Here is a 68601-nt window from a genome sequence, read left to right as displayed (position 1 = left end):
TGTTATGTTAAAATACCAAAAAACCACCCCCAAAACCAGAAAACAAGTTTCAAAGCAACCAAATTGCTGAGTTGATGTAAAATATAAAACCACATCTGTCTCAGACACACCTTTGCTCCCACCTCGGCCCCCAGCAAAGAACACGGGCCCACGCCGGCAAGTCAGCCCCTCCACACCGTGGCCAGAACGGAAGCCTGAGAAGGGAAGCCGATCTGCAATGACTTCCTGCTTCAAGGCTCTGCAGCTGTCCTTGGACCCCAGGACCACAGCCTCCCAAAACACCGGCCCACCCCCCAGGCTCCCACCCCTCGCCCTGTGTTCCATCGCCCTCACCTGCCTCAGGTCCCAGGTGCCACATAGGTGAGTCCTGACTCCTGGGACGCCCTCCTCCCTCCCCCCACCCCCTGACCCCGGGTGCCTAGGTCATTCCTGCTCACCCTGCAGCCCCCAGCTTGGTCCTCTGTTCTTCTGTCATTTTGGCCTCCCACTAAGGGTGTCCACTGCTTAAGGTTTTCATAATACCCCACTGCTGCGCTTCAAAGGCTTCCTCTCTGTTTGAAATTCAGTATTTGCAGTTTGTTAGTTACTTATGTTAGTGTCTGTCCCCCCAGCCCTGAGTGTCATGAAAGCAGGGGGTCATCACTGCACCCAAACACCCCACCCAGGGTCTGCAGCAGAGCCAGGATGCAGTGAGTGCTGTGTGGATTAAACATTCAATTAAGTGCTTAGGCATCATATCTATTTTTATGTATAATTTTTTCCTTTTTTTTTTTTTTTGGTGAAGGGAGGAGGTAATTAGGTTTAATTATTTATTTTTGGAGGAGGTACTGGGGATTGAACCCAGGACCCTGTGCACGCTAGGCATGCACTCTACCACTTGAGCTATCTCCCCCGCCTCCACTCCTACCACCACATCTATTTTTAAACTTTTTATTTTGGAATTTTTAAGCACACACAAAGAAGAAAGGAGTATAATGAAACCCCAAGTAGCAGTCATCCAGGTTCAGAAACCATCAACGTGCTGCCGTTTATCTACACCCTCTTCTTCTTTCTCTTGTTCTGCTCACAAAAACCTCAGTACGTGCACCGACACACTTCCACACACAGAAATGCACGTGTAGGGGTGTCTGTGTATCCACTCAGAGGTCACGGGGGACCCGGAACACGTGGTGGGCCATGGTCACAGCGCACCGGAAGCCCCATGCAGGCCTAGTGGCTTCCCACACGCTCCAGGAGCCGCCTGGTCTCTCAGGTGGTAAAGTTATTTGGCGGGGACCCGCTGTCACACCCTTCCCGCCCCGAACAAACACAAAGACGCACAGCCCAGCGAGTCACCTACTTGGCTGAACTGTGCACCTGCTCACCCTCTGGGAAGCTTCCTTCGTGAGTATTTTTCTCCCCTGCGCAAAGTCAACGGAGGATGACGAAAACAGGAAAGCCCAATCAGGCGGAGACTGAGGAGCCAAGGCCACCTGATCGCCAGCAGGGCCCAAACTCAAGGCTTGGATCCCAGAGAAAACAAACGCTGCTGGGCATCCTGCGTACCCTCAGAAAGACAGAAGGGAGAGCAGATCACACTGGAGACAGGACCTGCTGGCCTTGCTGCTCATGCAGAGAGGGGACAAGTATCCCTTGTCCTCAGCAGTCAGAAATCATTTCACAGCTGTGAGCTCTGGCGGCTGCTGCTCTGGAGGGAGCTCGGGCTGGTGGTGTACGTCCTCGCCACTGACTTGGGCAAAAATCTCATGTTCCCAAGGTGCGCTGCCTGAAGGAAAAACAGGTGTAAGTAAAAAGACTTTTTAATAGCCAATATTTAAAAGCACGTGAAAGGGTTTTTAAAAGCCCAACAATAAATTCAGATATGTATTAGTGCCAATGCCTTATTAACCAGATCATACCCCTGCTTCCAACCGACCCTCTTGGCCGTATTCTTGGAGCGGGGACACTGCGGAGAAGCTGGAGCTGACGGGGTCTGTGCATCTTTGGCCCACATTAGACCAGCTCCCTCCTCCAAGTGGGGCCCAGACCCCTCCATTTCCCAGGTGTTGCATCTCTGCCTCTGTTCCCCCCAGGAGTCTTGTGGCCCCATGGCTGTGATAGGCACCTGGTGGGAGAGGTACCAGAAGGCGGGGAACCTCAGCCCTCCCGGATTAAGCCAGTGTCTGAGAATCTCAGCAGTCTTTGGGTCACTGTATCTCTTATTTCAGAAAAAAACAAAACCAAAACTGAATTTAGAAAAGTTATCCTCTCCACAGATGACAAATCACTCTTTAAAAGCGGCAAGTTTTCACTCCAGTACCATCTCCCCAACAGAGACCACCACCGCCATCCCGGGATGCCTCTTGGGTCCCTCGGCTTAGACACACCCAATGTGTGCGGCTAGTGCCCTCAACCTCCAGTAAATGTCCATTTCAGCAAAATTGAGAAAACCTGCCCCTGATTTAGCCTGAACAACAAGGGAAGAGAGCATCCAAAGACAGAGCTCAGTGGTGGGGCAGGCACTTAGCATGCACAAGGTCCTGGGTTCAATCCCTGGTATCTCCACTAACAAGAAAAAGAAAAGACAGGGTGTCAACTTTTAAGAGTTAGCGATTCTGCCTGTTGAGTTACTAAGGGGCCATGAGGCCAGGGGTCAAGAGCTCAGGTTCTGGGCCCAAGATCCTGAGTCAAAAGCTGGTTCTGCCTCACTGACCAAAGGACCTCAGATCAGTTACTCCACCTCACTCCAGCCTGTCAGTAAACACAGTGATGATGACCACACCCAGCTCACAAGGGTGCTGTGAAGACTGAGAAAACACATGTGAAGTCCCACGTTTATGAAGCACTCAATAAATATTAACAACTATTTTTATTAGCCTTTGATGATTTAAAATTTGGTTTAAAAATGTGAATCAAAACTTCACATTTATTTCTACATTAACTTAGGATAAATCATTATTGTTACTTCATTAAAAATGTTACTTTGTTATTTACATTGATCGTCCACAGCTCAGTCAGGAAGAGAAAAAGCTCTTCAAATAACTGTGTAGCCCCGACAAGGCCCTAATCTCATCCTGCCTTGATCTTCCTACTCTGAAACAGAACTAGAATTAGCCTACTCTGAAGAATGGTGATAATGGTGAAGTCCTGCCCCCTCTTCCTCGCCCAGCAAATACATGACCTACCGCGCTGAGAGAGGGCAGGTCCTGGTCAGAGTGCCACAGGCCCAGCGTCCTCCCAGTAGCCCCCTAGCATCTTGGATCTGTGCAGCTACACTCAGGCAGCTCCTCTACGCACAGAAACGGAGACACACAGGTGATCACCAGAAGTTCTGACACCACAGGAGAGCTTAGAGACTCAGTCCCAAACCTTTATTTGACACCTGGCCTTTCCATGGCCACTGGGACACATGCCAGCGCTCAGATCCCCTGCCAGACAGCACACTGTCACTGGGTGGCCTGGGTCTAGCCCTGCAACTGGAGGACTCTCACCCACTCAGTGCTCATCTGCCTCTATTCTGGGAGCTTAATGCGGATGATGGCCAACTGCACCTCTGCTTGGGTTCTCTATTTTTAGCTTAACCTGTATTTCCTGAGTATTTTACACTGCAGCATCCAGCCGTATCCTGGGTGCCTGGAAAACTGGAAAGTGCCCAGTCACTATTCGTTGAATGAATCACCCTCAACATGAGGCAGTGGGCACTTCCATTCCCATTTGCTTGTGAGGAGGCAAGCTGACTAAGGTTATGTGACCTGCCATTCTGCTTAGCTAGTAAACTGTCATTGGGTATCTCCACTGGGCTGTCCCCAGGGCCCCGTGCACCCTCCCCCATCCTCCACTTCCCACCACTGCCCCCACACCAGTTTCCTTCCTGCACTCCCCATGCCAGCCCTGCTCCCGCCACACCTGCCCAGGCTCACCAGCATTTCCTGTAAACTTCTCCCCTTTTACAACTGTTCTGCAAGATGCACCCAGCACAAGCTGTCTCAAGCCACATCCGAACAAGCCTTTGTCTTCCGCATAAGGCTCCCCACCCCCTGGAGAATGAAACTCAAGTTCTACCTCCCATTTCAGATGCCAGCAATTAGTCCTACCAGTGCATCTAGCCTTACACTTCCACATCTGCCTCTGGTGCTCAGAGCGCATCACAAATGGCCTGGCATTCCTGCTCATGAACCTCCTGTGCCTCAGGTGCCCACACTGCCTGGGGATTCTGGTTTCCCTGAAGCTCAGGCCTACCTCCTCCAGGAAGCCCTCCTTGTTCCCACTTGAGGCTCAGGTAGGAACACCTGTAACGCTCTACATCACATGGATAAAAATATAATCATCCCCTCTATTCAACTACAAACACCTTGAAGGCAGAGACTAGGTCTTTCGCATTCAATTGCTGAGTGCCTGGCACAAGGTCGGCACTTGGTAGACACTCAGATGTCTTAATGACTCAGGCCGCCTGGTCTTCCAGACCCAGGGGTCATCCTTGATTCAGCTGTGCTAGGGAGCCAGTGAAGCCTGTCAGTCACTATCTCCAAAATCTCTCTGAAATCCTGCTTCCATCTGCATCCCCACTGCACTCCCAGGCTCAGGCCCTCCTTACTCCCGGGACTATGAGATTAGCTTCCTTCCTCCAACATCCCCTTCGTACAATTACACTTCCTGTCTGTTTCCTGCCAGAGTTGCTCTCCTGAAGCACACATCTGACGTCAGCTCCTGGCCTAAAGACCCCTTGCAGCCTGCCCCGCCCGCAGAACCTTCCCTGGCCCTCCGCAGCCTCTCCCCATCTCTGGGTCCACCAACCTATAGCCTCCCACACGCCCAACACGGTCCGGTGGCCACGCCCAAAAGTCTGCAGGCACACCGGTGCCCTTGCAGGGCGCACTTCAGGCCCACTCCTTCAGGGCTCAGTTCGGAGGTTATCCCCCGGGCGGAACCTGCGCTGACTCCCCCTCCTCCACGTAGGACTCGGGCCTAGACCCCGCTCTGTGCTCTACTGCGCTTCCAACCCCACTCAGGGCAAAGTCCCCCAGGTTTCCTCCCATCAGTAACCTGCAGCGGGACCAACGGGGAGGAAGAGCTCAGGGTCCGTCGAAACCCCGCGCTGAGGGCGACGGAGGGCAGGCTGGGGTTTTGGCGGCGGTCCTGCGTGCCGTCCAGGTGCGACTCCCCCTCCGTAGGGCCGCGTGTTGGATTCGCAGCTCACCTGAGCCGCCCTCGTCGCCCGCGCGCATGCGCCGCCCCGGCCCGCCCGCGCAGACCCCGCCCCGGCACGCGCCCGGCCCGGCGGCGGTGGCGTCGACGCCGCTAAGGCGCGGTCCCTCAGCGCCAGCCTCGCGGGTCCAGGCCTCGCCGCCTGCCCCGCGGGGCGGCCCGGTGCTCCTGGCGGTGTGGACGTGTGGGCTGAGCGCGGCTGAGGAGGTTCTTTGCGGGCGCATCGTGAGGTGGGTACTGGGCTGTGAGAGCGGCGGGCGGCCGAGCGCGAGCGCTTCGGCGTCATTATCACCGGTTTTTATTGCGGCCGAGCGTGTCGCCGGGTGTTTAATGACCTTTTCCTGTTGCCCTGGGATTTACGAGGGGCAGGGAGGCGGGCGTCCTCACGGGAAGGGCCGGAGCGCGAGCGGCCGAGGGAGGCCGGGAGACGGCGGGGGTGGCGGGAGACCCTCGGGGAGCCGGAAGCCGACGAAGCCTCCAGAATCCCCGGACAGCGCGGGCGGCCGCGCGCCCGACAGAGCCAGAACTCCCCGGCCCCGAGGTGAGGCCGTGGGCGGGCAGCCCCCGCACCAGGGAGGCGTGCTGACGGCCGGTGGGGGTGGGGGACACGAAGGACGCGCCACCGTCCCCCGTCACGCACGTGCCCCCCGAGCCGTGTGCCTGGCCAGGGTTAGACGGGCTGGCGGCAGTGAGGGCACGGAGCGGCCCGAGTTGGTGCTCGAGTTGGTGCGCGCGTGGCTGGCCCCTGACCCCCTGTTGTCCCCGGTCACAGCGGGTCCGCTGCTGGGGGGCGTGGCCAGTGCACACCCCCAGTACTGCCCAGTGAAGTAGAAGAATTTTTCACTCGTGACAGGTGAGGAGACAGGGAGAGAGCTCTGCCGGGGAGTTTAAGCCTGGGGGGCAGGCACGTGCGTGAAATGTAAGCGGGATCATTGCAGTGAGGCGGCCGGTACACAAAGTTGCCCCAAACTGCAAGCAGGTAGGTAGGTGCCTGGCTGGTTGCTCCCACCGTGCTGTCTTGTTGATTGGAAAGCACTGTAACCTTCTCAGAACATCTGGTGTCTGGAACTTTCTGCATCCTAATCGTTAGTTTCTGCAAAACAAAGCACACTTTGGTTGAACCCCATCCTTTCCCTGCAGAGCTAACACTCTGTGCCTGTTCCACCTGTATTAGGTAGTTTTATCACCCTTTTTTGCATTCTTTGGGTTTAATTTCCCAAAGGCCATCTGTGGCAGGCAGAACTCTAAAGGTGGTTGTTAAAGATTCCCCTCCCCAGGTCATTCAATCAAATGCTGCTCTCGGCATGGCTGAGAAGACGTTTGCAGGTGGAATGAAGGTTATAACCATGTGATCTTAAATGAGAGAGCTCATCCTGGGTTACCTGGCTAGGCATAGTGGGATCATGTGTGTCCTTAGAAGCCCAGCAGAAGGTAGTTGTCAGAGACTTAATGGGTGGGAGGAAGCAGACAGGGTCAGAGAACCAAAATGTGAGAAGGACTTGGCCTGCTATTCCAGGCTTTGAAGGGACCACAGGTCAGGGAATGCAGGCAGCCTCTAGCAACCGAGAAGGACCTCTGGGTCGACAGCCAGGAAAGAAACTGGGATCCTCCTCCTGCCACCATGTTGGAACTGAATTTTGCTAACAACCTGAGTGAGTGTGGAAATGGATTTATCCCTAGGGCTTCTAGAAGAGAATGTGGCCCTGGCCACACCTTGATTTTGGCCCCATGAACCTGAAGCTGAGAACATGCTGTGCCTCTTGAGTGTCCACACTGTTCCCAGGTGTCTGGTGTCTTCATCTGGGCCTCCATTTATTATGAGGGGAAGGTTGTAGTTGGTCACACTGATGCAAGCACTTGGCACCACTGGTTTTATTTATTACTTTTCTATTAATTTCACTCATATCCCCTGCAGTTATAGTAAGAGTCTGTTTCATATACTGGAGGTTTGTGGGTACTCATTTTCATTCTTTTGTTCAGCAAACACTTACTAGGGTTACATGTCTGGCCCTTTGCTGTACCCTGAGGTTATAGAAATGAAGTCATGTTCTTGTGGACCAATTGAGGGGTAGAATAGTGTTTAAAAAAACAAAACTGAATAAATTTTTAAAATCTTTTTGGCTTTATTTAACATTTCATGAACTGGGCAGCATCTCATCTAGCAAACAGAAAGGAGCTCCAAAGAGCTGTGCAGAATGAAAGTTTTATAGGCAGAAGGAGGTAGGACAAGGAAGTTAATCTAGCAATGCGCTGATATTTTAGGCAAGGTCACCTTCCTTTAGGGGAGGGCAGGGGCTTATAGAGTGAATTACTTTGCTAGTGATAACCAGTTAATTCCATATGGACTGGTTTAAGATTCCATTTCTGACAGAGGTTGACACTGTAGTTAAGTCTGGGTTTGGTGATGTGGGACTTGGCACAAGTGACTCCATTTTGGGCCTGTTGTTTGTTTGTTTCTTTTCTTTTCTTTTTTTAAACAATAGCGACTGGCCAAGAACCCCAACTCTATCAACTACCTGATTAGATCCTGACTCTGCTGCTCCCTAGCTCTGTGACATATCACGGTACTCTCTCAACTGGGTGTGCTGATGGCTAAGCCCAAGGGTTAGATCTGTGATATTGTGGTTTATGATAAAGGATATGTATTTGATCTTCATCCCTATAACTGGCACAGAGCTTCTAAAACCCTTGGAATTTCCTAAGTGATGACAGCAGTAAATGTGTCTTTTGATGTTAATGAGGTCATTTTTGGAAAGCACCTAAGGATGGGGGCTAGTTGCCAGGGGAGCCAACCAGGAGTCCAGAGGGTTGGAACTTTCAGGCCACCCCTTCACCTCCAACCTCAGGGGAGGGGAGAGGGGCTGGAGGTTGAATAAGTCATCAGTGATGAATGATGTACTCTGTAACGAAGCCTCCATAAAAACCCCAAAAGACAGGGTTCAGAAAACTTCTGGGTTGGTGAACACTTGGAGATTTGAAGAGAGTGGTGCGCCTGGAGAGGGCATGGAAGCCTCACATCCCTTCCCCGCACCTTGCCCTAATCATCTCTCCTGTCTGGCTGTTTCTGATATATATCCTTTAATAATAAGCAGATAGTCTATTAAGCAAAATGTTTCTCTGAGTTCTGTGAGCTGCTCTAGCAAATTTTTTTTCAAGATTTTTATTAGTAAAGTAAAAAGGTAGTAAAAGATAGTACACTCCCGAGAATTGGGAGCAGGCCAATCCAAGAGAGGAAAAATGGCCTGCTCTAGCAAATTAATCAGACCCAAGGAAGGGGGTCGTGGGAACCTCTGATTTATAGCCAGTAGGTCAGAGGCACAGTTAACAGTCTGGACTTGAAATTGGCATCTGCACTGGAGCATTGTTATGGGACTGAGCCCTCAACCTTGGAATCTGAGGTTATCTCCAGGTAGATAGTGTCAGAACTGAGTTAAATTGTAGGACACCCACCTGATGTTGGAGAATTGCTTGATGCGGAGGAGGAATCCACACATCAGAACCGGGAGCAACATTGGAGAGTTGTACGTATACATGCATCACTCTGAACAGTGCCTGGCACACGGCGGGTGCCAAGTGAGTATACTTGCTGCTGCTGTTGTCATTACATCGTGGTCTAGTCAGCTCAGATGGACTTTGGCACTATGCTGATGATGCCTGGGACACACCTCTCAGCCATTTGACAGGTAAATAAAGAAGCTAAAGGTGAGAGATGCTGATCGACACCTGGCCAAGAATCACAGAAGAGCCAGAGCTGGTTCTCACCACTCCTGAAGCCAGGGGCGAGAGCAGAACTAATGTGTTTGCCTTGTGGACTGGGGCCTGGCAAGGACCTGGAGGTGGGATCATACCTGGTGTTGCATGTGGGGGTCCCTGGGCCTCCCAGAGCTCAATTCAGGAGGCCTGTAGAGCCAGAAGCAAGCTTGACCTGAGTGGTGGCCAGGTCGTGTCACTGCACCTTCTTGACTGTTAGAGGAAAGCAGGGATGCTCCCTGTCTTCCTACATCCAGAGTTTTCCAGCCAGCAGGCCTAGTTCATGTGTGGTTTCTTCTCAGAGGCCTCTGCTGCAGTGGCCCTTGCTGATTCCTCACAACACTGTGAGCAATGCCCAAACTCTAACTCCCCAGTAGGTTCCCAGCTCATCAGAGCTCAGCGTCACGATGGCTGGGGGTATCAGGGCTCTGGTCCCAACCTCATCCCATTGATCCCTCCCCCCCAATCCCTGTGCCGTGGAGAAGGGGAGCTTTGTTCACTTTTCTGTTGGAGGCACTTCCCATGCTGGCACAAGATGTTTGGGAAGGGAGAAACACCTCCGCTGTGGAAAGGACAGCAAGTCTCTGGCTTTGGACAGGCGGGCTTTGGATTAAGCAGTCTAGATAACCTTCACCCTGAAAACAGCTCTGCAGAGCAGGGGGGCCAGTGAGAGCCACAACCCTCTGCTGTCCAGGGACATGGATGTCATCACTCTTCCCTCTCCCAGAAGCACCATCTCCACTTGGCTCCCCAGCACATCCTGTCAGGCTGCTCCCTGCCCAGACCTCTGAAACAGTTGGCTGGTGAGTCCATGGTGTAAACTAAGCCAACTGACCACAGACAGCTTCCAAGCAAAGTTTGTTTTTATTTTATACTTGTGTTTTTAAGCCCCAAAGACTCCTGGTTCTGGGAGGGACTGAGTCACTATGTGACCTTGGGAAGGTCCCTTGCAGTCCAGTAAGTTCAGTAAAGTTGCAGGGTATGAGATCAATATATAAACTCAATTATACTAGTAATGAACAATTTGAAAATGAATTAAGAAAATTTCATTTATAATAGCATCAAAAAGAATAGAATACTTGGGAGTTAATTTAACCAAGGAAGTATGAGTCTTATATATGGAAAACTATAAAACGTTGAATGAAAATGTAAAGATCCTATGTTCACGGACTAGGAAACAATATCAAGATGGCCGTGCTCCCCAAATTGATCTTCAGGTTCAGTGCACTCCCTGTACAAATTCTAACTGCTTTTTAAAAGAAATGGACAGGCTGACTCTAAAATTCATATGGAATTGCAAGGGATACAGAAGAGCCAACACAATCATGAGCAAGAACAATGTTAGAAGGCTTACACATTTCAATTTCAAAACTTAATACAAAACTAGAGTAGTCGAGACTGTGTGGTGCTGGCATAAGGATAGACCTGTTGACCAATGGAATAGAATCGAAGGTCCAAAAATAAATCCATACGTTTATGGTCAATTGATTTTTGACAAGGCTGCCAAGATCATTCAATGGGGAAATAACAGTTTTTTTGAGCAAATGGTGCTGGGGCAACTGGGTGTCCACATACCAAAGAATGAGCTTGGTTCCCTACCCTTATACCATATATGAAAATTAACTCAAAATGAACTACTTTAATGTAAGAGCTAAAACTATACAAGTCTTAGAAGAAAAAGGTGAAAATCTGCATAACCTTAGATTAGGCAACAGTTCCTTAGAGATGACACCAAAAGCACAAGCAATCAAAGGCAAAATAAATTGGACTTCATCCAAATTAAACACTTTTGTGCATCAAAGGATGTTATCAATAAAGTGAAAAGACAACTCACAGAATGGGAGAAAATATTTGCAAATCATGTATCTGATAAGAGTCGAGTACCTAGAATATATAAAGAACTCTTACAACTCAGTAATAAAAATTGAAATAAAAATCAATTGAAAAATGGGCAAAGTATTTGAATAGATTTTTCTCCAAATATGCTCAGCATGATTAATCATTAGGTAAATGCAAATCAAATTCACAATGAGACTGCACAGCCACTAGGATGGATAGAATTAAACAACAAACAAACAACAATTGTTGGTGAGGATGTGGTAAAATTGAAACCTCATACATTGCTGGTGAGAATATAAAATGGTGCAGTTGCTGTGGAAAAGTTTAGCAGTTCCTCAGAAAGTTAAACATAGAATTACCAAATGACCCAGCAATTCCACATGTAGGTACTCAAGAGAAATAAAAACACATGTCCACTCAAAAACTTGTATACAGATGTTCATAGCAGCTTTATTCATAGTAACCAAAAAGTAGTAACAACCCAGATGTTCAGCACTTGATGAATGAAGCAAAATGTGGTCTATCCATGCATCGGAATACTGTTCAGTCATAAAAAGGAGTGAGGTACTGACACAGGCCACAAAAAGGATAAACCTAGAAAACGTTATGCTAAGTGGAAGATGCCAGGCATAAAAGGCCACACTTTGTATGACTCCACTGATGTGAAATGTCGAGAATAGGCAAATTCATAGAGATAGAAAATAGATTAGTGGTTGCCAGGGCTTTGCTTTTATTTCATGTTGTCAAGGTTTTTAATGTTTGCCTTTGTTCTCTCATTCGCTGTCTTCCGTCTGGGGTTTCCTGGTTGGCTATACAGTCCTCATGGTAATTACCATGGGCTTCAGTCCTGGGCACCCTGGCCTGCTGCTCCCAGGGGCCTGGGCCTGGAGGATGGTGTGTGGGATGTGGGGGTCCTGGCCAAGGCCAGGCTGCTCTGTAGGATGTGCTGAGGGGACTGGGCTCTACCCACATCATCCAAGCCTGAGCACTTCACTTTCTTTTAGCTATTCCTTAAAAAATGCTTTTTTTTTTTTTTAATTGTGAGAGAGATTACATACAGCTTCACAGATTATTGTATAACAAACATGCACGTAGTCACCCACAGGTGTCGCCTTGGAAGCTCCATATGTCCTTTCCGTGCACCTCTCTTCAGAGATAAAGGTTATCTACACCCTCATGGTGATCATTTCTTTGTTCTTTATAGTTTTACCAGCTGTGTATGCATTCCTAAACAATACGGTTTAATTTTGTTTGCTTTTAACCTGTACAGAAATGAACCTGGTTATCCATCTCTCTGTCACAAGCATCCCAAACTTCAGTGGCTTGAAACAAGGATCATTCTGTTCTTCTTTCTCAGGTGCTGGGTTGACCTGTCAGTGGGGTGGCTTCTGCTCAGGGTCTTGCATGCAGCCATGGCGCTGGGGCCCCTTATGAAGTCCCTCCCTCCATCTCTAGCAGTTGATGCCACCTGTTGGCTGCACACGTACCCTGTGCACGTGGACACTTGTTCCTCTAGATCATGGGATGATGCTTGTTCAACTTTTTGAGTTAATGGCCAACTATTTCCTGAAGTGGTTGTACCACCGAGAGCCCTCATTGGGTGCGTGAGAGGTCTGTTTCTTCGTCTCCACCCTGACACCCCAGAGGCACCAGGAGACCTTTCACTGACCTCGCTTGGATTCTGTCCTGGCAGGACCTGCCTTTCTTCCCCCTCAGCTGCGTGGAGGAGGGCTGGTGTTGGCAGAGGTGCTCTGCTTCCTCTTGCCCAGCCCACCACCATTGGCCGCAGGCCACCAGGGACATAGTGGCTCCCAGAGTGACAGCTAGAGTCTGCAGCCTCCTCCTCCGGCTGAGGCTCCTGTCTGCACTCAGGTTGGCATTTACCTCAGCCCTGGTTGGTCCCTCTGTCTCACCCCATCTTCTTCCTCTCTTCCACAAACTCTTCAAAGTCTCAAGATTCTCGGCCCACTGATGCTATTCTTTGTTATTTCCATGTTGTCATGTGTTTATTAGCTCTCAGCATCTTTACCGCTGTACACAATGGGACACTCTGTAGTGGGGTGGGGGACGGGGGTGAGCTCTGTCTGCTTGTCCTAGGGCCTGTGACTCACTTCTGCCTCACAGGCCCGGCTTGTGGGCCCTCAGAACCTGGCATGTGGCGAGGATGGTCCCTTCCCCTGGGGATAGGAGGCCCCTGTTATTCTGTTGAGCCTGTGGCTACCCAGCTGCAAGACCACACTTCACCCATCCCAGCATCCAGGTGTGACCACGTGCCTGTGTGGAATGGTGGCTCCTCTCACTTTTCAGCTCCATTCCCAGGAGCTCTCTTCCAGGCACCAGCCAGCCCGAGCCCAGCTGCACAGGCCCCTCTTTGTCCTGCTGTTTTCCCTGCATCCCCCACCCACTGCTGGTTCTTGTTACTGCCCTTGCCCAGGGTCTGTTCTTTCCCATAAAGCCTGATCACACCTTCGCCCTGGTGAGCTCCTGCTCATTCCTCTAAACCCATATAAGGATGTAAGGGGCAGCTCCTCTACACAGCCTCCAGCCTCCTGGGTAGGTGCCATGTCCTTCCACTTGGCCCTTCTGCTCTCCCATCCCTCAGTCTGTGGGGAATGAGGGCGGAAGGCACCATCTAAGGCAGCGTCCTGGGTGTTTTGGACATTTGTGGGACCAGCATTTGCTGCAGGGAGGCCCACTTGGGGCATCCCCAGTGCCTCCCTCTTCAGTGAAAGTGTGAAAAGAAGCAGGTATCTTCAGGGGGCAACCAGAGCAGATAAGGGGTGAGTCCACATACTCCAGACCCTGCCAGCCTCCTGAGAAGGATTGCGGTTGGGAGTACCTCCCCGTGTCCTTGGTGTGGTCAGCCTGGCCCTGGATGTCCAGCTCTGACTCACTGCTTGTTTGGGGCATTGCTGGCCTGGATGCCAACTCCTGTGGGCTTGATCAAGCCAGTGTGAGCTTGAGATAGGATCTGAGGACTGGCTCCTGGGAGCAGTGGGGATGCTGGCGTGTGTTCACAGCCGCTTCCTGCCCCTGGCTCTCCTCCTAGCAAGCTGGGTGTGGCCACTGCCGAGAATACCGGGAGGTGGGGGCATCGTCTTGGGTGGACCCTGCACACCAGTCCTGAGTGTACGAAACAGTCTCAGGGTATCAGTGACAATAGCATGGGAGCTGGTGGCAGGTGACAGGTGACAGGTTAAACATTCTCAGGTTTCAGTGTTGCGGGGAAGAGGGCAAAGCTATTAACTTTAGAAGTTATTACCTTTAGAAGGTGACCACTGAAATAGGCCCAGAAGGTATAATTTCCAAACAGGAAAAAAGGAAATGAGAAAAAGGCAAATTAAACCAAAAGAAGATGGAAAGGGGGAGGGAACAGGGGAGCTGGACACACCTGTTACAAAAAAATAACAAGTGCACCTGTAGTCACAAAAAATGTAAAGGTACCAAACATTCCAGATAACAAAAAAGATTGTCACATTGTATGAAAAATAATCCAGGTTTCTGAAATTATAAGAAACCCTCCTAAAATGTAAAGAAACATAACATTGAAGGTCAAGGGAGAAAAGACTCACCAAGGATGAACTTGTGGTCTGTGTCAACATTAGGTTAAATACAGTTTAAGGCAGCAGAGCCCAAAGGTGACTTGTGGGAAATACAAATACAAAACCAAGCTTCTGGTAATATTCACAAGAAAGAGGGGAGGCACAAATAAAACACTAGGGTAGAAAAGAAGATCTCACCACAGATGCCCCAACAAATGAGCAGAAATATAAGAGGCTGTTTATCAACCTTATGCCAACAAATTTGAAAACAGATTAAATGGATAATTTCTTGGGAAAACAGTTTTCCAGAATGAAATCCAAAAGAAATAACAAACCTGGATTATCCTACAATCAAAGAAATGTAATCAGTGATTCAAAATCTGCCTCTCCCCTCACAAAATTTTAAATAGCTTTGCAAGCAAATTCTATCTTTTGAGAAACAGATCTTTCCAATCTTGTACAAATTATTTCAGAGAATAGAAAAATAGGAAACTCTCACCTCATTTCTGTAAGGCTAGTATAAATTTGATATGTAAACTGAACAAGGGTAGGACAGGAATAAAATTACCGGTAAATCTCACTCACAAACACTGATGCAAACTGAATCCAATAATGTATCAAAAAGATAAATTCTCATGGCCAAGTTGGGTTTATACCCAAAATGTATGACTTGTGTAACATGATAAAATCACATAGTGTAAATTATTGTATTAATAGGATAAAAGAGCAAAAACACAGTAATACTTCAATAGATACAGGAAAAAACTATGATGAAATTAAATTTTCTTAGTTAAAAATAAAGAACAAAAATAGGAGTAGAAGCTAGTAGACTAAAGGACATCTACTAACATAGCAGACAGCATAAACGATGAAGTCATTCCCAGTGAGATCAGAAACTCTACGTGAAGCCCACGATAAAGGTCTCTATATGACATACTACTGGGTATCCTAATTAGAGCAATGAAACGAAAAAAGGAAATAAAACGCAGAGAATTTAGAAAGTAAAACACAAAACTCCTTATACATGGTATGATTATCTATGTGGAAAACCCAAAGGCATCTACAAATAAATTATTAGATCAGGTTGCTGGATTCAAAGGAAAATTCATTCGTACTTCTATACAATAGCAAAAATCAGTTAGAAAACTCAATTTTTAAAGGATTTAAAAATAGCAACAAAAATATAAAGAATCCAGGAATAAATCTAATAAAAGAATTGCAAACCCATAATATAGTAAAAATAGTGTCTGTGGCACTTCTTATTGGCCATTACTATCCTAAGCACTTTAATCCACGGGGAAGTATTTTCTCCCTGTGTGTAACTTGTCTTTTCATCCTTTAAAAAGTGTCTTTTATGAAGCAAAAGTTAATTTTGATGAAGTTAAATTGATCATTTTCTCCTTTTACGATCATGCTTTTGGTATCATGTCTATGTCCTGAAGATTTTCTCTCAAGTTATCATCTAAAAAGTTGTGTAGTTTTGTATTTTACATTTAAATTTAGGATTAATTTTGAGATTTTTTTTATGGTGAGATTTTGGTTGAGGTTTTCTTGTCATATTGATATCTAATTGCTCTAGTATATTTGTTGAAGAAAATTATCCTTCCTCCACTGAGTTGGCTTTTTTTTGTATGGTAAAATATGCATCCTATAAAATTTATACTTTTAACCATTTTTACAATTCATTGGCATTAAGTATATCACATTGTTATGCAACCATCACCACCATCCATCTTCAGAACATTTTCATCATCCCAAACTGAAACTTGGTACTCATTAAACAGTAACTCCCAGCCCCTCCTTCTCCAGCCCCTGGCAACCACTGTTCTACTTTCTGTCTCTATGAATTTGACTGCTCTGGAGACCTCATATTAGTGGAATCATACAATACTTGTGCTTTTGTATCAGGCTTATTTCACTTAACATTATTTCTTCAAGGTTGATACGTGTTGTAGCATATGTCAGAATTCTCTTCCTTTTTTGGGGGGATGGGGGGAGGTAATATTTTCAGAGGGAGATACTGGGGATTGAACCCAGGACCTCATGCCTGCTAAGCATGTGTTCTACCACTTGAACTACCCTCCCTGCTTCTTTCTTTTTAAGACAGAGTAATATTCCATTGTATGGACATACAACTTTGTTTATCCATCCATTCATCTGTTGGTGGACACTTGCATTGTTTCCATCTTTTGGCTGTTTTGAATAATGCTGGTATGAATATTGGTGTATAAATATCTGTTTGAGTCCCTGCTTTCAATTCTTTTGGTCATTGAATTGCTTTTGCATGCTTGTAAAAAATAAGTTGGCTGTACTTGTATGGGGCTATTTCTGGGTTCTCTATTTTTTTCCATTGGACAATGACTGTCTCCTAATAAGCAGTATATTAATATCTATATAATAGGTCTTGAAACCAGATAGAGTGATTTTTCGCACTTTATTCTTTTTTTTTCAGAGTTGTTCTAGCTATTCTAATTCCTTTCCTTCTCCATATATATTTTAGAATAATCTTACCTGCATCTGTAAGAAATCTTGCTGGGATTTTGAAGGGAAGTGCATTATTCACCTCTTTACGCCTTGACTCTTCCAATCCATGAACATGGAATGCCTCTCCATTTATTTAAATCTTCTTCAGTTCCTTTCATCAGTGTTTTATAGTTTTCAGCATGTAGTTCCTGTATATATTTTGTTAGATTTATATCTGAATATTTTGATTGATTGCTTTTTACATGTTAAATCAATTTTGCATTCCTAAAATAAATCCCATTTGGGCATGTGTTTTTTATAGGTGTTGCTGGATTTGGTTTGCTAATAATATCGTTGAGTATTTTTGCATTTCCATTCACAAGCATTATTGGTTGTAGTTTTCTTGCGAAGTCTTCATCTAACTTTGGATCAGGGCAGTTCTGGCCTGATGGAGTAAATTAGGAAGTGTGCCCCCCTCTTCTATTGTTTTGTAAGAGTTTGAGATTGATTGGTGTTAGTTTTTCTTTAAACATTTGGTAGGATTTACCAATAAAGCCATCTGGTCCTGAGCTTTTCTCTGTTTGAATTTTTTTAAATTATTGACATGAATCTCTTGTAGATCTATTCAGATTTCTTATTTCTTCTTAAGACAGGTTTGGTAGTTTTTGTTTCTAGGAATTTGTCCATTTCATCAGGGTCACCTGCTTTGCTGGCATACAGTTGTTCATAGTATTCCCTTAAAATCACTTTTATTATTAGTGAGATATCATTAGCAATATCTCTTCTTTCATTTCTCAATTAAGTAATGTGAGTCTTCTCCCTTTTTTAAAGGTCCGTTTAGCTAAAGGCATACTAATTTGTTGACCTTTCAAAGAAGCAACTTTTGCTTTCATTGATTTTTGAGGGTTTTTTTATTGCTCAGGATATGGTCTGTCTGGCATAGGTTCTCTGCACACATGAAAAAAATATGTATTCCACTGTTTTTAAGTAGTGTTATATAAATTTTGATTAAATCCTGTTGTTTAATGGTGTTCTTGAGTTCTGTCTTTTTGCTGATTTTTTTTTGTCTATTTGTTCTATCAGGTGTTGAAAGAAGAGTGTTGAAGCCTCAACTATAATTGTCAACTTGTCTATTTCGCCATTCAGTTTGATCAGATTTTGCTTCACATATTTTCCAGCTGTGTTGTTTGGTGTGCACACATTTAGGATTGCTATGCCTTCTTGGTGGATTGACCCTTTTATCATTATGTAATGTCTTTCTCCATCCCTGGTAATTTTCTTAATGAAGTTAGCTTTATCTAATATTAATATAGCCACTCTTACACTTATTTGGTTAATGTTTGCATAGTATATCTTCTATGTGTCTTCTTTCAACCTACACATGTAATTGTATTTGAAGTGAGTTTCTTTTAAATAGCATACATTTGAGTAATTTTTTGGTACACTCTACCAAACTTGTTTAACTGCTGTGTTTAGACCATTTACATTTAATATAATTATTGATATGGTTAGGATTAAAGTCTGCCACTTTATTTTCATTTTCTGTTTATTCTGTTTTTCTTTTTGTTTCTCCATTTACGTTTTCCTGCCTTCTTGTAGCTTACTTGAACATCTTTCAGAGTTCTATTTTGAATTGTCTGAAGTATTTCTGAGTGTGTCTTTTGTATATTTGTTAGTGGTTGCTCTTAGATTACATTTTATGCACTCATCAAAGTCTATGGATGTCAACACTTTACCAGTTGGAATGAAGTATATAAACCTTATCTCCCTTTATATCCCATTACCTTTCCCTGTTTATAATACAGTTACCTTTGATATTTCCCCTGCATACACTGAGGACCACTTCAGGCAGTGTAATCATTTTTGCTCCAACTTTCAAATATAATTTAGAAAACTCAAAAGGAGAAGGAAAGTCTGTTGTAGTTACCAATATTTTGCTTATAATATTCTTTCTTTCTTTTTGATGTTCAAATATTCCTCTTTTTATCATTCCCTTTCTGTTTAAAGAACATCCTTTAGCCACTCTTTTAGGTGCATCTGCTGATGACATTCTCTTAGTTTTCCTTCATCTGAGACTATATTTATCTCCCCTTTGTTCCTGAAGAATATATTTGCTAGGTACACAATTCTGGGTTGACATTTTTTTACCCTTCTAGTGCTTTAAAAATATGCCTTCTCTGGTCTCCATTGTTTCTGATGAGAAATCCTCTTTCATTTGATTTGTTTTCACCCATTGGTGAGATGTCCTTTTTTTCTGGCTCCTTTCAATACTTTTCTTTGTTTTTGGTTTTCAGAAGTTTAATTATAGTGTGTCTTGGTGTGGATTCCTTTGGATATATGCTGTTTGGGGTTCTGGCAACATCTTGAATAGGTTTTATTTTCCCCTAAATTTAGGAACTTTTCAGTTATTATTTCTTTAGCAAGTAATGTTTCTAACATGTAAAGTGAGAGCACACCAAGGCTTTATGTGGGTACATAGACGATTCACCAAAGAGAAAATAAAAATGAGCAGTATAAATTATAAAAAATTTAATCTTATTACTGTGCAAAGAAATGCAAATTAAAGTAAGGTGCCATTTTCTGCCCATTCAATTAGTAAACTTCAAAAGCTCCGTATACTTAGAGCTGATGACAGGCAGTGAAAACACACTCAGGTAAGGGGTCTAAGGGACACACCCTCCTGAGTGTGAGCTAGAAATGCTACTTGGAGGAATTTTTCCTGAGGAAATTGTCCAAAATCAAGGCTCATGAATAATGACATTCATAGCATTATTTATAATAGAAAAAATGATCATTTATAAAGCTGTGTCTTAAGGGATGGTTGCATGATTACCAGAATAATCATCACCATTAATGTTAATCCAGGGTCCACCTTAAGCCAGGTACTGTCTGCTCAGCTCCTTTGATGTTACGCCTCTCAGCATCCCCATTTTATAGAACCTTGAAACAGATCTCACTGGTCACAACCTGCTGCCCAGAGTGGTGGAGACGGAGGAGTCCATCCTGGCTCTGTCCCCACTCCCAAGGTAGTTAGAAACGATGACCATCACGAGGGCGTTTTTAACAGAGTAGGGATATGTTTACAGTATGCTGCTAATGAAAAAGGAGGATCCAGAATCACTGTACGATTTTAAGTGGAAAGAGTATAAAATTGTTGCAGAATGTAGCCTGCCGAGAAAGAAGGAATCTGAAGGGGCTGGGGGAGAAGGTGGACAGAGAGGCCTGATGGCAGTGCAGGCTTGAGGGGTGGAGGGCTGCCTCCCAGAGACCACACAGAGAACCCCATCCAGTGTGGTCTGTCTGCCAGAGCCCCCTGCCCACTGAGGAAGGTTAAGCAGTGGTGCCCTCCCATTCTGACCACAGCCCCAGAGCCCCCCAGTGACTCAGCACACAGGCTATCCTCTCAGGAGCAGCCCGTGGCCCCAAGCTCAGCCGCCTCCAACTGAAGTCAGAGGAGCTGTGAAGGTCAAGGGAGCCAGGGAGGCTGGCTAGGGAACCTGGAGGGCGCTCAGGAATGGCAGCAGAGGACCAGGGTTGGTGACTGTCTCTCTCCCAACCCTGCGGCCTCTACCATGGAGGGCTTCACATCTGTGGTGGGACAAAGGCAGGGAGAGCCCAGTTCCTTTGTCTGAACTGTGAATTCACAGCTGTTTGTCAAAGGGCACTCGGGTGTCGTAGGCATCCATACCCCTCCCACGCCAGCCGCCTCTGGTCCCAGGGCAGGGCTAGCAACACTGGATGAGCTGCCCCTGGAGCACAGGCTTGTGCTGAGAAAGGGTAGCAGGCAGTGCCCTGTGTTCAGAGGCTCCACAGACAGCTGCTGCCCTGGAGGAAAACATCCTCAACTATTTCAAAGCCGAAAGAAAAGGGATGTTCTCACTTCCCTTGAAATGAAATCCCTTAACTAGGAGCTTCCCAAACCCCAGCCCCCCGAAATCTGGAACCTAAATTTGGATTGTCCCTGGAAGGTCACCGGATCACCCTGGTGTGGGGTCAGCCGGCAGCTGCTCAAGATAAACTGATTTCTGCCGACTCAGGCCTTTCCCCACACAATGAGATCCTGCCGCACTTCCCCTGGGAAGCAGAACAATAGCGGCAGATGAGCAGGTGGCCTTGGCCTGCGAGCTGGCCCGAGAGCCCCTTGCTAGAAGTCAGGCATTCACACTGCACAGCCTGGACCCCTCTCTGACCTCGGCCTTTAGGCCTGGGCACCGCAGCCCTGCTGGCCTCCTTCTGCCCTTTCCCACCTCTGGGCCCTTGCTCAGGACTTCTTCCTGTGTTTAGGCTGAACTGTCACCTCCTCAGAGAGTCTTTGTCACTCAGCATCTCCCTGCTGTCTGCCGCATGGCCGTGGGCATACGTGAAACAGCCCTACCCAGTCCCTCGTTGAGGGCAGGCCCCTGGGTGCATGTTCTACTGTGGGACTGGCGGTGCAGCTGGCACACGTCACCTGGGCTGCTCCCAGGGTCAGTGCTTTGTCTATGGGCAGTGTGAGGCACACAGAGTTTCAGGCAGAGTGTGAACCAGGAGCCAGGCCTGCTGAGATGACCCTGCTACCATGAGAACAGTTCAGGTGGCTCAGAGTAGGGCCTAGACAGCCTGAGGCCACAGCAGCCATCCTGGGGAGATGGTAGGGTGGAGAGTGGTGGGGGACCCTGGGCAAGGTCCCTGGACTTAGGGCCACAGGAAAGTGGGATTGAAGGGTGGGGAAGGTGGTAGGGCTAGGCCCCCTGGAGTGGATGGGGGAGGGGACATCAAGGAGGGTCTGCAGCAAGAGGGTTGCTGCGAGTGAGGGGTGGCTGGGAGTAGGCAGTGGTACTCGGAGCCCCATCCTGTGCAAGGAGTGAGAGGTGGGGGTCAAGGAGGGGGCAAAACTGCTCCCCCCGAGTCACACAGGGCCCAGCAAACTTGCCTTGGATGTCCTCCCACCATGCTGGACGACAGGGTATTTTTGCAACCACCTGAGGAGGGAGAAAGAACCAGGCCCAGGAGGGACAGGTCTGTCAGAGCTCCCAGCCTATGGCCAGGCTTCTCTGTGGAGTTCCTATGAGCAGGCCAGCACCTTGGACGTGAGCAAGGAATGAGGGTCCTAGCGGCTCCACTCCAGGGCAGAGTACTGCTGGAGACAAAGGTCTGACAGGGAGTAGGGAAGGGGCTGCCAGAAAGGGGCTGGTGCCCCCACCTGAGCCTCGGTGGGGTCCAATGTCCATCCCCATGGGCCTTTTGTAAAATGGCTGGGCCATTGTGCAGAAGAATGCCCGGAAATCCCTTGCCTCCTGCCTCCAGCGAGGATGGGGGCTCTTCCTCCCAGTCAGGAAACTCCTTGTTGGCTTCCGGAGGGTGGCCTGGGGGCTGGGGTGCAGGATCGGCACTACCACTGGAGGGAGGGCAGAACACGGCCCATACGTGTCTCCTTGTGTCTCTTGTCGGAGGGCTGGCGGAGGTGGCTGAGCTTGGGGCCATGGGCTGCTCCTAGGAGGACAGCCTGTGTGCTGAGTCACTGGAGGCTCTAGGGACTTACTGATGCTGAGTCACTTGAGCTGAGCCTCAAAGGATAGGGGATGGGCAGCACTTCTGGAAGAGGAGCAGTCCCTGTGAAGGCTGTGAGGTCTAGGAAGCCTCGGCTGCAGGGGCAGAGTGGGGGGTCTCTGATGGCCAAGGAAAGGCCCCTCTGCCACCTTCTTCCTGTTGGATCCTCAGGCCCCAGGGCAGTGATAGTGCTGGGGAGGACCTTGGACAAAGCTGGAGCGTTGGGCCTGACCCGCACAGGCCTGCCTGGCCTCTTGGTAGGTGCGAGGGTCAGTGTCAGCAGTGGGAGGGCCACTGTGGTCAGGGTGCCGAGAAGGGGCCTGGGTTGGGCTTGGACTCCTGGGCGAGCTTCCTGGAGGAAAAAGGCGAGCTGTGTTTGGCCAACCCAAGAGAAGGGGCCGAGGGAACCCCCAACGCAGGCCTCCGTGCAGTGGCGATGGTGGGGGGCTCCCGCACACCGTGGTCAGGGAGGTGGGCCAAGGAAGAGAAGCTGGCCGGGAGGTAGGCACCAGCAGGCTCATTCGGAATGTGGCCAGGAAGTCGGTGCAGACCCAGGATCATGAAGCTTCTGAAATGGCGAGGCGGGCCCGCGCGCATTCGCCTGAGGTCAGTTCGGAACGCGCGCGGCCAGGACCAGGACAGCGGCTGGTGGGGTCCCCCGGGGCGGCTGCCTGGCGGGGAAGGTCCCCCCTCCCTCGCTACCTCAGGCAAAGTTTCCCGAACTCGGGCTGCCGGGGGCGCCTGCGATTGGCTGCGGGCCCATAGCCCGCGAGCGGATTGGCTGTTCGGGGCTCGGGGGCTGGGCCCGAGGGGTAGAGTCCGCCCCGAAGCATTGAAATGGGAAGCCCCCCGGAGGCTCCCGCAGACCCGAGGCTGCGCTGTGGTGCCGCGGGACCGGGACACGGAGGGAAGGGAGTGAGCCGTGCGCTCACGGAGGCCCCGGGCCGTCCGGCGCGCGTCTCATCGTCAGCCATGGGGTCGGCGGCGCTGGAGATTCTCGGCCTGGTGCTGTGCCTGGTGGGCTGGGTGGGCCTGATCCTGGCGTGCGGGCTGCCCATGTGGCAGGTGACCGCCTTCCTGGACCACAACATCGTGACGGCGCAGACCACCTGGAAGGGGCTGTGGATGTCGTGCGTGGTGCAGAGCACGGGGCACATGCAGTGCAAGGTGTACGACTCGGTGTTGGCGCTGAGCACGGAGGTGCAGGCGGCGCGGGCGCTCACCGTGGGCGCCGTGCTGCTGGCGCTCGTCGCGCTCTTCGTGACCCTGGCGGGCGCGCAGTGCACCACCTGCGTGACCCCCGGCCCGGCCAAGGCGCGCGTGGCCCTCACGGGTGGCGCACTCTACGCGTTCTGCGGGCTGCTGGCGCTCGTGCCGCTCTGCTGGTTCGCCAACATCGTGGTCCGCGAGTTCTACGACCCGACCGTGCCCATGTCGCAGAAGTACGAGTTGGGCGCCGCGCTGTACATCGGCTGGGCCGCCTCGGCGCTGCTCATGTGCGGCGGCGGCCTTGTGTGCTGTGGCGCCTGGGTCTGCGTTGGCCGGCCCGACTTTAGCTTCCCCGTCAAGTACTCCGCGTCGCGGCGGCCCACGACCAGCGGCGATTATGACAAGAAGAACTACGTCTGATGGAGCCGGGCATAGCAGGGCCGTGAGCCGGAGAATTGGCCAGGGCAGCCCCTCACGGACGGCGGCCTGCGCCTGCGGCACACAAGCTCCGCAGAACTCCCAGTTCTTTGCTGTGACTGGACTCTGGCCATACTAGCGGGACCCAGGCCCCGCCCTACCCTGCAAGGCGACCCACACTTGGGAGGACTCGCTCGGTTTCTTTCTGTGTGCAGTTCTGGCTGCGACGTGGGTGGGGCGCGGGTTCCCTGGGCTCTGTGGGCTCTGGACCGAAGATCCCATTCCCTGTCCGATCCTTAGGGTCTTGGATGCCGCCCACCCCTCCGTAGCTTCTGCCGATTCCAGAGAGGTGGACAGAGTCCAGGACTCCCAGCCTGGGCTGCCGGAGGGACATGTACAGCTGGCCTTTAATCCATCAGCAGGCTAGCCCCTGGAGGTGGGAAGCAAGAGACTTGGCCTGGACCCGAGACATGGGCACCAGATACTGGGTGTGGGACTCAGGCCCTGCCCTCCTTTGCAGCTTGGGGGGGGGGTGTTGTTTGCTTAGTAAATGGTTTGGATACCCTCCCTGTGTCCTGTCCTCTGTCCAGTCACTGCCTGGGCCCAGCAGCCCCCATTCATCCACCTATGCACTGACTCCTCCCCAAAAAGCTCCTTTGGGGACCTCCCAGGATTGGCCCTTGGGATCCAGAAGATCCCATGACCATTTCTCAGGTTCACCCTGCCACCTAGTCACCTTCCCATTGGGTGGGAAACAGCTACAGCTCACTGCAGCCCAGGGAGGCAAGATCTGTAGTCAGAAGGGCCCCTGCTGAGTCATGGGGCCTGCAGTGGGGCAGGGGTTTGGTGCAGACAGTGGTGGGTTGCCAGGTTGCTGGCTTTGCCTAGTAGAGGCTGGGCTCCACACACCACAGGGTGGCTGTTTTCCACCTGCCCTCTCAGGGCTCACCCATTTCTGGGTCACATCAAATGGCCAGGTATCAGTCCACCACTGCCTGGGCCCTTCTGCCAACAGTGCAGCGGGAACGGGGGCAAATCCAGGATGTGCACTAGGCTCCTGCAGAGCTGGCTGCAGGTCCACAAGCATGTTGCCATGGGGAGGAGGCACCTGCAGCCAGTTGCCCAGAGTGCCTGGGCTTAGCTCCAGCCCCTCCATCCTGGCTCTCTGTGAAGGCCCTGTGCCCACCCTGCTGGCCTGGCAGCCAGCCCAGACTTGCCAAACATCAGGACCTCTGTACCAGCCCCTTCTGGGGGCACCCTGTGGGAGCTTCCTCCTGTGGGTGGGATCACTGGGACCTGGTGTTGACCCTAGCCAGGCACCTGGGGGTGGGGGTCCCAGGAGGGCAGAGCAGACCAGAGCTGTCACTGGCACCAAGTGCTCACTGTTCCCAGCCCTGTTCTAGGCACTTTGAATTCATGCACTTTTACCTTCTGCCAAAGGCCAGGGCGGAGGACAGGACAACATTGGGGGCTTCTGGGAGGGACCCCAAGCCTAGTCAGTGGCTAAAGCTTGGCATCTGCCCCCGACCTTGGCTCCAGGGGCCGTGTCCAGAAATGCCTGGGCCAGGTCCAATGGCAAGGAGTCTCCCAGGCCTGGCCAGGCTCCCTGTTGGGGTGGATGGAGAGGAGGGTAAGAACCTGAGGACAGGGGCTCAGGGCAGCTGTTGAGAACGCTGCCCCGAACCCCAGGGTTTCCAGGGAGTCTGAACAACCCAGGGGCCTGAGTTCCCAACAATGGGATGCCTGCAGTGGGATGGGCCCCACTGCACAGGGGTCCTCAGCAGCCCCGCCCAGGCCAGAGCAAGAACACTCCTTGAGTGCTGGTGTATGATCCTGTGGCCTTGGCTCTCGGTGGGGCTGGGATAGAGGTCCTTACACTTCTGCTCCTGGCCGCTGGGCCCGGCCAGTGCCAGGTACAGTGTTTGGCCAGGAACGCAGGCCCAAGCCTGCATCCCACATGGCCAGGAGCTGACTCCAAGGCCCCAGGCATCACTGGGATTCTGAAGCATAGCTGCCCAGCCAGCCCCAGCTCCTGCAAATGGCATGCGTGGGCAGCTTGAGGGCCCTGGGGGGCCAGGCTGCTGCCCCCTGACCCATACTAGGGAGGACAGGCAAAAGGAGCCAGCCGCCAGTGCAGCTACCCCAGTGCCCACTAACCCTCCCTGAAGGGCACCAAGACCTGGCCCCACCCACCCAGGTTCTCAGTTCTAGGACATGATTTCTGGGCTTTTCTCACCAATTTAAAGCCTGCCCAAACCACTCTGCCTCCTGCCCTCAGCTCCAGGCACCACACCCAGTTGGCCATGTTCCTCCAGCCTGCCTGCTCTCGGGCACCCGTGCTCCAGGTGGTGGCTACAGATGGCCCCAGCCACTTGTGTGAATTGCTCTCTCATCCCTGAAGGGCAGAAGTGGCAATCCTCAGTGAGGGGGGTGTAGCTCAGTGGTGGAGGGCATGCTTGGCATGTACGAGGTCCTGAGTTCAATCCCCAGTGCCTCCATTAAGGTGAAAAGAAAATGGTCCCCTCCTTGCCTCAACTCTTGCACAGGTGCTCTGGGGACATCTGGGAGGGTGGGGCCAGCTGATCTCACAGCTCCTCTGACTGAGAACTCTCGCTGCTCTGAAGCCTTTGGAGGCTGCCGAGGTCCATCCAGCTTGGACCTTCTGTGACCAGGATGTGGGTGAAGCCAACCTCGGGGCTCTTTAGCCAGCTCCGCCCTTCCTGACTTGGGGCCTCGCCTTGGCTGTCCCTGCCTGGCTCGCCTGGCAGTGCCCACTGTGTGCCTGCGAGGTGGGGAGGCGCCTGGAAGGCAGGTGCTGGGGGGGAGAGGATGGCCATAGTGTGGGGGTTCTGGGAGGGGTGCATGGTCAAGAGGGTGGACTTGAGATGCTGCCAAGGCCAGTGCACAGAAGGAAGCTGTGGGAAGCTGGACCAAGCCAGAGCCTGGAGGCCACCCTCGTGCTGATTTCCACTGGGCCTTGAGGGGTGTCCAGGGCACAGAATCAAGGCCCCTCTGGACCCTCAGAAGGCTCAGGGCACAGCCAAGCACTGGCCTTGTGATCAGAACCAAGACCGGGGCACCAAACCTAAAATAAACATTTTATTCCATTCACAACCACTGTCCCTGTATCTAAAATCACATTCATAACTTATAATCTAAATAAAAGCCAGTTAACATAAATAAGGAAAGGAGGTCATTTCTGAAGAAATCAAACCCTAGGAAAGACAAAAAAGAAAAGATAAATTGTAAATAATTCTGATGTCTCCCCAGACCAAACAACCTGCCCAGGCTTCCCTCTGGGTGTGGAGCTCTTGCTTCCAAGCAGCACCACCAGTCACAGGGGTGAGCATGGGTGTCCCTGGGGTCTGGGGGGAGAACCTCAAAGGCCCATGGCCCCCAGTGCCTGCTTCCTCTGTGGACCCACCTGGTAGCTTGTCCATCCTCAGCCTGTGGTGCCCCAGAACGCTGCCCCTCACCCTCCCCAGCTGCCCCACCCTGCACCTGTCTTGGTGGCAGTAAGCACAGCGGGGCTGGCATCCTTACTGAGCTGGCTGCAGGGAGGGGTCTGCCTTGAATGCCAGCGCTACTGCCCGAGAGCCCCTGCTGGCAGCCTTTGATTTGGGTCCCAAACTCACACCTCTGCCCCTGCCTGGCCCTTGCTAAGGCCCAGCATTTGTGGCCCAGGGGTGATAGCCCTGTTTCAGATGGGGACATGGGTGTAGCCTGGTGGGTGTGCAGCCTGGTGAGGTTTCCCATCACCGACAGCCATGGCCCCCGGCCAGGGCTCAGGCAGATGGCAAGCAGGGCGCGGGCATCCACAGTGGGGGCCTGGGCTAAGAAGTGGTCAATACACAGAGCAGACCCCTGGCCCATTTCCCAAGGGTCTTCAAGGAAAAGGTGGCGTGTGGGCCACAGGGGAGAGCATCACAGTGACGGCCACATGTGGTCCAGGCAGGCCTGGTCAGAGCCCACATTCTCTAAGTCTCCACTGAGTGGCTGCCACCAGCTTTGTTTTTTCACAGGTCAAGCACATGAGAGCCCAGACAGACGCCCCCCAGGAGCTCCTGCCCAGGGCCTGATGCTGGCCGAGGGCAGCAAGGCTCCAGAAGGCCCGGGCAGCCTTGTTCCCAGCAGCACCCAGAGCAGTGTGGTCAGGGAGGGTACAGGCCGGCTCTTTCTGAAGGAGTCCCAGGAGCTTAATGAAATTAGTGCCCTTGGAACGCCCCACTGTGGTCCTGCCACCAACCCAGGGACAGACGTCCTTGGGAACAAGGCGTTGGGCCCAGTCTCCTCAGGGGCCGCACTCTGGCTTCAAAGACAAGTAGCAGCTGGCCTGTGTGGTGGGGCCCTAGACACCCCCAAGGGGCCCTGGGGACTGGCCGGCACCCGCCTCCCCCACCACTCACCTAGGACAGGAGGGAGACAAGCGCGTCCAGGAACTTGCTGCGGTCCTCAGCTTTCAGCTCAATCACTGGAGTAATAATGAAAGGAAAACAGACAGCACGAGGGGGAGGCCCCCAGTCATCAAGAATCCAGACTGCAACAGCCCTCCTCCACATTCCAGGACGTGCTCAGCCCTGATGGCTGCAGCGTTGCGGAACACGAGGTCTTTCTAACCCTGGGAAACAGCTGGCCACCCTGTTGGAGCAGCTGGGGCTGCGGCTTGTGGGGGGGACCGGCAGTGGCAGTCAATGGAGGGGACCCAGGATGTGACACTGAGGATGCCACAGACCTGGCAGAGCTGGCCTCCCACCCTGCCAGCACAGAGCCTGCCCCAAAGTGGTTGTGGGAGGTCCTCAGGTTGGGGAGGGGAGGCCAGCCTTCTGTTCTGCTCCGGCCACTCTCAGCTTCAGTGTCCCATGCTGTGCAAGTGCGAACTGCCCCCACCTCTGGGACCATCAGGCTCAGACATGTGGCCCCTCATCAGACCGGCCTGGTCCTGCATCCTTTGAGCTGTCTGTGCCTCGGGCCATGGGTCCTCTGTAGCCTGGTCCACCCACAGAGGAGGCATGGAAGAGGAAATCGGGGGGCTGCTGCTGGAGGGGAGCCCACCCACCCTGAGTGGCCTGGCAGGAAGATGCCAGCTCTAGACACCAGAGGCAGTGGGGACGTGGGCCGGGTCTCTGCAGTGACTAGTGTTCGTCAGGGAACCCGCTGGTGGTGGAAGGGAGGTCTGAGAGGTGGGTGCTCTGGGCCCAAATTTGCTGTGTTGAAGGCCTGACTCCCGGCATCTCGGAATGTGACTGTGCCTGGAGACGGGCTTTTAGAGAGGTGATCAGGTTAACTGAGGTCGTGGGGGGCCCTGATCCAGTCTGACTGGTGCCCTTACAGGGAGAGAGCAGGATGGAGAGACAACCACATGGAACACATGGCTGTCTGCACGCCAAGGAAACAGGCCTCGGGAGGAGCCAGCCCCGCGACACTGTGCCCCACTTCCAGACTCCAGGATGGCGAGAAATGCATTTCTGTCGTTCAGACCCCCAGTCTGTGGTGCTTTGTTCCAGCAGCCTGAGCTTGCTAACACAGGGGTGAGGTACCAGACATCTGTTTTACTTTAACGTCCGTCAGCCGGGATAAAAAGCAAATATGGCCAAACTGAACCATGTGCCACACTGGCCTCTAGAGAAGCAGAGGGTGGCCTGCAGGCGTGGCCCCCTCCACAGTGGGGCACAGTGCAGAGAGGTGCCCTGCTGTCCCTGCAGCCACAGAAGGGCAGGCTACTCTGATGGGAGAGGCTGGGCCTGGGAGGCCCTAGTGGCCAGTCCCCCAGGCTCCTTGATGAAGTGGTTTCAGGGGCTGGATTGTAAGGCCAGAGCTCCCTGGGCTGCCTGCAGCGGCCAGGCCTGGGCTGGTTTTGGGAGGACACAAGGGTGGCAGCAGGGCACCAAGGCGATGCCAACCTTCCTGGCTCCAAAGTCAGCGCTGACCCTGAGGGGCCCAGTGCAGCATACTCTACCTGAGAGGTCGAAATGGTTGTGCAGCGTCCGGGAGTTCGTGCCTTCCGCCGCCTTCTCAAAAGCCCGACCAAAAAAGCTGGGGACACACAGAGGCACGTTGGGGGCTGTCCCTGCAGCGGACCCTCCCTGCCCAGGATTCACCAGACTCAGTCCAGACTCCTCACCCCGACCCTGACAGCCGCCACCTCTCACCACAGCTCCCACCCCAACGTCCACCTGAGCTCATCTCGGTGCACAGGCTGAGTGTCCCCTGTGCACCCCCACTTCACACCCACATCCTGAATGCAGCTTCCCGTAGCCGGCACTGTGCTGGCAAAGAGCAGAGGCTCAATGGGAGCCGTGTGGGGATGCAGGTCTCAGACACACAAATGGGGGGCCTGGGGGCCCAGAGGGGCCTGCAGGGTGGTGGGGCAGGAGCACGGGGGACACGGCCCACCCTGGGGCTGATGGCCCCTCGGGGGAGGGCTGGCAGCGGAGGGGAAGCGTTGTAGGGAAGGGGCCCTTGGGTCCGTCATGGAGGTCAGAGGATGGACCTGGGCTTCCAGCCTCCACGGCAGCTTTCACGGGACCATGCAGTGACCAGGGCTATCCGCGGACCAGCACAGCCTCACACAGACCGATGGCCTGAGTGAGGACACAGGCGACCATGGTGCTGCCTTGGGGACCTGGCCCAGGAGCCCCTGGCCAGCTCCCACCCAGTGACCGTGAATCCGAGACCCACTGCAGAGCTTTGGTAGGGCGCCTGGCAGCATGGAGGCCCTTGTCCTTAAAGTCCACTGTCTCCCCACTTGCTGCTGAATGGCCTCTACAGACACGGGAGGTCAAAGCTCACAGCAGCTGAGTGGGGACCAATCTGACCCAGGACCACATCCTCCATGGAGAGGCCGACAGGTGCCCTCTGGGGAGACTGAGGGGCATGGGAACTGGGCGTCGTCATCTGGGATGTGCTGGGAACCCGCCAGGGAGCCCAGCAGACCTGCCCTCATCGGGGAGCTCATGACCCAGTTTCTGTCCTGTGTCTTCAGAACAAGACCCAGATGACCAGCTGCCTGGACCTGAGACACGGCCTGGAGGGTACCAGGCGGGGTCATTCACGCCCCAACCACCATGCCGTCCCCCTGGGCTCCCCTGCCTACTGCACCTTCCCACCCCTGACCCTGCTCAGCATGCAGGAGGCTGCCCCAACCTGCAGCCACGAATGTGCACCCCCAGTGCCCTGCCTGGCGCTGGGAGCCAATGTCCTCCACTAGGAGGGCCCTAGCCCCCAGGACTCACTTCTTCCTGTCTGAGCCGTCGGTCTCGGGGGGGATGCCCACCACAGTCACGGTGCCCTGCTCCACGCACAGGGGCGCAGCCATCACCAGGGGCAGCAGCTTGCAGCGCCGATTCTTTGTCTGTGGAGGGAAGGCGCCTCTTGGTCACAACCTGCAGGGCCAACCCACTGCCCAGGAGCCCCAGCCCCTAGCTCCCCCAGAGCCTCCAGGGGCTTCCTCTCCCCAGACATGCTCGAGCCCCCAAGCAGCTGCCCTCAGGCCATGGCGCCCTGTCCCCAGCCTCCTGTGTACCGGCCTGGCCCCACTGCCCCCGGTTCTTCCCTCCCCCACCTCCTTTAGGTCCTGGTGCCATTGTCACCTCCTCCAGGAGGCCCTCACCAGCCCACCCCTCCCTCAGCCTGCTCCACCTCGGCTGGCCACCATCTCTCCCTAATCTGTCTCAGCTAAACACTAGCCCCGGCCCCACGTGCTCTGTGAGTGCCCTGGACTGAGAGGACAACACAAGAGCTGATGGGCAGCAGAGGGTTCAGGGCTCAGCTGGAGACACAGCTCAGAAAGAGGGAGGCATCTGCCTGGATCCCATGGCTGGTGAATGGCCCCAGGACCCTTAGGCTGGCTTCTGGCACCCGCTCCGCCATCCCACCCGGCTCCTCACTGAGCACACGAAGGACTTGAGCAGGTGTCTGCTGAGCAGGCTCAGGGACGCTGGCTTGGAGAAGAGCGAGACATCCGGAGTGCCCTGCAGGGGAGGGGTGGACGGTCAGGGGCTGCGGGCAGGCTTGGCCGGGGGCCGGGTGCCCACATACATGTGGGAGCTAGCTGACCTCCGTGAGGGCGCAGTAGAGGAAGGGCCCCTGGGAGATGACGAGGTTGGTGCAGAGGCAGCTGGCAATGGTCTGCTGTGTGGCCCGCAGCTGCCGCTTGGCGAGTTCCAAGCCACGGTACAGTTTGTCCAGGTTACTCCTGTAAGACAGCAGACCAGCTGAGGCACAGTGTCTTGGGCGGAACACCTGGGTCCCGGGGCAGGAGGGGTGTGCCCTCTGCTCTGGCCCCAGTTCCCTTCCACGTGGAAGGAAGGAATAAAAACTGAAAAATCCCACAGTGACGGACAAGACAGGCGGGCAGGGGACTGGCATCAGAAGGCTGGAGACTGAGAGCCAGTAGAGGTGTCCCCTGGAACATGCCCACAGGGCTAACAGGAGAGGCTCGGGGGCACCAGGGACCCTACCCCCACAGATGAACTTTTACCCTCCCCCACACGAGGGAGGGTTCCCCTCTGAACACCTCAACATGAGCCCTCTGTGGAGAAGTGAGGTCTTCGAGCAAAGCCTCTACACCCAGCAGTCAAGGTCCCAAAGTGTCACATTGGCTCCCCACCTGCCAAGATGAAGTGATGCCTTCTGGCCAGCAGGCTGTGCCCAGAGACCCAGGGCTCACCAGGCTTCCACTGCCCCCACCCTGAACATGGAGGACCGCCAGACCTTGAGAAATGCCTGTGGCCTGAAAAAATGGCCCTAGAGGAAGCAGAGATAATTTGGAGACCAAAAAGAGGCTTAAAATGAAGTGTAATTAGTATCTTCAGAGCAGGATGCTGTGAAAAAGGAACAAGCAGAAGGCAAAGGTCCCAAGACACCTGGGCTGGACCTAACCGGGGCACACTCTGGGCCAGCAGTCGCGGCACCAGTGGCCAGAGGCAGGAGGCAGGCTGAGCTAGCCACAGGGCCGGGCTGGAGCCAGAGGACAGAGCCCCAGGCTTTGCTGGACCACAGGGGCTCAGGGAATGCTTGCTGGAGGAGAGCTGGGGAAAGCTGGATGTGATAAAGGAGGCAATTAAGAACATCAGGAAAAACAGAGCTGCATCAGAAAGGAAGGTGGTCACTGCACATCAGTGACTCTGCAACACCATCAGCACAACGAACCGACGCTCTTTATTGGTCTTCATCTTTTAGACTCAACCTAGACCAAAGATGAGCTGACTCTCACCCTGTTCTCTGCCCCACGACTCAGTGTCAACCTCGAGCAGGTAGAAGCGTCTTTATATACTAGGAAGCATGGGGCAGGAGAGAAACAGGGATGCTAGCACCCGGCCCTTACAACCTCGGGAGATGAGAGACGCTGGTGAAAAAACAAGACATATGTAAAGGAGCTAAAAACAGTGGCGCAGCTGTAGCGACGGGGGGATGGAGCCCAGAAGAGGGAGAAATGCCCTTCTGTCACAGCAGGGAGCCGCAGGCAATGGCTGAGATGGGTCCATCAGCTCTGCGAGGAGGGCGGCAGTAGTTGGCCAGTTTTTTGATTTCCCCATGTTTCTAGGTGAAAACAGAGCAGCTGCATGACAAAACCAAAAACCTAGGACTCCACTTACAACACAAGGAAACAAGGAACATCGAAGACTCCAAAATACAAGCAGGTGGGAAGAGACCCCAAGTGGCTACAAGACTTGCATTGCCAGTGTCAGTGAGGGAGGGTGCAGACAGGCAGAGACCTAAGAAGGCTTGGAAACTCCAGGCAACTGGGGACAGTGGCCAAGACCGAGAGGAGTTCTGCCCCACCCAAGAGCAGCTGAGTGCGAAGGGCGTGACCAAGACCAGGGAGCTGGAGCCGGCTGGCCCCGGGGAGTGCCCCCTGACCCCCCACAGCTCCTGTCCACTCTGGGCCCCTCACCGAGGAGAGACTGCTGAGAGTGAAATCAAAACTGTGCAACACAAGGACAGTTCAGGAGAGGAAGGCGGAGGTGCTGATGAAACAGGCTGGGACTGTCGTGGAGGCTCTAGCCAGGCGGTCGGCAGGAAGGTGGAATAAAAGGCAGTTAGGTTGGAAAGGGAGACGTAAAACCATCTCCATTTGTAGGCGACGGGATCCTGTGTATAGAAAAGCCTAAGGAATCCAGTAAAAAAATATTAGAACTGAAAAACAAGTTCTGCAAGGCTGCAGAGCAAGGTCAAAATACAGAAAATCAGCTGTGTTTCTATCTGGTCTCACTGAGCAAACCACAAGTGAAATAACACACCCATTTACAATGGTGTCAAAAAGGATAAATGGTTTAGGAATAAATCTAAGAAAAGAAGTGCAAAGTTTATTCTCTACAAACTACAAAGCACTGTTGAAAGAAATTAAAAGAGGGTCTAAGCAAATAGAAAAACATCCCCTGATCATGGATGAGGAGACTTAGTATCGTCAAGACAGCAGTGCTCCCCAAGTGAATCTATAGATCCAGTGCAGTCTGACTTCTTTGCAGAAACTGACCAGCTGACCCTAACATTCACATGGAAATTCAAGGAACACATACTAGGCCAAACCTGCTACAGAACCTGCCACAGCAGTCAAAACAGGGTGGTCCTGGCACAAGACTAGCACATGGGTCAGTGGGAGACAAGGGAGGATCCAGAAACAAATTCCTACACTTACAGTCACCTGATTTTCAACACGGGGCCAAATGACTGTAATGGGGGAAAGAAGTCTTTCCAACACATGACGCCAGAACAGTTGGGTGCCCATAGGCAAAAAAAGTGAGCCGGATCCCTTCCTTACGAGACACAAAAACTGATCTCAAATGAATCAGACACCTAACGTGAAGGGTAAAACGATCAAGTTTTCACAGAAAACATACGTGTACATCTTCGTGACCTTGGATCAGACAATGGTTTCCTAGACATGACGCCAAAAGCCCAAGACACAAAAGAAAATAGATAATCCAAACATCATGAAAATGATTATGAAAACCTTTTGTGCTTCAAAGAACAACATCAAAAAAGTAAAAAGGATGGGAGAAAATATTAGCACACTGTGTATCTGTTGAGAGGCTTGTACTTAGAATATAAAACAATTCTTACAACTCAACAGTAAAAGGACAGTGCTGAGGCCTCACTCTGGAAACCACCTGGCAGTTCCGCACAAGGTTGAAATGCCCGGTCACCCTGTGACCCAGCAGCTCCAACCCCAGGTGTATGCCCAAGAAAAGTGAAAACACGTGTTCACCCCAAACTTCCACGTGTGTGTTCACGGCAGCATTTTTCATCATAATCAGGTGGAAACTACCCAGATGTCCACCAGTGATGAACAGATAAACAGACTGTGGTCTATCTCTACAGTAGATTATCATTTAGAATAAAAGGAAGGAAATTCTGACACATGCTACAACACGGATGAGCCTTGGAAACATTATTCTAAGTGAAAGAGGCCAGGCCACAAAGGACCACTTAGTGTCTGACTCCAGGGATAGGAAGAGTCCAGGACAGCAAACCTCTGAAGACAGGATGTGGATTACTGGCTGCTGGGGGTTGGGGAGAGGGCAGAGTGGGAGGTGATGGCTCAGGGGAGCAGGGTTTCTTTCTGGGGCAATGAAAACTTCTAAAATTAGACAAGGTGATCTTCGCACAACGTTGTGACTATCCTAAATGCCACTGAATCATATGGTGTGTGAATTACAGCTCAGGAAAGCCGTTTAAAAAGTGTGCTTGGGAACAGAGCAGGAAATGCCGGGCAGCCAGCCCCTTCATTGTTCACACTGCACAGAAGCAACAGCTGGAAAACCGGTGTGAACCGTGCCTTCTCCAAAAACGTCAGAAGAAAACACAAGAAAACAAACCACAGACAAGACCAAGGTCAAACCCTCTCAAAGCTACTGTCAGGAGAACGAGGATACGGAGGATGGCATCCCCCTGACAACAAAAGCTAACCAGCGATACACCCCCAGAGATCAAACCTGCAATGATCTATTGCAGAACAAGCTGAAAGACACTGAAAAAATACCATGAGGCATCTCAGGAAGTGAGATAAGGAAAAAGTAGAAAGAGAAATAATTGAGAAATGAAACGTAACCTGGAAGGTGTGAATAAACAGCAGTGATGACTGAAGAAGTGGAGGAGGTGAGGGGAGAAACTTCTGAAAATCAGAAGCAAAGAAGAGAAGGAAAGGATCGGAGAGAAAGGGACACATACTGAAGACGGGCAGCCAGCTTGGGCAGACAGGGATGCCCATTCCCGAGGGTGTGAGCAGCCCACTCCGGGGTGGGGCGGGGAGGCCGCGCCCACCACCGACCACGCCCACCACCGACCACGCCCACCACCTGACCACGCCCACCACCTCAGCTGTGCCCACTACCTGGAGAGACTGTCCAGGGCCTGGATGAAGTGGCCCATCCCGGAGTCGTCCTTCTCGGGGCTCTCCATCAGTGACAAGGTGGCAAAGACAACGTCACTGGCCAGGAACTTATGCTTGAAGCCAAAGTGGATGCTGAACGTCTGGACGCGCATGTCCTTCATGCTGCAACGGGGCAGGGGTGAGATGTGGCTGGCTTTCTGCGCGTGCAGGTGTGTCCTTAGCCAGGGTGAGCTCTCACACAGGCCGGGCCCCAGCTAACACGCACAGCACAGCTGTTCTGCCCAGAGAACAGAGGGGTTGGGCCCGACACACCAGCCCTGCAACCGCGGCACCGAGAGGCTGGTACAGAGCTGTCCACTCATCGCAGGGCAGGAACTAGCTGTGTGTGTGGAGGGGGGACGTGTGTGATCCTCCCCTGCTCCCCAGGGTGCCAGGAGCAGCCAGGCCCAGGTCCCTCCAATGGCGCTGGAGGGAGGCCCTGGTTGGAGAGAGCTCACGGAACCTAGCCCCAGTGGTCCTTTCCCAGGCCCGACACCTGTGTCCAGTGAGGGACAGGCCAAATTGACCTCAAAGGTCTGCACCTCTGCCCCAGGATTTAAGGATTCTAGACTTTCGCTGGCAAGTCAGGAAGTCCTATTTTTAAACAAAAAGAACTCTAAACTTTGGGGAAGGCTTGTCAGGTCCCACTTATCTGGGCGTCCCTATTTTTTTGCATTGTTTTAGGAATGGGGTTAAAGCTGAAGCCTGAATGAAGCTCAGACTAGAAAGCCGTGTGTTTACCCAAATTTATTGGCAGACTCTTCAATCATCTCCAGCAAATTCTCCTTCAAGGAGATGTCCATGGACTGGAACTTCTGCTTCGCCTGTTTCAGAGGGAGACTGGGAAGGGGAAAACGCCAGTCATGCGAGCAACCTGGCTCCAAGGGGATATCTCGGGGTCACAACAGGACAGAAAGGACCTGCCAACGAGGGGCCCTGGCCCCCCTGCCCAGCCTGGCCTGTGGACTGGATTCCAGGATCCAGTGAGGAACACAGGGTAAAGCAGGTAGCAGCTGGATGTCCCAGCCCTATTGGTCACCAGGAGGGAGGGGCTCTGCCCTGGGGTGGCGGGGCCAGGCGCTCACTCACCCCACATCCGCGAGGAACTCCTGGAGCCGCTTCTGCCCATGCAGGGACCAGAGCTTGAGCCTGGCCGCGGTGTAGCACGTGTTACACAGGCTGTCGTGGAGGGACCAATGCTGGTAGAGCACCAGGCGGAGGCTGGGCCTGCGTCAAGGAGCTGCGGCTGTGCAGGGACCAGCCCCACCCCGACTGCCACCTGCATCACTGGTCAGCCCCGGTGACCTGGAGCTCTTCGACCTGAGCTTAACTTGACCCATGTGGACCGCACCCTCATCTGAGGGCCTCAGGTCATCCCACTGGCTCCTATGGGTTCCACGTCGCCAGGCCTCTGCCAGGACCCCACTTCTGGAACAAGTTCTTCAGGCTTGTGGGCCTCGGAACATGGCTGTAAGGATGTCCTGACCCCGTGGGTCTCTCCTCGCTCACACCAGGGTCTCCGCGGGACGCCAGGCTGGCCCTGCCTACACATTGCAGACATGCTGGTGCCCTGACATCAGGGGCCAGGCCTGTGGACAGACGTGGGCTCCGTCCTCAGCACTGCCCCTCCTGATGGCTGGGCCCCGGGGCCACCGTCCCCTTGCCCACACCCTGGTCCCCCAGTGTGCTCTGGCCCTTTCCCTGAGCTCACCTCAGGGTCTTGGCACGGCCATAGCCTGGCCCAGGCAGCTCTCCCTCCCCCAAGTGTGGCTGGGTTGCTCCCGAGACGTGGCCTTACCAGGCCTTTCCTCAGCCCTGCAACTCGACGGCCCCGGCTGCACCCTCACCACCATGTGTCCTCCATGTGTGCTCTCCAGTCACACCCACTCACCGTTCTCCCACCTGCTTTGGCCAGTGTGTGAAGCCACTAAACTGCCTGACCGCTTGGGCCCCGCGTGCACTTGCCTGCCTGAGCCTAACCCCGAACGCACCCTGATAAATGCAATGCTTCTGAACAGGACAAGCCACACAGACGAGCCAGATGGGCCCACGCCCAGGACCCTGCTGTGCCCACTGGGTCTCCACTGCCAGCCTCTGGCCCTATCTGCCACCTGCACCTGGCAGGCCTGAGCTGCAAGGATACTCATACTCGAAGGAGATCCGCGTGCAGTCGACAGAGAGCGCGTGCTCCTCATCCTCGTGCCGGTGGTTGTGCCGGGATACATGCCGCTGCAGGATGCCCACATCGGTCACGTACTTCATCCTGGGGGGACAGCAGCACTTGGGCATCCTCCCCTACGTGGGCTGCTCCTCCACAGGACTGAGACCCCTCTGCCACCTCTGTGGGGGTGTGAGCGGGTAGTGCTAGGAGGGTCACAGGCCCACCCGCCAGCCAGTCAGTGGACAGACCCCCGTCTAGGTCCACAAGCAGGATGGTGACAGCAAGGTGTCACCTGAGGGCTGCCCAGGCCAGGATGCTGCCATCCTTAACAGAGAAAGGAGCAAGCTGGGCCAGGCCTGGGAGACTGCGGACACTCCCAGGCCTGAGTCCATGGGCCCCACTACAGGACTTGGGTGGGCCGGAGTGGGCAGGAACCAGGGCACAGGGGCCTCTGCAAACTGCAGGAGCTAGTGCAAGAGGCGGCTGTGCCTGGGGACAGCACGGGGCCCCCAGGACAGCTTACAGCTCCACATGATGGCACCAGAGCACCAGGGACGAGGGGCACCAGCCCTGCCCCTCCCCACTCCAGCCTGTGCATCTTGGGGGCGGACGGGCAGGAGAACCAAAGCCTGCTCCCCGCCAGCCCTCTGTGCAACCCTGTCCAGCTGTCCCCCTACCTTTGAGCTCACATCTGCCCGCCGGGCTGGCCTCAGGGCCCTCACCCCTCTTCCTGGCCTAAGCCCACCATACACACAAGTGAACAGAGAGCGGGGAGCAGAGACCAGCCCTGCCTCACCTCTGGCTTCACCTGCTGGGCTCCCTGAAGGTGGACAAAGTGTCCACACAAGGCCACACACCACAGTCCTGACAAGGACCCAGGCCCAAGGCCAGCCCCTCCTCAAGGGGCCTCTAAAGGGACACTCCACCCAGACCCCCTGCAAACTTGGCTGTGGCTGGGCCACGCACAGGCCGAGCTCAGACAGCCCGGGGAGCGCGTCTTACTGGGTGATCTTGTCTTGCACCCACTGGTCTGTGAGTCCAACGATGGCCCACCTGGAAGGACAGGGGGGTGATGAGCAGTGACTGGCAGGGCAGGCGGCACTCACAGGCACGTCCTGCCTGCGAGGCCTGACCCCGACCCTCCCTCGGACCGGAGATCTGGCCCTCGGGGTGGAGAGAGTATACAGCTCCCATCACAGCGTCACCACCATGGGAGCTCTCAGTGCACAGGAGGGAAACCCCTAGGCTGAGGACAGCAGGCCCCACTCGCCTGTGCCTGGGCTTACCCGGCCACATGCCACCCTCACCCACTCGGGGCAACAGGGCACCTCTGGGCCTCGGTGTGGTGGTGCCTGGCCCTGCCCCAGTAGTTTGGAGACCCTGACTCAGCATAGACTGTCCCAGTCCCCACCGTGGGCGCTCAGGGGCAACAGGGCACCTCTGGGCCTCGGTGTGGTGGTGCCTGGCCCTGCCCCAGTAGTTTGGAGACCCTGACTCAGCATAGACTGTCCCAGTCCCCACCGTGGGCGCTCAGGGCAGGGGCCTTGCCAGACAGTCACCTCGAGGGGGAGAAAACCAGAACCCAGAAAAGAGGGCCAGACCCACACACCCCTTGCTCAGACTGTAGGTTCAGTACACACGTCTGCCGAGCTCATGGCCCTGGTGGGCAGGGCGCTCCCACTGGGAGCCCAGGTGGCGGGCTGACAGTTACTCCTGCGCCGGACTCCACGACATGCCAGGCAGCGGAGGTGCCTGGGAGAGCTGCCTATTCAAACGTCTTGCGTCTCACGTTACTGTCTTACTGGGCAGCAAGGCCAAGCGGTCGGCTGGGAAGGGGGTGCTGCACCCGGCCCCGCCCCCTGCCCATACGATGCTCCCTTGTCCCCCTGAAGTCTGTGCAGCCGAGGGCCTCACAGTTAGGAAGAAAACCAGGGCCCCGCATGCTCCCAGAAAGGCGCTGCGTCCAACGTTCCTGTGGGGACCCTGCCCTGGCTGTGGGAGGACGGAGCCACCCTGAGGAGGGAGCCCGTGTGGCTCTGCCTGACAGGGGCCACGTACCACAGCATGTCACTCAGGTCCTTGGACATCATCCACGCCAGGTCGAACATCACCATGGCTGACTGCGAGGGAGACAAGCCTGAGGCCAATGCAACCGTGCTCACGGCGGGGCCAGACCCAAACCCAACCAAGCCCCTGTGGGTCGAGGGTCTGCCTGGCCAGGGCTCGGGTGGATTCCAGGTACACAGAGCGAGGACAGTCCCTCCAATGGCCTGAGTGTGTCCCCTGCTAACAGTGAGTACCTCCTGCCCTTTGTTGGGCAGCCAGGGAGGAGGGGCTGCAGCCCTGGGCTGGGGCTTTAGTGGTGCCTGAGGGGGCACCGAAGCTGGGAGCTTGGGGACCCTGTCATCTACCCGACCCTACGTGTTGAAGAGGGAGGGGCGCCAAGACCCCCTGAGGAGGGTCTTTCCAACAGGGCTATCTGCAGACGGAAGCATCCAGCCCTTGGGAGCAGAGTGTCTGAGTTCTGGTGGGAAACGAGGGGGCTGAGCATCTGACCAAAGACCCTGAAGTCCTGTTTGCCATGAGATGCTGGGCTTCCTGCAGTGTCTCCAAGGAAACCGATTTCTGAAGGGCTTCCAGTATCTGCAGGAGCCGAGTATCCGTTCCGCCCGCACTCCCACCCCATCTGCGGCCTGTTTCCCAGAGCAGAACAGGGGGGCCGTGGGACAACCCCACAAAGAGGCCGTGACAATAGAAGCGGCTCTGGATGTGTGTTCTTGGGGTCCAAGGCCCTGGGGCCAATTCTAAGACTGAACACAGGACGTTTGACTGGAAACTTATTTTCTAGGGCTCCTTAAGGCCCTGAGCTCTGCTCAGAGACACCGGAGTCAACATGCTAGGTTTTCTGTAAGAAATTCTTCTGGTGACACGTACGTGCTGACGGGCCTTTATTTTTCTAGAGTTCCATCTTCTAGCAAGACTAAACACTTGTGCTGTATTTTGGGTGATGAACAGAAGTAAGAGCAGCTATTCCCGGAGCACCTCTGGGTGGGGGTGGGGGGCTATGCCAACACCTGCCTGTGCAACGAGGGCTGCTGTCTTCCTCCCTCAAGGAGGACAGGCTCAGAGAGGCTACACTACGGCCCAAGGCCACACAGCGGAAGCTGTGGGCTTGGATTCAAACCGGACCTTGGGGCTCTATGCCGCCGCTCGCTGCCCCTCACGTTTTAGGACACTGACCCCTAGAGCCTGTGTGCGGCAGTGAACCCCGCCTGCACTTACCGACGTCCCGTGATACTCGTACTGCTCATAGTCAAAGAGGATGTCCCTTCTGCAAGACACAAAACGCGGGTCTCCACAGGAAGAACAGAACAGGAAGACAGCTGGGAAAACGCCGAAACCTGCCGGTGCTCAAAGCCACACACATAGGTTGTTTGTCTCCACTTACTGACTCTCCCAGAGAGCGTATGTACTCATAGTGAACTGGGCACAAAGGCCAGTCTGGCTACGATAGATGGAGACCGGCAGGATCCCAGCGCTGGGGAATTACCCCAAGATGGCGATTCAAAGGGGCCAGCAGGACAAGACCTGCTCTGTGTGTCACTGCAGTGCACTGGCAGCGGCCCCCAGGTTACAAAGGAGGGGACAGGCCAGTCGAGCACTGTGCAGTTTACAAAGGCTGTTGGGGTCTATAGGTCTGAAGTGGAAAAATGCAAAACTAGGTGTGATGATGTAAATTGTGCACAAGTACGGAAGGTCAATCCAAAGCCAGCATCTCTTTCTGTTAGTGAAAACGGATTCAGTTCACTTTTCTTTCCTTACACTTCCCCAGATGGTTTCATACTGTCCTTCTAAGAGGCAATGGCCAGGGGCACGCCCTCAGCTGGAACAGCAGGACAGGGCTGGAAGCTCGGACACCCTGGATTCAGCAAGGACTTCCCAGCTCGAGGGCAGTGCTGCCTGTTCCCTCAAGCTAAAAACCTCTCTAAAAATTTCATTTTAAAGCACTTGTTTTAAAATTTGCAATATAAAGAGGAATTGTAGATAACTTAGTTTCCTTTTCGTAATTTTGTTTTCCTAGGAAAAGTTTTACACAATTGGCATCTATTGAATTTGTGAGGATTTATAAATAAAAGTAGCTAAGTTTAGAAAACTGTAAAAACAAAGAACCAGGACTGTCACCCCTGACAGATGGACCTGGGGGACTAGAGGGGGATGTGAAGGGGCCTCTTCCCAGTGCTGGGGAGGTGGGGGCACGTGCTCAATCCTGGAGGCACTGGCCCAGAGGCTCTAAACTGAAGGCGTTTACAGGGGGGACAATGCAGGCAGCCCCCAGGAAAACCAGTGCCGGCGACCCACAGTCCCACAGGGAGGGTGGGCTCTGCACAGGGGTCCTGTGGGTGCTTTCACTCACCTCCGTGCCTCCCACTCTCTCCGCTGCCTCCTCCTCAGGGTTCGCTCCACAATTTCCTGAAGCAGAACAAAGAGAAGGAAAGTTGAGCCAAGGAGCTAGGAATTCACCCCAAGGCCTGAGAAGGCTGGGATATAGGGGGAGCCGTGGGGTCATCCCTGCTCTGGGGAAGAGGGGGCGGAGAGTCCCTGGCGACCACCCAGCCACATGCGACACACGCAGAGCCCACAGGTACCTCTTCGTGCTGATCTCCCACCAGCTTAGTGAGAGCTTGTCCCTGACACCCTAGCCCCCGCTGTTTCCAGCAACGATTTTAACTTTACAGGCACAGCCTCATTCCGTGTCTCCAGCAAAGGCATGAGGTGGGGCGGCAGCTTTAAAAGTCTCTGGTCCCAAGAATTCTGCTTCTGGAAGGATGGCATAGATGTATTTTTCCCTATTCATCCACTAAATGTACTTAGAAATCCTGATATCACATAGTTTAAAAAAAAAAAAAAGACTCTAAAAGGTGGATAGGAAGGCTGACCAGCCAGGGCCCTGGGACCAGAGGACGGTTTCAGACATCCCAGACTTGGAGCTGAAGAAGCAGGAAACATCAGCCAGCTCAGATTAAAAATCTCCAACAAAAGCCTGAGAACGAGGAAGGAACAGCCTCGAAAGAAAAAACCAGAGGACGACGGCGTGGGTCCAGGCACCACCACAAATCCCAGGCTCCCCCGCACTAACACCTCCTCGCTGAAAGCCTCCCCACACCCCCAAGTGGAGTCAGAGGAGGCCAGGCAGGGAAGCCTGACGGTCCCTGCACACTCTTCGCAGGGAGAAACCAGGTCACTCCTAGATTGCTGGTCAGATGTAAGACAGCACGGCCACTCTAGAAAAATTGGGCAGCTTCTTAAAAACTGAACATTTAAGCACCACACAACCCAGTGAATGCACTCCTGTTTGTTTACCCCAGAGAAATGAAGACTCAGAGAAATGAAGACTTGTGTTCACACTTGAATCTGTACATGAATGTTTACAGTAGCTCTATTTGTAACAGCCAGAAACTGGAGATGGCCCAGGTGCCCAGCAGCGAGCAAATGGCTAAACAAACAGGTCTGTCCGTACTGTGGACACTCTCGGTAATGAAAGGGAACCAATTCAATACACCCAAAGCCTGGGCAAACCTCCAGGAATCATGCTGAGGGAAAGAAGCTAATTCCCAGAGGGCATATACTATACGACTGCATTTATAGAATTCTGGAAATGACAACATTGTAGAAATTGCGAAGAGATTAGTGGTTGCCGGGGCTAAGGAGGGGCGGGGGCAGGAGGGAGATGGGCGTGGCTGTAAACGGCCCCAGGAGGGATCCCTGTGTGACGGAAGATGTCCTGTATCTGGGCTGTTTCAACAGTAGGACCTGGTTGTGGTATGTGCCATCGGTTTGCAAATGTCACCACTGGGGAAACTGGGCAAAGAATATGGTAACTTCAACTCATTTCTTACATCTACAGGTGAACCTATCACGATCTCAAAATCAAAAGTTTGATTAAAAAAAGCAAGCCATGGTCCTGGCGAGGGAACTTCTTGAGGGTGATAGAACTGTCCTCTGTTATCACGTGGCGGGGGTCACATGACTTTACATATTTGTCAAATCCCATTGAACCGTACACCTGGTGAGTTTCATCGCGTAGAAGTTAGACCTCAGTGAAGTTGAGTAACAAAACCCTCAAGAATTCTTTGACCCTCCCACAGGGCACAATGGAATCCTGTCCCCTCCCCCTGTAGCTGTGGAACACTGTGGGACCCCACAGCTGGCCGGGAGGGCGACTCCGTGGCTGCGCTGTTGGCTGGAATGTTGGTGCTGGGAGATGAGCTGCCACATCGTGAGGAGGCCACGTGTGGTAGAGGTCTCTGCAATCCTGGCCTGGTGCCACCCCAGCAGCCCAGGTGCCCGATACCCGAGCCAGCGGGCTTCCCCAGAATTCCAGTCCCAGCAAGACATGGTCCCTGCTGGGCTCTGCCTAAATTCCTGACCCATGGAATCCGTGAGCATAAGAAAACTGTCTTTTCACCCTGTATGTTTTCGGGTCATTTGTTAAACATCAGTAGTAACTGCAATAGTCAAGTATGTTTACTATCTCCATTTTGTAGAGGCACAGAGAGGGTAAGTCACTTGCCTAAAGTCACACAGCTAGTAATGGCTGGTCCAAAATGTGAGCCCAGGCTACCTGAGCCAGGTTAGTGCAGGTCCCATAGATTAAGTGTAATTATGGTTATTTTACAGAACAATCTTATCTTTGCAGGGCCCAGCTTTAAACTTCCACCTGGAAAAGACAGACAGACACTTTTCCTGCTCCTGTCTCCTTCTCTGTTGTCTTTATAGCAAAATTCTCTGAAAAGGTTATTTATGTCCTACTGTCAGAGCAATTCGGGAGGGGCCTGGGGAAGGAAGGGGACGCTTATGCTACGTACTGTTTCTTTCTTTTTCTTTTTTCTATTTTACTGTTTCTTCACTTGGCTTTAAAAAGTGTTTCCTACCTAGGTGAAGAGTTGAGCTGTCCTAAGTTTCATTTCACCTGCCAGGATTCTACGGCACAGGCAAGGATGCCGCAGCTTAGAGAAGTACAGGAACCCACCTGAGGCCACACAGCCCATGAAGGCAATGCCCAGAGCCAGCACACACACCCGCTACCTCCCAGCTCTGCCTAGGCCATGGGCTTACCTCTGACCTTGGGCCTGACAAGTTCCTCCAGACCATGGTGAGGGCCCAAACCCACCTCCTCTAACCGTGTGCGCTTCCCGGAAGGCTCCAAGCCCTGGTCGTGTTCATCTCCCGAATGTTCCTCCTCCTCCTCCTCGTCCTCATCCCTGAAGATGTCGTCGTAGGCGGGGACTTCAAGATCATCATCTTGTTTAATGAGCAGCTTGATCTAAGAGTCAAAGAAAAAGCATCGAGTCACTCCTCGCTCCTTGACAGGAAACCGTCCATCGCCTTTTCCTCCTGCAGTCTCACTCCCCGATTGGCCTAGTACAACAGCCACCATCTGAGGAGAATTTCCTCGTCTTCATTTCCACCCCGTGAGGCGCTGGAATTTGCAGACCACTTGGTACACAGAAATCACGAAAATGGGGAAACGATCTACGGTCATTAAGTCTGGAAAAAGCTCCCTCTGGGGCCACACATGCATCCAACAAAATAAGCACCGTGCGGCTCAGCCTCTGACGGGGACGCCCAAGTGAGAACGGCTCTGTCGCTGAGGGACTGAGGTTTTGGGGATGAGCTTTCACACAGGTGGGAGGAGTTCAATTCAGAGAAGGGCCAGGCACTGGGCCTGCTGCTCAGGGGCTTGAAGAGCAAATCCCCCGAGCCATCCCCAGCCCACGGCGGCCTCTCACACTACCATCCACTGATCCTCACGCCACCCTGGGCAGGCAGGGCAGGCGCCTCTGAGGCACCCTGATATTCAACGGGTCCGCGCTGGCCTGAGCTCGGGGCGCAGCTCAGTGCCAGGTTCTGGTCCCTACACCTCCCGAGTCAAGCAACTCCACAAATGCACTCGGGCACTGCCAGGGTCAGGTGCGTGTTTCTCATCAGAGAGAGACGAGCCCAGGTTCCTGTCCTTAGGCCACTCGGGCTCCTCCAGGGGAGGTGAACACGGGCCTCGCCAGGAACACTGATGCCAGTTGTCCATGGAATAAAAAGGAAGAGGTGGATGGACGGGAGGGCTGAGGGAAGGTGGGGCCCGAAGGCCTGGTCACCTGGTTGTCGTTGTACACATTGACCACGTTGACTGGCCTGTGACTGTCACACACGAAAAACACGGCGTCTTCATCAGGTTGAAGGATATCCAACAGGTCCACGTTGGCCCCACAGTTAATGAGGATAAAATAACGGAACTGAAGAGAGAAGGGAGAGGCCATAAGGAAGTGGATGGCGGAGGCCTCTGTCCTCCTGCTCAGACATCCAGCTGACACGTGGCGAGGGGCTCTGAACACGGCCAGGGCCGCCTGGGCTAAGTGCTTTAACAACTCCACGCACTTCATTTCCACGATGACCTCGGAAGGGAGGCCCTGGGCTGCCCCTGCTGCAGCAAGGAGCAGGCAGAGCTCAGTGGCCCACGTCTTACATGCAGGTTCAAGAAGCCAGTATGAAAAAAAAAAAGCCAGTATGGGGGGACCAAGAGCTCATACGCACGACTGGGCCTGTCCCTGTCTGTCCCTCCCATGGGGAGCACTGCCTCTCTGTGCCAAAAACAACCCACTAAATTCCAAGCACTTTACAATGAAAGAAATGTGTCTGCAACACAAATTCAGAGTGAGAGGCTGTCCATATTCACTGTCTCCATTTTGTTGTGAATTTTGTCTCCACACTTTGAAGGTGAGCCACCTGGACATATAGCTGATTTTTTCTCTTCTGTATGGCCTAATAAAGTTGGTAGTTAAATATACATACAACCTATTGTAGAAGTGGAAAATGCTAAGTGTTAGGAAATTGCAGTTGAGTATGAAAAGCCTAATTAATCTCGGATACACCTCTCGTACCTGTTCCTTATGCTCAAGAAATGCAGTTTCAAGTTCTTGCCACCCAGAAACTGGAACCAGCGTATACTGCACGTGGTCACACTGGAACAGGGCCTGGAGAGAGATTATTTTCAAAGCCTATCTTATTTAGGAAGTCTGCAGTCTACCTTGAAACGCACTTTAAAAAAAATGAGCTGAGAAACATACAACGCGTGATAAAGTAAGGTTTGTAAACTGCTGACGTCGGATGGCAGGTGATGGGGCCACGAACGTTCGCTGTACCACTCTGCCAGCTATAAGGAAATCACTAAAGGAAAACTGTTGAAAGCCGATCATAATTCTAGATCTTCTGAGAAGTAGTTCCTCATCAAGGCCGTGACCAAATCTCACGTAAACCTTGCACTGGATTAAACATTGCACTGAACCCGGCGACCCTCCCTAACAGGCAGAGGAATCCTGGATATGCAGAATTGCTCAGGACACCGCTACGCTCTCGGTGGTCGGGTGCTCGTCTCAAATCCTACACGGCAGAAGCCACGACGGGCCTGCGGGTCTCCCCAGTGCAGGTTTGCCTAGCTTCTTGCAGAAACAGTACTTCTCTCCCTGCCTTTTGCCGATTCTTCGCTAACCCACCCAATACCGTCGCCCCAAGGAGGCAACCTTTCGGAGGCCCCCGCCCCCGGCTGCCCTCTCGGCGGGGCGGGTCCTTACCCGCCTCCCCTCCCGGCCCGCAGGCCTCACCTGAAGGATCTTGCAAGCGCACAGGGCGTCCACGTCCGAGGCCACGAAGAAAAGGACCCTCTGTCGGGGGAAGAGCGGGCTTGCTGAGCGCGGCCACCCGCACCGGGCCCCTCCCGCCCCCACGGCCGCGCCCCTTCGCTTCCCCCGACAAAATCTCGGGGCCCGAGAAAGGGGTCACCTGGTTCTGGACCACCTCGTAGAACTCCTTGCGGAAGTCGAACACGAACATGGCCACGGCAGCTGGACACCCCCAGCTCGCGCGGAAACCCTGAGAGCCCGGCGGCGGTCAAGACTCCCGCCAAGCTAGGGATCTCCCGATTGGCCCAGCGGTCAACCAACCGCGACTCAGTGCCTGCTTTCTGATTGGGCTACGCTGGGGGCGGGCACTAGCGCTCCGCCATTCAGGTTGCAACAGCCCGTCCCGCCCCCAAAGGAACATCATCGCCCGGCAGGACTTACTCGCGGATGCGCAATTCAACTCTGACGCCCTTTACCCAGAAACCCAACGCTCGGCGGACGTCTTTATTTGGGGAAGAGAACCACGCTGCCTCCCAATGGGGCCTTTAGGGAAAAGAAACCTCAACACAAATTAAATTCATGTATACATCAAAGGAGGGCGTCAGATTAGGATTTCAGTGGGCTCTCGGCCTAGCTCGAAGGCGGAAGTGGGTCTTACTTCCGCCCGAGTCCTCGATGGCTGCAGCAGAGGCGGGCGTCTGCGTGCATTCTGGGTAGTGTAGGCAGCGAGGGGAATGCCCCGCCCCATATCTGCCTGGAGGTGAGCGCTGTCCAACTGTAATCCTAAATAATCATGCAAGGTACTCAAGAGTGCACAAAAATTAGGGAAGAGTGCTTGAGCGCTTTCTCCGGAGAAACCTTGGACCCTCAAGCCTCTGCCTGGCTTTCTCTCTTTGGCAGCAGAGCCCAGTGCGCACGTCTCCCCGGAAGTGCAGCTCCGACACTTCCGTTTGAGCCCTCGGGCGTCCGCGCTAGGAGGCGGCGGCGGCTGTGAGGAGGAGGAGGGAGGAGGAGGAAGGAGGCGGCGGCGGCGGCGGCGGCGGCTGTGGCTGCTCCCACCACAACGTTCCCTGGCGACGCGCTCCTGCGAGGCCGCGGCGTCCACCATGGTGAGCGGCGAGGCGGGCCGGGTCCGGGGCGGGCCGAGGCCCGGCGGGCGGACGTGGTGGCCGCGGAGGTGCCGAGTCACCGGCCTGAGGCCTCCCGGGCTGAGCGCGTCGCCCGCCCTGTCTCGCGGGTGTAGCCCCGCGACGGCTTCCCGCGAACCTCGGGTGGACTAGAGGGGTGTTGGGGCGCGGGGAGAGCGCGCGGCGCCTGGGTTCGCGAGCTCAGCCCCTCGGGCCCCGCGATGTCCTTGGCGGCAGGGAGGGCGGCCGCCGAGTTGGCTGCGGGGACCCTAGCCCAGGCTCGGCCCGGCGGGCGGCATCGCCTCGGGTCGCGGGCTTATTTTGTTGAGCTTCTCCTGAGTGTGTCAGGGTCTGTTCACACTTCCCATCTCCGGCTCCGCATTCATTGGGCTGAGTGCCTGGTGTGCGCCGGGCGGGGGAGTGGGTCTCTGGAGCCGCGCGGGAGGCTGGAGATTAGGTTCGTGGGCTGCTCGAAGGCAGGTTGGTGCCGGCTGTTAAATTCACGGTGTGCGTTTTCCTTTTGCGAAGGAGAAGAAGGGCTTAGACGAGGGTGGGAGGTGGTGAGGAGCCCCGACCTAGAAGCGCTGTTCACCTGTTATGCTTCTGGCCAAGATTTTGCTGAACAGAGTTCTCCTCCAAAGAAAGGGAGACGCAGATTTGAAAAGTACTATGCTAGCGCTCCAGGGAGTGAAGAACTAAGAATTTTAGCTGGAGCGTGCTGAATTTGCATTTCTGGGAGACAACTGGTCCAGCTTGCTAATTTTGGAATTGCTAGTGAATTGTCTTACCAGTAGACGACTTTCCTTTTACTTAATATACATTTGGAATCAAGTCAAGAAATGTTTGCCTATTAAAAATTTTTTTCACTTGTGAAAAGCCTATAACATGAATTTGCCACCTTAACCATTTTTAAGTGTGGAGTTCAGTGTTCAGCATGTTCACATTCCTGTGTAGAACTTTTACATCCACAACTTTTCATCTGAAAAAACTGAAACTGTCTTCATTAAATAATTCCCCCTCCTCCCAGCCCCTGGCAGCCACCATTCTTTCTGTCTCTGCATTTGACTACTTACTCTAAGTACTTCATGTAAGTGGAATCATACAGTATTTGTACTTTTCTATCTGGCTTATTCCACTGAGCATAGTGTCCTCAAAGGTCGTGACTATTGTAGCATGTGTTGGAATTTCCTTCCTTTTTAGGGCTGAACAATATTCCATTGTATGGTTGGACCATGTTTTCTTTATTCATTCATCTGTCAATGGATGTTTGGATTGTTTCCAGCTCTTGGCTGTTGTGAACAGTAGTGCTGTAAACAGTACTGCTGTGAATATGGGTGTACAAATAGATCTTTAAGACCCTGCTCCCAATTTTTTTGGATCTATACCCTATTGTGTAATTTTATATCCTTTTTTTTTTTGAAACGTCATAAAAATTGTAATTATCTAAGACCTTGGATTGCTGGGTAACATGTTTTCTAAGCCTCCTCGCAATCTGCAGTTTAAGAGCTTGGATCCTACCCTTGTGATAGGACCGCATCTTGGCTTTGCTTATGTGTAGGCAGGAGTAGCCAGATGTGGCTCAGTGAGAGAGTGCTGTGGAGGTGCGCTGGCCCTGACCCCAGGCAGAGCAGGGAAGTTCTTAGGGAAAGGAAATGCTGGTCCTGGGAGCCAGAGGAAAGGGTGGGGGTCTGCTCTGCAGATTCCTTTCCTCACCCACTGAAAAAGCACTCCCAGGAGCTCTTTGTCCCTTACCTGCTCTTGTTCTCAGAATACTGACATGCAGACAGTTCTTTCTGGATCATTTCCCTTGTCTTGAATGTCGGCTCTGCCAGGGCAGAGGTTGTACTTGTTTTGTTAGTGAGCAAACATCATTAGAGTGAAGTTTCCCTGGTCTGAGAGATCAGAGCCTGGCAGATACTGGGCATTCATCAATATTCAATGAGGAGAGGAAAGTGGTCCAGGCAGGAGATACAGCCCGGTGCGGGCATGGCAGCTGTAGGCAGTTGTGGGGCCCTCAGTGACCGGTCCCTGAGCTAGCGCGAGGTGTGGCCTCGATGAGGAGGTGGGGGCTAAAAGAGGTTAAGGACAGGCTCAATGGGGTTACGTTTATAGTTTAGTAAGGTCATGCCATCTGCCAACAGTGGAGATGGGGTTCGCAGGAGAAGACTGGGAGTGATGGCCCGGTGGAGGCAGAGAGGAAATGCTCCCCTGTTTTGCGTTAACATGGCATTTCTCTCCACCTAGTTCTCCTTCAACATGTTTGACCATCCGATTCCCCGGGTCTTCCAGAACCGCTTCTCCACGCAGTACCGTTGCTTCTCCGTGTCCATGCTCGCCGGGCCTAATGACAGGTCAGATGTGGAGAAAGGAGGGAAGAGTATGTGCCGTTTTTATTTTGAATTGTAACCTCCCTGCCCTCAGCCTGCAGTGCCCGTAGCTCCCCCTCCCTGCTCTGCACCTGTGACAGAAGCTAGGTCAAGGGTCACTTGCCCCAGACTTGCTAGGGGGTGGGGATTGGGGGATAGTCTGAATTATGGTGAGATTCATGGCTGATGGTCATTCATCCCACCAAGTAAATTACAGCCAGTAGCATTCTTGACGAAAGATGGTCGTGAAACTCTGCCTCCCTGCTAGTATCGTCAGTGCTTTCCCTTAGGGGTAACAGGGTGCACTTTGCCTTTTGTTCTGTCCTTTTAGTTTTTGTTTCTTAATGTTTCTTAAATGTTCTTTCCACAGTAATTATGCCACCCTCAGCCCTCGACCAGCTCAGTAAGTACTTCCTACGAGATTTGAGAACTGAGGTAACGAAAAGGTGGGCACCAGGAACTGGCCCGGGTCCTGGGTGTGTCCTTCAGCGCGCCTGGTGGGAATCATCCCTGGAGGGTGCTTACTGGGCTGGGAGAGCCGGGGCCACTGGTGCCCCAGTGAGGAGGTGGTTGGTGGCAGCCAGTGGGCACTCAGCTCGAGGTCCACCCCTCTGATCCCCTCCCTGGGTCCTGTCGGGTCTGAAGGTGTGGGCTCCGGGCAGCAGATGCTGTTGGCTGGGCTTAGGACGTTTTCCCCTGAAGGACAGTGGTACAGCTAGCTTGTTGTTTCCCTGAGCATCTTTCCTCTGCTCTAGCCGCAGTTCTGACCCCTCTGCCCCAGGAGCTGCTCTCCTCTCGGGTCCTGTCTCTTAGCAGGAGTGGGAAAGGCCCAGGGGCTGTGAGATTTCCATGCTTTTCTCTTTCCCCAACCCTCTCATCCCTTACACCCCTGTCCCACTCCACCTGGACTGGGAAAACCCCCACCATGGGTGCATCATTGCCTTCAAGACTTGGGGGTCTTTTCAGTGTGAGTTCCAAGGCAGGAGACTTGGAGCCCACTGTGGGGGTAGGTCCACACTCAATGCCTGGTGCGCATAGGGCAGCGCGGTGGGCTGGGCACTGGCTTGGGTGCTGCTCTGGTTTGGGCTTTGCCCAGCCTGACTCTAGGCTGGTAACTCTGAACCTCAGAGTCCTCATCTTTAATCAGGGACATACAGTGCTGTGGGAACTGCTTTGTGGTGGGAGTCCCTCTTAGACGGTGCCCTGTGGTGTACACTGCCCAAGGCCGCGTGATGCCCAGCAGGACATGGCCTTCAGTCACCAGGGCTTAACTGGTGCCTCCAGCAGTGGCTACACCCACCGGAGGCCTTAATTCTGCCTCAGTCCAGCCGGAGGGCAGATGGAGCCGCGTGCGCGGGGGTCATCACAGCCCTCAGGCAGGCCCCTGTCCTCCCAGAGGAGGGAGCAGGGCTGCCAGGGGGCCTGCCTTGTGGGTGGAGCTGCCCCAGGAGCTAAAACCAGGTGTGATTGGTGGCAAGTCTGAAAAGAGACTTTGGGATCAGGACAGTGGGGCTTAGGTCAGTGCTGCTCAGACCTCAGAAGTAACGGAAGAAACTTTGTCCAAGGGGTGAGAAATTAAATTACAAGTAAGGCAGCTGCTCAGGTTGGAGGAAGTCAGGGGGTGCAGAGGGCTCAGGCACCCCAAGGCACCTCTCTAAATCCCAATGCAGTTTGAACACGACTGGACTGAGGAACACGGGGTTCTCTTCCAAGGGCAAGAATCTTGGACCCTTGGCTGGAGCCTGGTCCAGTTCACCCTGACCGACCTCGGTTCCGCTCCATGGCTCTACAGCTGGGAGGCGCCCTGGGGGTGGGGGCCTGGCGTCTTGTCCGAGTCACGTTGGTGGTGGGGGAACACCTGTGCCCACTGCTGACTGCGCTGAGGCGTCCCTGAACCGTGGCCTCCCGCCCAGGCTCATTACCTGGCCTGCTTCACTTGAGTTTTTAGGGAGACCCCATACATTGTCTGCCATTCCTTTTGCCACTGAGTGGGGCTTCTGTCTCCATGTTTGCCTAAACCAACAGGCTGAAGTCGGCCTCCGTGGTTCAGCCCTAGACCTGGGCCAGCACCCTGGGCTGGCTCCTGGCTTATCGGCTCCTGGTCCCCGTGGTCCTGGGCGTGCAGCCAAAGCTGCAGGCCTTAGTTCACCATAGATGTAGGGAGGAAAACAGTGCACCTCACTGTTCCAGGAAGACCGAGCCAGGGCCTGGCACAGTCATGTCCATCTGTCTAGCCCCCTCCCCCAGGTTCCTGCCTCGCGTCGCCAGCCCCTCCTTTCTGTACCCCTGCCCTCCAGAATCAGCCTACTGCCAGCACAGCGCAGGTCCTGCTCTGGTGGGGGCCGCTTCCCAGGGGAGGGTGCTGGGGGACAGGGCTTCTCTCCCTCAGAGGAGCTGAGCCTCGGACCTCGCCCTTCTGTTTAGGCCGACTTAACATCACCTACCCCATGCTATTCAAGCTGACCAACAAGAACTCAGACCGCATGACGCACTGTGGTGTGCTGGAGTTTGTGGCTGACGAAGGCATCTGCTACCTCCCGCACTGGGTGAGTGGGGCCCCCCTCAGGGTCTGCCCACCGTCTGTCATGTGGACTAGTGCCTCGCCTCGAAAGCCATGTGTGGCTTCGGGCACATGGGGCCCTGGTGCTGGGGGACAGCCTTCTCTTTGCTGGTTGCTTCGCTGGTAGAAATCTAGAAACCGCGGCCCTGCTGTTACACTGCTATTTCCTGGTTCAGCTGGATTTTAAACTGATGGAGCAGGAGCATGAGCATTTTTAAAGTGGTCCAAGCACAGAGTTTTTTACTTATGTTTTCTCCACACTTCAGTAGTTTGTTCCCTGGTTCTGTCACTGTGTGTATGTGTGCACATGTGTGCAAACACGCCTTTAACAGAGTCTGTCCAGAGCACGCAGCTTTGTTGCCATGGGAATGAAGCCTCTCTGCACCCAGGCTGGCCTGGTGGTGCCTCCACTCCAGAGAGCCAGAGAGGCCAGCACTGTATGGAGGGGCCTGCTGTGACCACAAGTCTGCATGGCTGGGTGGGGCAGGCAGGGCTGCGGCATCTCCTCAGTGTGAGGTGCCCCCATCTGCCCTCCTCTGTCGTGGGCCAGGGCGTGTCCCCCATGCGTGATGAGCTGTGGTCCCTTTGACCTTCAGCACTGTTTTCTGTAAATGCTAGCACCTGTCAGCACTGTAGGTGTCTTTGAGGTACCTGAGGCCCTTCTCTTAATAAGGTCTCATGCAGAAACCTGGTTTCTGGGACAGTTTAAGAGGGAGGGGTTCTGGAAAGCCCTCGGCGGGGACCGTGTGTCCTCTCGTGCGGTCTTGGGTCAGCCGTGGTCAGGGACTGCTTGGTGGTGGGTCTGGGAACGTGGCCTGAGGCAAATGTGAAGCTGGACCCCATCCCTTCTGCACAGCAAGCCTCTCCTGTCACAGTGATTGCCAGACTTACAGAGGAGTGGCCCTGACTCGTATCTTGAGATTAAATATGTACAGAAGTTTGAAGCCTCCTTCTTCCCTGTGGTGGTGACCTCGCCCACTTCCTCTGGAGCTGGCCGTTCCCCTCTGGAGCCTGGGTCCTTCCCAAGCGTGTGGCCCCACTGGCCTCTCCTGTGCTGCTTCCTTGACTCCTGGGGAACCCTGAGTCATGCCTCAAAGCCCAAACATGACCCGCTTCCCTGCCTGCATTCCCTCCTGTGTCTGTAGGTGCCTCCAGTGAGCACGGCCTGGTCTCACCCACTTGTGGGGCACCGTGGGTGGCTGCAGTGTTGGGTGATGACAAGTTCCCCAGGACCCTCTGTGGCCCATCCTTAGTGAAAGCCAAGGTGGGGATGCTGAGGGGACACTTTTCCTTGAAGGCTCTCTCTCCAGCCCATAGACTTGGTGTTTGGCGGCCCCTTGCCCAGGCTTGCAGATCACTTAGAACCAGAAAGCTAGTTGAATCTTTGAAACAGCCTGGGAAGCCTCTTTGGGTGGTGTGGAGCTGCCTGCCCGCCTCTTCCTGGGCTGGCCTTCAAGCTCTTGGTGAGAGCAGAGACTGCCTGGGGTTTCCCAAGTGCTGTCACGGAGCTGACCCCAGGGTCCCCCGGCCCCCAGTGGGCATATGAGAAGGTGTGTTCTGGGGGCTGATTCGCAAGCTCCACCCACTCTGAGCTCCAGGCAGCCCTTGTGGACTTGCCAGCAGCTGGGCGATGGTGGACGGACCAGGTCAGCTACGGCCCAGTGGCCGTGGAAGCTGGGGTGGGTGCAGGGCAGCTCAGAAGTGCAAGGGCTGCTTCCCTATGGAAACGCTCCACTCCAGGAGGCCTGGAGTGGGTGGGTGAGCCGCACCCTCTTGTGACCAGCCTCTTCAGAGGCGTGCACGCTGCTGCCCACAACAGCCTCGGCCACACCCCTTACTGTGTTCCTGTCTGCTTCCTCCTTCAGATGATGCAGAATCTGTTGCTGGAGGAAGGGGGCCTGGTTCAGGTGGAGAGCGTCAACCTACAGGTGGCCACATACTCCAAGTTCCAGCCCCAGAGCCCCGACTTCCTGGACATCACCAACCCCAAGGCCGTGTATCCTTCTGAGACAAGACAGGTTAAGGGAAGCTGTGCCGGTGGTGGCGGTCGACCCTGAGCACTGAGTTGAGCGTGTGCCTGCTCTGGGGGCCACACCTCACCGTGATTAATTGACAGTGTGTTGTGAGAGCCACGGCTTTGGACTAGCACATCCACCGCTGCTTGGGGCGGACTAGTGAGCTGGGCGCTCTGGAAGCCTCTTTGGGCCGCTCTCCGGACGCTTCCTGGGGACAGGGATCAGTGGCTCTGGCACACAGCCCAGTGTGTTCCAGTGGGAGGGTGGCTCTCTGCCTCTTACCCCTCTGCTCAGCCTCACTTTTTACCCAGCAAGGGGAGTGCTGGCTCCGTACGTTTTCTCTCTCGGCAAGAGGAAAGCATAGGTTTCCGGTTCTAGTGATTTTGTGTGTTCTCTGCACGTAAGCCAGCGTGTGTGTGTGTGATTTCAGGAGTGACCAGTGTGGGCGGAGGTGCTGTGTTCTGGGATTGAGGTCTCCAGCTTACAGCCCCAGTTTGGCTTGTTGTGATCACATTACAGAGCAGTCACTCCACCACCCATTTATTTTTAAAAAGGCACGCTTGGAAAAGCACAGTTAAATAGCACAGACAGTTAAAGAACAGCTGCCTCCACACACCCACCCCCCACTCCTCCTCCCCCCGCCCTCTGTCCCCGGGCTGGAGCCAGGAGCAAGTGGCTGCTGCCACGTCCCGGACACCACTGGGCTGTGTGGAGTCCTCACTGGCCGAGTCCTGGGACAGGCATGTCGAGTCCCCTATATTGGATATGAGGGGCCATTGGGGCTGTGCTCCCGGTGGGCAGGACCAATTCCCATGTCCGGGGTGGGGCCTGCCTTGGCCCATAGCCCCAGCAGTGGTCTCCTGGTGTGAGATCCGGGCTTGATATTCTTCCACACATGTCGCGTGCTGACTCCCCAGGGTGCCTTCAGAGACTGTCTCTCAGCACAGTTCCATGCTACTCTGAAGAAGGCTGCAGGGCTCCCTTGTCTGGCTGAGGGTCTGGATAAAGGCAGCCCTAGCACAGAGTGGAGGAGGCAGGGGCCATGCAGAGCATGATGTGGGAGCCAGCTCTGCCCCCAGAGGCCAGGTGGGCTGCGTCTGACGGCTTAGGGGTCACCAGGAGTCGAGGGAAGGGCACCCCTGCAGCTGGCATTTCTTGCCAGGGGGCAGAGACAAGGTGCCACTCCAGACTCTTCTCAAAGCTGTCATTGGCCCAGGCCTTTTGATGGAGAGAGGTGAATGCAGACCCTGGCCCTTCCTCCCTCTGGTTACGCTCGGACCCTCCCCTAGTCGGGCCACATCACAGTGGCAGGCCTGGAGCCACGTTTTATGTTTGACCTTTCTATTTAAAACAGTTTTGCAAATTGTTGAGGACGACATGGTTAAAGTATTCCACAAGATTAAGCATTATTCTTTTGTCTGGGGTTTTGGGTTATTCAGTTTTTGAGAATTTATTACTTACTATTATGAAAAGGGCTTACAAGCCATTTTTTCCTTTTAAGTCTTTATCTTGAGACATGCCTCTAACGTTGGGTTAACTCCCAAAAGGTAGGAACAACAAAAGTGTAAATGAAAACATCCTTGCTTTTGAGGGGGCCTGTCTGTGGTTTCTTCAGTCTTTTGTTCCTATATTCCCATAGGATTTTCAAAATCGGCTCATTGAGGTGTAATTTACAGACAGTGAAATTCACAGTTGAGCAGGTTTGACAGCTGTGCACCCCCTGTAGCCAGAACGTGGCCGTCCACTGACCCCTGGCCCCAAAGCCTCCTTCTGCTCCCCCCTCAGAGATGCGTCTTTCCAGGGTTGGGGAGGGGTCTTGCCACTCTGGCTGGTTCTTTCCCTGAGGTGAGGGTGGATCTCAGGCATAGATGTGTGTTAGGAGCTGCTGCCTCCTCGTGCTGAGAGGTAGCCACATGTGTTGAGCCCCAGCCAGGCACTGTCCGTCCGGCACACAGTGACTGGGGTCCTCCAGTCCCCTCATAGAAACCCATCTCAGATTTTAGTTGTCCATCCCACTGTGTCGCCTTAACCATGTGTCTGCAGATTAGAGAACGCATTGAGGAACTTCGCTTGCCTGACCACTGGCGACGTGATCGCCATCAACTACAACGAGAAGGTGAGCGGCTCAGCCTCACAGCTGGTGGCCGGGCAGCAGATGTGGTGAGCGCCTAGCTAGAGGACCCGCAGCAGGCTCTCCTGTTTGATGGGGCTCTTTGTGAGCAGGGTGGGTCTGACTTTTACCAAGTAATCGCTGCCTGTTTGCTTCTGAAGTCCTCATGGGCTCAGTTTTGGGGCTCTGTGCTAATCAGCCAGTGCCTCTGTTTTGGGAGCTGATGGACGTGGTTCCTGGCCACAAGGTGAGTGCTGTACACTTGTTCACCCCAGCATGTGTGTGCCAGTGGGCAGGGGGAGGCCTTAGGCCGCACTCGTGGTCAGAGCGAAGCCCCTCCTAGGCTGTGGGGACACAGAAGTGAACCTGCCCGGTCCTTGTCTCTCCCTCGGCGACGGCAGCACTGGGAGAGCTGGCCCCATCCCGTCGTCTGGACCTGTGTCTCCCTCGGCAGCAGGTCTGAGGTCTGGATGCCTCTCGTGTCCGTCCATGATGAGAGCTGCATGGATGCTGGTCCCAACGACTCGGCCATGAAGTGAGACACCACCTCATCTTCCATTTCTCACTCACCCTGTGCCCAGTTGGCACATCAGTTCCCACAAGTCAGGACGGCATCCACCTCCCCACTCTCGGCGCACCCCGGAGAAAGACGTGGCGGTCGACAAGGCTGCCAGCGCCCTCCTGCCTCAGGCATGGAGCTCGGCGATGGGGTCTTTGTCCACTGTGACCCCACAGAGCTGCTGCCAGGGCCTCCCAGCGCTCAGGAGTGACCACAGCCCCAGTATGGCTTCTCTGAGGCCAGCTGGCTCCTTAACATGCCTGCCCATCCCCCCAGGACTCGGGCCTGAGGTTCAGCCTCTCCATCCGGATCTGTGTCACTTGGGGACCCAGCATGTTCTCTGTCAGTTTCTTCCGTTTGACTGAGAATCCTTATTTTTCAACTTGATGGGCTTTGAGTCACGCTTTTACATCTTTTCATGAACTAGAAAATAATCTTGTTCCTTTTAGCTTCAGAGAAATGTTTTCGGTATTGTCCATCTTCACCGAATGCTTTAAGCTTTCCAGGTTAATTACAGGCAGCCTTAATGCTACCATTCTTAAACAACTAAGACAGTAATGTTAAACATGACTCTTAAATTGATGATAGAAGGTAACGGTGACCTTTTTGCACTGAAAGGGCAGGTGACTTGCACGGGTAGACACAGAACTGAAACTCAGGTTTGGTTCTGCTTTTAGAAGCATGGAAGTCCACACTATAAAGGGCCCTTCTGATTAAAGCTAGGCTGTGATTGGTTTGAGGGGCTCACATGAAACGGACATTTTCACAACTCTGCCATAGTGGTGCTTAGTGAGTGGTCTGGATCAGAGGCTCCTACAGGAAACTGGGCCCCTTAAAGGGGCCACAGTGGACGCAGTGGTGGGTGCTGTCCTCTTCTCGAGAGAAGGACCCCAGGCTCTCTGGGAACAGCACCCAGTTTCCAGTTGAGTCGGGCCCTTGGGAGGCAAACCACCAGACACCAAAAGCAGGTTTGGACCCTGAGGAAATCCGTATGGGGATCTTCAGGTGCAAATATAAAACAATTACATATAAAATGTTTGAAGAAATTAAAAAGTTAAAATTTAGCAAGTGATGGAAGTCTACCAGAAATATCCAGGAGCGTTGGAAAAGCAGAGTTAACAGCTGACAAAAAATTAACAAAGAGAAGGTTAAATCCGGAGAAGTGACGTGGAATTCCGCACAGAGAAGTGGGAAAGCGGGACGCGAGAGCTGGAGGCTGCGGAGATCCCGAGAAAGCCAACCGCTGGTGAGAGCCCAGCGGGAGAAGTGGCGGCCTGAGGAGGGTTGGGTGCCGCCTTCTGGAACCCGCCGTCCGCCCACAGTGACAGGATTTGAATGTTCAGCAGACGGGATGGTTGCAGATTCCACACAGCAGACCCAGAGAGGTGGGCAGAGAGAAAGCATCTCTCACGGAGGAACGGCGAAGAACAGGCCTTCCAGTAGCAGGCACTGCCCCCCCAGGCATCAGAGTGTCTGCAGAGGCTGAGGGAGTAACTGCCGTCAGACCTTGAAACAATAGGGCAAATCCCAATACTTCCAGGTGAGCAAAATCTGAGTTTGTTTACCAGTGGAACTTCAGAAGCTTGTGTTTTTGGAATGAGCATCACCGTACAGGGAAGGGCCAGGGTGCCAGAAGGAAGAATGGACTAGTAAGCTGACAGATATGAAGTAAGTCAGGGTGAACGCCGTTTCAGTCAGTACTGGTGTTCAGTACAAGCGGCTTAACGGTGGTACCTGAGACACTGGAGAGAATCCTTCTCGAGGGTTGTTTAGAATTAAAGTGGTCTCTGTTTGCACTTCAGTAAAGGTGAGTCAGTAAAAATACATGTTGAGTGTTTAAAAATAGTTTAAAATGACTGTTTTGGCTACAGCGTAACAACACATACAACTGAAGCAAACACCCAGAGTACTCACCATGTGCAGCCCGCACCCTCTGGGATGTCTGCCACCCTGTGGTCCAGGACACTTCTAGTTCTGGTTGCAGTGCCGCTGGCTTATGACTCGCTAGGTTGTTGTGACCTTCAGCTTGAAAACACAGCTGTAGAGAGAGGTGACCATGTGCCCGGAGGCCATGGACACGGGTCGGGGCAGCAGGGCCCCTGGAGGGAGCCGGATGGGGAGGTGGTGGCGTGTCCTCACAGCGACATGCCTTCACTTCTGGTCATCGCAGTGAGGAAACGTGAATACGGACGGGCACCCAGAGCCTTCCCTCTTAACTCAGGTGACCCCCTCCCCAATGACTAGGGTTTTTCCTGCTGGGACCGTCCCCACTGTCTGCTATAAAAGCAGAACATACTCTGGGGAGAAACAGAACCTAAGTCAGTGCAGGAAAAGGAGACTCTGCCACTTTAAGTTCCTATCCTGTGTGGTGGCTTTTGTACGTGTTTTACATGCGTGAGGTCATCCTGGACACCCAGCAGCATGGCTGCTTTTCTGCTGCTTTCCCTGCCAGCTGCCTGGACCTGCCGGGACTACAGCTTGCTCGGATGTGAATAAACGCCATTCATTTACCCTTCCAGTGATGGGCATCTCAGGTGTTCGCACACTACCGCTGGCGTGCTGCAGTGAGCAGTCTTAGAGTCTTCTCTCTCTGTGTCTGGCGAAACATTTACTTCGAGTTAATTCCTAGAAGTGAACTTTTCTAACATAAACATTGCGAGTGTTACAATTTGCTCCATAGATACTTTGATATGAGTCATTTAGGAGGAGCAGTCAACTGAGGGTTGGTCTTCAAGGCAGCACCCCACCATGGCCGCTTTTCACAGTGAGAGGTGTGGCTGGAGAGGGTGTCGGGGGAGGAGTGGATGATGCGTGTGCGGGGCTGGGTGGGGGCTGCAGTGGTGTGAACGGGGTCGTCCCCCGTGCTGCCACGAAACTGACTGATTTCTGTCCCCCCAGATCTATGAGCTGCGGGTCATGGAGACCAAGCCTGACAAGGCTGTGTCCATCATCGAGTGCGACATGAATGTGAGTGGCTGGGGATGGAGCGGTGGGGGCCCTGCAGCCCCTGGGACATCATAGGGGATGCTGTGGTGGTCACTGACCTTGTGGTTGGTCTTGGGCCATTGGGGGTGGCAAGGCTGCAGCTGGTTCTGAGGTGGCCACACACCCCAGGTCTCAGACCTGCCAAGGAGGCCTCTCAGCTCTGGGCAGGAGGGCCTAGGGTTCCCGTGCTAGCCTGGCCGTAGGGTCTCCAGGTAACAGTGCCCAGCACCAGGGCCAGTCCCAAGAGGTTGCACTATGTCTGGCCCCATTTACGTAACGTTCTTGAAATGACAGAACTGGAGAAATTAGGACAGAGTGGTTGTGGGGGTCACGGCCGGGAGAGGTGGGTGGGTATGAAAGGGCAGCTCGAGGGGTCCCCGTGTAGGAGCCACTGTGGTCACTGCCATGGGTGGGGATGCCAGCTGCACAGTGTTAAAACAGAGAGAGCTGAGTGCATAGAGTGTGGGGACAGGTCAGACCGGGCACTCAGAAAGAGGGCCGGGGTGTTGGCGCTGGGCTCCTCGGGCGGTGCCAGGCAGAGGGTTTGTAAAACTAGAGGTCGAGAAGCTGGGTGGGCTGCACAAGCCCTTTCTGTGTCGTTTCCTGTAACTGCATGTGAACCCACGGTTGTCTCAATTTAAGACAGAAAAGCCCGTAAGCTAAGTGTGGCCCGGTCTCACGTTGTCCCTTCATCTTGGAACAGGTGGACTTTGATGCCCCACTGGGCTACAAAGAGCCCGAAAGACAAGTCCAGCATGAGGAATCCGCCGTGAGTCCCCCAGCTCCACACAGCTCCCCTCGGTGGTGGTCTGGGCAGTATGTCCCAAGGTGTCCTGACGGCCAGGATGCCCTGGCCGTCAGGGGGCCCTGCCAAGCAGCTCACCCTGCTCTTCTGTCCCGCAGGAAGGTGACGCTGACCCCAGTGGCTATGCCGGGGAGCTGGGCTTCCGCGTGAGTGCCCGCGTCGTAGTACCCCACACCTTCATGGTCACCAAAGCCCTTTCTGTCCACTTTATCCAGGTCCTCCCGACACCTTGGTCAGTCAGCCCTAACTATTTCTTTTTAAAAATTTCTCGCCTAACAAAAAAGTGAACTAGTTCAGTAGACACACATGCACCCTTCCTTCAGAGTCACCAAGTGAGGCTGCTTCAGCCTCTCTCTAAACGTATGGTCCTCCCCTTTGCGACATTGCTGGAACCTGCCCCTCCAGCACTGCTGCCCCCTGGGGAGCCTTGGCGGCAGGGCAGCAGAGGGGTCGGGGCCCCCAGACCCTGGGGCGCTGGGCAGAGGCTCCTCTCAGCTCGAGGCAGTGGGACCCCTGCCCTCGTCCTCGCAGCGGCCTCTGCCCCAAGGAGACTGCAGTTGTCCCCTGTCCTCAGGGCTCCCCTCACACGCCCCCCCTGGTCCAGGCCTTCTCCGGCTCCGGGAACAGACTGGATGGGAAGAAGAAGGGTGTGGAGCCCAGCCCCTCGCCCATCAAGCCTGGAGACATCAAGAGGTGGGTGTGCCCATCTGGCCTCTCCTGGATGAGGTGGTCCAGCCCCACCAGCCCCAGGGCATCTGGGCAGGCCTCTCTCCTACTTAAAACCTTTTTGGGTCTGGGTCATCACTGGGCCTGTTTTCCCATTTTGTGACCTCAAATGACTGATCCACTTCCCCTGAGTAGAAGTGGCTGTGTTCGTGTTTTCTGGTCCAGACTCCCTGCTCTGGTGCCAGCGCGGTGGCGGCAGGCCGGAGACATCTCCCCTGTCGACCATGTGAGAGCAGAAGCAGAGTGCTGGCTGTGGGTTGGCACCAGCCTCTTAGGGAACGAAGTGAGTTCTGTGAGTGTAGTCCTTGCAGGGTGACACGTGAAGCTGGAGAACACAGAAAATCAGGCTCCCACGCCTCCAGGGGCCCCCTGCCCCAGTGCCGTCTGTTCCTATTGGAGGGGCGCTGGGAGGCACCAGCGGGGTGGTCCAAGGCTAGGGGGAGTGGGTGCAGCCGCAGGTCCAGGAGGAGGGGCCCAGGATGCCCACCGTCTCTTCTGCCTCCTTTCTCTTCCTGTGACAAGAAATGATTTTAGTCCTTGTCTCCCTGAGCTAGCATGTTTTCCGCTCTCTTCTTTACAGAGGAATTCCCAATTATGAATTTAAACTTGGTAAGATCACCTTCATCAGAAACTCACGTCCACTGGTCAAAAAAGTTGAAGAGGTGAGTGTGTTTCGTGGACAATGAGAAGTTCTATTGACTGTGGTGACCGGAGGAATTCTCTTCATTCTGAATTGAGTAGGGATGTTTCTGTCATATTTTTCTTCGTTCAGGGCCCTTCCTCTCCCCAGTGGTCTGATCATCCCATTGAGGCTGTGGGTAGGGGTGGGCACACTGCAGCCCTGGTGTCCGCTCACAAGTGATCAGCGAGATTGCAGCTCACAGAGCCCTGGCCAGGTGCCGGGCCCATGCTGTCCCCTGGACAGTCTCAGTGGCCATGATTGTCCGCGTTTTTACAGAAATGAACATGAATGCGTGTGGCGGTCAGGGCCCCCAGGGTCCTGACCACCACCTGGCCACCCCAGTGCCAGCGCACTCCAGAAACGGCCTGCACCAAGGCCTGGGGGCACAGCCTCCTTCAGCCAGGGTCCCCTGGGGAAGCAGGGGAGGCCACAGATGTGTGCAGAGGTGTGGCCAGAGGGTAAGTTCCACCCTGGCGTGGCCTGTCACAGACTGCCCGCCCGCCCAGCACCCCAGCCATGTGCTGTTGCGAGAACACTCACAGACCCTCACTCTCCTGGGTGCTTTTCTCAAAGGCTCGGTCCCTCAGGAGCCCAGGAGTGAGCAGAGACGACTGTGCTGCCTGCACATTGCGGACACACAGCCCCTCTTGGCCTTAACGTTCCTCAAGCTGATGCTGTGTTCCAGGCTCTGAGGAGCTGACGTGGTCCCGACCAGGAGGCCCATCCAGGCCTTTGCTCACCAATGGCCGGGCTGCTCAGCCCCAGGGGGGTGTCCTCTGGGCTTACTGGTCCCTAACTGTTGGAGGTACAGGGGGAGGAGAGGGTGAGGCCGTGTTGTCCATAAGTGGACCTTGGAGAAGAGATGTGTGACTTGAAGTGGGCTTGAAGGCACATGCTCCCTCGGCCTCATCCTGGAACCCCCTGGATGGGGCACAGATGACTAGGTGACAGACAGTGGGGAGGCACCTGGAAGAGCAGAAGGCCAGGGGGACCTGACATGACAGGCCATGGAAGGCCGTGTGCAGAGCCGGCTGTGTGCGGAGCTGGCCGTGGGGCTCCTAGACCCGCAGCACCACCTTCCCCTGGGGAAGAGGGCCCACCTGTGGGACAGGCAGGCGTCACAGAGGCCCCTGGATGACTGTCCGCAGGGTGCTGAGCAGGCCTTACTGGAGGAGCGAGTGACCTTCACCTTGCTCCAGGTCCTTTCCTGGCTAGGCTCCTGCCACTGGCCACTGGGCTGGCTCATTATAGTTGGAGGTTGGAGGCGCCTCTGTGGACGGTGAGCCCAGGGAAGGTCCCAGCCTTCACCCCGGAGTGAAGACCAGTCAGAAAGTTCCTGGCGCCAGCATCCCAGTCACATGAGACCAGAGAGACCAGAGGAGCTGAAGCCACCAGGGAGATCAGGGCTCCAACTGAGGGGCCAGTGCCTGCAGATCAGGAGGCCCACCGAGTGTCCAGCACGGTAGATGAAGACAGCTCCAAACTGGGGCAAAGATCCTCAGGCTTCCAGGAGAAAGAGGGGCCACCAGGGGTCAAGCATGGCATCACCCTCGAAGGACAGGGAAAGCCAGGACATGGGAGAGCAGGGTCTCCAAGGCTCTGAAAGGAAGCATTTCCAAAAGTTCTGTGCCCAACTCTTATGGGCCGAATTGTGTCCCCCACATTCCCATGTTGACGCCCTAACCCCCAGCACCCCAGAGTGTGACTGTCTTTGAAGAGTCTATTAAAATAAGGCCCTGTCCCTTCTGACTGGTGCCCTTCTAAGCAGAGAAGATGTGGACATGCAGGAAAGGCCATGGAGGACTCAGCAAGAGGCGGCTACCTGCAGGCCAAGGAGAGGGGCCTTGGGAGATGCCACAGTGCTGGCACCTGGTCCTGGGACTCCACGCCACTGGACTGTGAGGAGATGGACTTCTGCTATTTGAATTCCGAGCCTGTGGTGTCTTGTTACTGCCACCCCAGCAATCTGACTCCCACCACCCTGCAGTGACACCAGAGGAGAGCGGGGTTCCCAGTCACATAGGAGCCAAGACAAGGTAGTAGTCCTCATGTTCCTGTTTTCAGGAGGCCACAAGGACACACCCCACCCAAACAAAGGAATGAGGTAGAACCAAGAAAGCCTTAGACCCAGAATTTGGGGGTCCTCATACAACATGCACCCGGGACAGTGGCCAGTCGAGGCAGCAGCCCGAAGGCCCCAGAAGACGTTCCTCCCTTGCCCAGATGACATCGGCGGCTGCGACTGAATGTGCGTGGAAGAGGGGCCGGGCACCATGTCCACAGCGGGCAGAAGAGGGCTCTATCAGAGCAGAAGGCTGTGTGGCTCAGCTGTGACTTGTCTTTATGTGGTAGATACCACAGCAACCCCGTGCAGACCCTTCCAGAAACACCAGCCGCACTGGGTGGTGGGGACGGTGCCGGGGTGTGGGCTGGAGAGCTTGGAATCCCCTGCCAGAGACAATGTCTCTGCCTGACCAGTGACGTTGCTCCTGAGAAGATGCCTGCTGTCTCCCAGAACTCATAAGACAAGTCGCCTTCCTGCCAGTGGCTAGTGAGGGCCAGTGAGTCACCATTTGTAAAAAGCCTTAAGAACACCTGCATCCTTTCCCCAAGGAATTCAACTTATAGGAAAAATCAGAGTTGTGTGTGGGGACATTAAGCTGCTCACCAGGGCAACTGAAATACTGCAGACCTGGAGGTCACCTCTGGCAGGAGAAGGACTGCCTCTCTGCAGCCTTCAGAGCGTCCTGGTGGGAAGTGTGTTGCCCTGACACTTGAAAATAGTTGAAATAAGTGTATACAGAAAAGTGACTGGAAATGTTATTTTGGGGTGGTTTTTCTTTGGGGGGGTGTTGTGTATTTTTTACATTGAAAATGTGATGCCCCTGCAGAAGGGTGTACGTTCTCCCTGGGAGTCAAGGCTGATGGACGCAGAGTTGTGAGTCCGTGGTTTGGTTTTCAGTTCAGTAGACCACAGTTTGTGTTTCTATTTAGACATTTCTTATGAAGAATGTGGGAGTGAGGAAAGTGGGTGGATGGCACATGAGTCAACAGAAGAAAGTGTTTTTCATTAAACCTCCAAGGAGTTTCTGAAAACAATGGTTTTCTTTTCATGCCCAGGATGAAGCTGGAGGCAGGTTCGTTGCTTTCTCCGGAGAAGGACAGTCGTTGCGGAAAAAGGGAAGAAAGCCTTAAGCTGGGGCTGTTGGCTGATTGGAGAATAAAATAATTGCAGCATGATGGCTTTTAGTTACTGCCTTTGACGGGGATGCTCCGTCACTTTAGGTGTGTTTAGAGTGACCTAAGAATTACCGGGTTTGACCGGAACGTGGACCAGCAGGACTTGCAGCCAGTGTCTGATTTGGGGAGAGAAGCTGCCTCTGAGGTCCCACAGCCTCCTCTTGCTTTCAGGCCCTCAGGACACGCCCACTGCTGAAGCAGTTTCCTAATTCCTGCCCAGAACCTGCGAAGGGAATTGAATTACTCTAACTTGTGGTGTTTTCTCTTTTTTCATATATCCTTTCTTTTCCCAGGTCATAGTTTAGCATTTGCCTTTGGCCTAGAAAAAAGTGGTTTAAACAGATAAGTGCTCCGTAAACAGTGGTTATCCCATTACTCTGGCTACAGTTTATTTGAGGAAGGGTGTTTCTATTTTTATTTTACATGTTGAGTTTTTTTCCCCTAAAAAGTCATTCCTCAGCAGGAGAACCTGACCTGAAAACATTTCCAATTTTTTTTCAATTTCATATAGAAATGACTGGCCCCTTAATCAATCTGTTCTTCTGTAAAACAACTTCATGGTGAAGCACAAATGTAACCATTAGAATAAATGAAAGCTAAAGCTCTCTTCTTTCCCCTTCCCTACCCCCCATTCCCAGTGTTAATGTATCCAAAGTTCTGCTGGCCTGCCTTTATTTTTTAACTAGGGTTAATTTAGCCTCAGATTTTCACTTTCTATAATATGACATGTTAATTCAATTTCCAGTATCTCTTCTTTCTTGAAAATAATTATGATTCAAGAATTTCAAATAAAAACAGGCAGTGACTAAAACCTGAATTGCCTCCAAATGTCTGATAAAATACCAACAGGGATTGACACTTGGGCCACTGACCCAACCAGAGGAAGGCCTGCTTGCAAGGAACCTTCATTCCATCTGCCCTTAGAAAGGGCTCTGGGGGGCTTCTCCCAGACAGTGTAGGGGGAAACAAGGCTCTTGACCCCTGGGGAGGGGGTGGTCGGGCCCAGCAGGGTTTCCCCTTGTTTGTGATAGTAGGCCAAGGGGTCTGTCCATCTTTGGATAGGGCTCCCCTCACTCAGGAGAGGGCGTCCCCATGCAGGATGCGTCCCCAGGGTTCACCCACGAGTCCTCAGAGTGAGCATCAAAGGTCATCCTGATGGCCAGGGCTGAACCCTGTGGCCCACACCACACCACTGTCTGTGGGTGTGACTCTGGAAGGCATGAGCACGGCTGGGACCTACAGACCCTCCATTCAACGGGTCCTGGGGTCGCCGGCAGAGGTGGGA

The 68601-nt window shown here is 53.7% G+C and overlaps 3 protein-coding genes across 7 annotated transcripts; 2 read left to right on the top strand and 1 right to left on the bottom strand.

Moving 5' to 3' along the window:
• Window positions 1–22263: 22263 nt before the first annotated feature.
• On the top strand, window positions 22264–24498 carry CLDN5 (claudin 5). Its single transcript, XM_010956959.3, has one exon. It carries the CDS (start codon window positions 23145–23147, stop codon window positions 23934–23936), a length of 792 nt encoding a protein of 263 aa, XP_010955261.3. The 5' UTR covers window positions 22264–23144; the 3' UTR covers window positions 23937–24498.
• A 2047-nt stretch (window positions 24499–26545) lies between these two features.
• CDC45 (cell division cycle 45) lies at window positions 26546–48431 on the bottom strand. 4 transcript variants are annotated; one of them, XM_074355987.1, is made up of 19 exons: window positions 48302–48431; window positions 48124–48183; window positions 47404–47496; window positions 46621–46758; window positions 45639–45791; window positions 42882–42937; window positions 41750–41798; window positions 40526–40587; window positions 39470–39520; window positions 38450–38569; window positions 37396–37527; window positions 37048–37146; window positions 36268–36429; window positions 31989–32127; window positions 31808–31903; window positions 31166–31284; window positions 29890–29966; window positions 28340–28404; window positions 26546–27148 (listed from the first exon to the last, which is right to left on the bottom strand). In XM_074355987.1, the coding sequence occupies exons 1-18, from the start codon at window positions 48350–48352 to the stop codon at window positions 28340–28342; spliced, it is 1722 nt and encodes a 573-aa protein (XP_074212088.1). In that variant the 5' UTR covers window positions 48353–48431; the 3' UTR covers window positions 26546–27148. The 4 variants fall into 4 exon arrangements, 3 of the variants coding, with proteins under 3 accessions (XP_074212088.1, XP_074212089.1, XP_074212090.1); XM_074355988.1 differs by having other exon boundaries at window positions 26548–27148; window positions 31820–31903; XR_012503552.1 differs by lacking the exons at window positions 26546–27148; window positions 28340–28404; window positions 29890–29966 and adding an exon at window positions 32542–32678.
• A 488-nt stretch (window positions 48432–48919) lies between these two features.
• Window positions 48920–68133, top strand: UFD1 (ubiquitin recognition factor in ER associated degradation 1). Of its 2 annotated transcripts, XM_074356759.1 has the most exons (12): window positions 49095–49250; window positions 51513–51645; window positions 52005–52037; window positions 54059–54180; window positions 56060–56190; window positions 58253–58325; window positions 61777–61845; window positions 62567–62632; window positions 62767–62814; window positions 63273–63361; window positions 63975–64056; window positions 67197–68133. In XM_074356759.1, the coding sequence occupies exons 1-12, from the start codon at window positions 49248–49250 to the stop codon at window positions 67269–67271; spliced, it is 924 nt and encodes a 307-aa protein (XP_074212860.1). In that variant the 5' UTR covers window positions 49095–49247; the 3' UTR covers window positions 67272–68133. The 2 variants fall into 2 exon arrangements, with proteins under 2 accessions (XP_074212861.1, XP_074212860.1); XM_074356760.1 differs by lacking the exons at window positions 51513–51645; window positions 52005–52037; window positions 54059–54180 and adding an exon at window positions 48920–48941 and having other exon boundaries at window positions 49042–49250.
• The last annotated feature ends 468 nt before the right edge of the window (window positions 68134–68601 follow it).

This window comes from Camelus bactrianus, chromosome 32 (assembly GCF_048773025.1).
Source record: "Camelus bactrianus isolate YW-2024 breed Bactrian camel chromosome 32, ASM4877302v1, whole genome shotgun sequence".
Lineage (NCBI taxonomy): Eukaryota > Metazoa > Chordata > Mammalia > Artiodactyla > Camelidae > Camelus > Camelus bactrianus.
This window is presented reverse-complemented; position numbering and strand designations above follow the sequence as displayed.

What these genes read in the sequence shown, in the direction of transcription:
- CLDN5 (XM_010956959.3), top strand. Translation starts at nt 23,145, where the DNA reads ATGGGAAGCCCCCCGGAGGCTCCCGCAGACCCGAGGCTGCGCTGTGGT.
- CDC45 (XM_074355987.1), bottom strand. Translation starts at nt 48,352, where the DNA reads ATGTTCGTGTTCGACTTCCGCAAGGAGTTCTACGAGGTGGTCCAGAAC. An exon ending in GAGTCTGCCAATAAATTTGG is followed by an intron (nt 36,430 to 37,047) that starts GTAAACACACGG and finishes GCCCCGTTGCAG; the next exon opens with CATGAAGGACATGCGCGTCC. An exon ending in GCCCTGGACAGTCTCTCCAG is followed by an intron (nt 32,128 to 36,267) that starts GTAGTGGGCACA and finishes GCTGTCTTACAG; the next exon opens with GAGTAACCTGGACAAACTGT.
- UFD1 (XM_074356759.1), top strand. An exon ending in TCTGCTACCTCCCGCACTGG is followed by an intron (nt 54,181 to 56,059) that starts GTGAGTGGGGCC and finishes TTCCTCCTTCAG; the next exon opens with ATGATGCAGAATCTGTTGCT. An exon ending in CCATCAACTACAACGAGAAG is followed by an intron (nt 58,326 to 61,776) that starts GTGAGCGGCTCA and finishes CTGTCCCCCCAG; the next exon opens with ATCTATGAGCTGCGGGTCAT.